At 45.4% G+C, this 72,089-nt stretch overlaps 2 protein-coding genes and 1 long non-coding RNA gene across 4 annotated transcripts; 1 reads left to right on the plus strand and 2 right to left on the minus strand.

Annotated features, from left to right (window-relative positions):
• Positions 1-5,533: 5,533 nt before the first annotated feature.
• Positions 5,534-10,231, minus strand: LOC141051807 (uncharacterized). The gene is made up of 3 exons (XR_012220697.1): positions 9,313-10,231; positions 9,037-9,125; positions 5,534-6,888 (listed from the first exon to the last, which is right to left on the minus strand). It is a non-coding gene; the product is annotated as an uncharacterized lncRNA (long non-coding RNA).
• Positions 10,232-18,200: 7,969 nt separating this feature from the next.
• Positions 18,201-43,452, plus strand: VARS2 (valyl-tRNA synthetase 2, mitochondrial). 2 transcript variants are annotated; one of them, XM_073548839.1, is made up of 30 exons: positions 18,201-18,350; positions 19,242-19,404; positions 19,473-19,554; positions 20,173-20,273; positions 20,854-20,975; positions 21,887-21,953; positions 22,178-22,275; positions 22,354-22,435; positions 22,675-22,794; positions 23,703-23,811; positions 23,886-23,974; positions 24,271-24,361; positions 24,443-24,570; positions 24,642-24,745; positions 25,683-25,764; positions 25,851-25,927; positions 26,242-26,320; positions 26,401-26,515; positions 26,655-26,725; positions 27,848-27,973; positions 28,666-28,770; positions 29,385-29,453; positions 31,302-31,380; positions 31,588-31,715; positions 32,434-32,586; positions 33,264-33,464; positions 33,543-33,654; positions 42,400-42,590; positions 42,892-42,984; positions 43,095-43,452. In XM_073548839.1, the coding sequence occupies exons 2-30, from the start codon at positions 19,264-19,266 to the stop codon at positions 43,146-43,148; spliced, it is 3,069 nt and encodes a 1,022-aa protein (XP_073404940.1). In that variant the 5' UTR covers positions 18,201-18,350; positions 19,242-19,263; the 3' UTR covers positions 43,149-43,452. The 2 variants fall into 2 exon arrangements, with proteins under 2 accessions (XP_073404940.1, XP_073404939.1); XM_073548838.1 differs by having other exon boundaries at positions 18,247-18,400.
• Positions 43,453-44,956: 1,504 nt separating this feature from the next.
• LOC141051805 (uncharacterized) lies at positions 44,957-56,069 on the minus strand. The gene is made up of 8 exons (XM_073548840.1): positions 55,924-56,069; positions 53,021-53,077; positions 52,402-52,473; positions 48,429-49,274; positions 47,710-47,766; positions 46,598-46,858; positions 46,068-46,137; positions 44,957-45,319 (listed from the first exon to the last, which is right to left on the minus strand). Exons 1-7 carry the CDS (start codon positions 55,982-55,984, stop codon positions 46,103-46,105), a joined length of 1,389 nt encoding a protein of 462 aa, XP_073404941.1. The 5' UTR covers positions 55,985-56,069; the 3' UTR covers positions 44,957-45,319; positions 46,068-46,102.
• Between the last annotated feature and the right edge of the window lie 16,020 nt (positions 56,070-72,089).

Genomic DNA, 72,089 nt, shown 5'->3' on the forward strand with positions numbered 1-72,089 from the left:
CTACACCCCCTTCTCCATGCGAGTGGCGGTGGTGTATCATCCTCCCGGCCCCTCCCATCAGTTCCTGGATCATTTTGCCACTTGGCTTCCACATTTTCTCTCCTGTGACATCCCTACCCTCATCATGGGAGATTTCAACATCCCCATTGCGCTTCCCCTCTCCCCATCTGCTACTCACCTTTTATCTCTAACCTCCTCATTTGGCCTTTCGCAGCTTACTAATTATCCAACGCATGAAGACGGAAACTCCCTCGACTTGGTCTTCTCTCGGCTTTGTGCAGTGGATGATTTTGCAAACTCCCCTCTCCCGCTCTCTGACCACAATCTTCTTTCATTCTCTATCAAGAACTGCCAGGCTGCTCAGGTCACCCCCACTGTCCATACTTATAGAAACATACAGGCGAATAACACCCAGAAACTTATGAAGAACTTGCAGTCTTCATTGGCCCCTATTTCCTCCCTCTCCTGTCCTGATTCTGCATTGAAGCATTACAATGAAACACTTCAAAGTGCCCTGGATGAATTTGCACCCCCTATAAATAGAACACCACAACACAGACGGCGACAACCCTGGCACACCCTGCAAACACGTTTCCTGCAGCTGTGCTCCAGGTGCGCCGAACGTCTGTGGAGAAAATCCAATCTACACGAAGATTTCATCCATTATAAGTTTATGCTTAGAACATACAACACTGCCCTTCACCTCTCAAAACAAAACCTATTTCAACACCCTCATCACCTCACTGTCCAATAACCCGAAACGTCTCTTTGACACTTTTCATTCTCTACTTAACCCAAGAGTACAGGCCCCAACCACGGAGCTCCGAACTGACGATCTGGCCAATTACTTCAAAGAAAAAATTGACCAGATCCGACAGGAAATTATCTCCCAATCACCTCATACCATGCACTGTCCTCCCTCCCCCACTGCATCTAACTCACTCTCTGATTTTGAACCAGTCACAGAAGAAGAAGTAAGCAGGCTCCTTGCATCTTCTCGCCCAACCAATTGCACCAGTGACCCATTTCCTTCACATCTCCTCCAGTCCCTTTCCCCTGCTGTCACCCCTCACCTAACTAAAATATTTAAACTCTCTCTTCTGGTATCTTTCCCTCCTCATTTAAGCATGCCATCATACATCCACTAATTAAAAAAACCATCCCTCAACCAAAACTGTGCCGCTAACTATAGACCTGTCTCTAATCTTCCCTTCATCTCTAAACTCCTGGAACACCTAGTCCACTCCCGTCTTAACCGCTATCTCTTTGATAACTCTCTTCTCGACCCTCTCCAATCTGGTTTCTGCTCTTTACACTCTACTGAAACTGCCCTCACTAAAGTCTCTAATGATCTACTAACAGCTACAGTTGTGGCCAAAAGTATTGACACCCCTGCAATTCTGTCAGATAATACTCAGTTTCTTCCTGAAAATGATTGCAAACACAAATTCTTTGGTATTAGTATCTTCATTTAATTTGTCTTAAATGAAAAAACACAAAAGAGAATGAAGCAAAAAGCAAAACATTGGTCATTTCACACAAAACTCAAAAAATGGGCCAGACAAAAGTATTGGCACCCTCAGCCTAATACTTGGTTGCACAACCTTTAGCCAAAATAACTGCGACCAACCGCTTCTGGTAACCATCAATGAGTTTCTTACAATGCTCTGCTGGAATTTTAGACCATTCTTCTTTGGCAAACTGCTCCAGGTCCCTGATATTTGAAGGGTGCCTTCTCCAAACTGCCATTTTTAGATCTCTCCACAGGTGTTCTATGGGATTCAGGTCTGGACTCATTGCTGGCCACCTTAGAAGTCTCCAGTGCTTTCTCTCAAACCATTTTCTAGTGCTTTTTGAAGTGTGTTTTGGGTCATTGTCCTGCTGGAAGACCCATGACCTCTGAGGGAGACCCAGCTTTCTCACACTGGGCCCTACATTATGCTGCAAAATTTGTTGGTAGTCTTCTGACTTCATAATGCCATGTACACGGTCAAGCAGTCCAGTGCCAGAGGCAGCAAAGCAACCCCAAAACATCAGGGAACCTCCGCCATGTTTGACTGTAGGGACCGTGTTCTTTTCTTTGAATGCCTCTTTTTTTCTCCTGTAAACTCTATGTTGATGCCTTTGCCCAAAAAGCTCTACTTTTGTCTCATCTGACCAGAGAACATTCTTCCAAAACGTTTTAGGCTTTTTCAGGTAAGTTTTGGCAAACTCCAGCCTGGCTTTTTTATGTCTCGGGGTTGGAAGTGGGGTCTTCCTGGGTCTCCTACCATACAGTCCCTTTTCATTCAGATGCCGACGGATAGTACAGGTTGACACTGTTGTACCCTCGGACTGCAGGGCAGCTTGAATTTGTTTGGATGTTAGTCGAGGTACTTTATCCAACATCAGCACAATCTTGCGTTGAAATCTCGTCAATTTTTCTTTTCCGTCCACATCTAGGGAGGTTAGCCACAGTGCCATGGGCTTTAAACTTCTTGATGACACTGCGCACGGTAGACACAGGAACATTCAGGTCTTTGGAGATGGACTTGTAGCTGTTAGGAATCTGGGTTCTATAATGCCTATGCGGGAATCCAGATTCACACATTTGTCTCCAGAGGCTAAGTCCTTTTTCCCAGCTTCTGAGCATGCTAATGGGACGAGCTCCCATTGGAGTCCAGGAATCAGGTGCTCAGGTCCTGCTCCTGATTTCATTGGCTTAGCTCAGGGCTCTGGAGATTTCCGGCAGGTCCCGTACGCTATAAAAAGTGCGCATGGCCGTTATGCCATGCGCTAGTATTTTATACTGCTGCGGTGTGTAAGGTGACGGATGATTGGTCTGGTGACTGACTCATTAAGAAACCCCTTTCCTCGGTTATTACGTCTGTGTGAGTGAGTGGTAATCTGTCAGCACCTACGCTAGCGCCAGCGCGCACAAGCACCATCTTTCCAGCAGCTTAGCGTCCTGCATTGCGCTTGCGATATTTGCGGTTGCAGCCTGTCCAGGCGTGCACAGTTGCGACGCCGAGCACACGTGTACACGGTAAGTCAGCTCGGTTGTAGTGACTGTATTTAACTACTCCGGTTTCTTTTCTCCATGCTCAATGTGGTACACACAAGGACACAGGACAGAGGTTGAGTCAACTTTAATCCATGTCAACTGGCTGCAAGTGTGATTCAGTTATTGCCAACACCTGTTAGGTGCCACAGGTAAGTTACAGGTGCTGTTAATTACACAAATTAGAGAAGCATCAAATGATTTTTCGAACAGTGCCAATACTTTTGTCCACCTTCTTTTTTATGTTTGGTGTGGAATTATATCCAATTTGGCTTTAGGACAATTCTTTTTGTGTTTTTTCATTTAAGACAAATTAAATGAATATAATAATACCAAAGAATTTGTGTTTGCAATCATTTTCAGGAAGAAACTGAGCATTATCTGACAGAATTGCAGGGGTGTCAATACTTTTGGCCACAAATGTAAATCAAATGGTCATTACTCCATGCTAATTCTCTTGGATCTCTCTGCAGCATTCGACACTGTGGATCATCAGCTCCTCCTCACTTTGCTCCGCTCCATTGGTCTCAAGGACACCGTTCTCTCCTGGTTTTCCTCCAATATCTCTGACCGCTCCTTTACTGTATCTTTTGCCGGTTCCTCCTCCTCTCACCTTCCCCTTACTGTTGGGGTTCCTCAAGGATCAGTCCTAGGTCCCCTCCTCTTCTCTTTGTACACTGCCCCTATTGGTCAAACAATCAGTAGATTTGGTTTCCAGTACCATCTCTATGCTGACGACACCCAATTATACGCTTCTCCTGACATCACGCCTGCCTTTCTAGAAAACACCGGCGATTGTCTAAACGCTGTGTCTAACATCATGTCCTCACTATATCTGAAACTAACAAAGACTGAACTCCTTGTGTTTCCTCCCGCTACTAATGTACCTATACCCGACATTGCCATTTCCGTGTGTGGTTCCACTATTACTCCCCAGCAACATGCCCGCTGTCTTGGGGTCATACTTGACTCCGAGCTTTCCTTTGCCCCCCACATTCGATCAATGGCTCGCTCTTGTCATCTGCACCTCAAAAACATTTCTAGAATTCGACCTTTTCTTACTTTTGATTCTGCAAAAACTCTGTTTCTCTTATTCATTCTCGTTTCAACTATTGTAACTCTCTTCTAATCGGTCTCCCTCTTACCAAACTCTCCCCTCTCCAATCTGTCTTGAATGCTGCAGCCAGGATCACATTCCTCACCAATCGTTACACCAATGCCTCTACCTTGTGCCAGTCATTACACTGGCTACCCATCCATTCCAGAATCCAGTACAAACTTATTACCCTCACCCACAAAGCTCTTCATGGCTCAGCACCACCCTACATCTCCTCCCTTGTTTCAGTCTACCACCCTACCCGCGCCCTCCATTATGCTGATGACCTGAGGTTAGCATACTCAATAATCAGTACCTCCCACTCCCGTCTCCAAGACTATACACATGCTGTGCCAATTCTTTGGAATGCACTTCCTAGGTTAATACGATTAGTCCCCAATCTCCACAATTTTAAGCGTGCCCTGAAAACGCATTTATTCAGACTGGCCTACCGCCTCAACACATTAACCTAATCTATCCCTGTGTGGCACAGCCAAAAGTTTTACCATAACCAGGTTCCCAGCATCATGTTCCCACATGCTTTATGCATCCATTAGCCCTCAGTGTCTGTACTGTTACACACTTAGCATTATGGCTGGTCCATACAATCAGGGCAACTGTTACCGCCCACCTTTCGTGTCTACCTCTTTCCTCATAGACTGTAAGCTTGCGAGCAGGGCCCTCATTCCTCTTGGTATCTGTTATGATCTATGTGATTATTGTTATGCTGTAATGTATATTGTCAGTACAAGTCCCCTCTGAAATGTAAAGTGCTGCGGAATATGTCGGCACTATAGAAATAAAATATATTATTATTATTTATTATTACTTTTCCATAAAGGTGACAAATCGACTGCACCGTATTGTAGGGAGGATGGATGGGGTCATGTATCATGAGACTGTGGCCAATAACCTCCTTGCCTCAGTAAGAGCATTGAAGATGGGTCGTGGTTTCTTGACCAAATATTAAGTTCTGTTTTTCTACTGTATCAAATACTTATTTCCTGCTATAATATGCAAATTAATTATGTAAAAATCATAAAATGTGATTTTCTGGTTTTATTTTTTTGATTCACAGTTGCAGTGTACCTGCGATAAAAATTACAGACGTCTCCATTCTTTGTAGATTGGAAAACTTGCAAAATATCAAATACTTATTTTCTCCACTTTATGAATGCATGTATAATAAAAGATCAATCGTATAACCGTTTTGTGTCTACAGCTCCTATGCAAACTTCTATAACTCAAAACAGCAATGATGAAGTGTTGCATCCTGCATGTCATAAATTGACACACAGGTGCAGCAAACACCGGACCATCAAGGATCAGTCGCTCAAAACTTAAAATGTGAGGAATGTGGAAAACCACAGAAAAAATGCGACTCTAGATCCGTAGTATTAGCATATTGAACATCTTTATTAGACAAGGACAAAAAGGACAACTGGAAGACATGTGCAAATGGCAACCAAAGTGCAAGTAGTGCAAAGTGCAAATCAAGCAATCCAGCCCTAGTCAGACCCAGTACCAGAATAAACCATTGTACATATCCATAAATAGCAAAAAATAAGGAGGTAAATATAGCACATAAAGTACTTAACAATGAGAGGTAAGTAAGGCTGTTTACATATATGAAAAACCAAAAGGGAAATTCCCAATCCACTCACATATAAACATAGCCAACCCTCAAAGGGTTACTCCTGCATCAAAACATTACCTCGCTACTTCAGGATGACCGGGCGGACTGCTCGACTCCCCGACGCGCGTTTCGGAGCTCTAAAGCTCCTTCCTCAGGGGGCATAAGTGCAGGATGCACGGTGCACACATTTATATGTGCGCACCGGAAGTGCCGCGGACGCGCCGCCCGCAGCTCCGCTGCAGAAGCGCCTCCCACCACTGACGCGGCCGGAAACACGCGGGCCCACGTGATCCGAGGCCCGACATTGGCTGGGCACGTCATACAGAAGGAGCCGCGGGCGCGCATGCGCGGCACTTATAACCTCGGCGGACATCTTACAATGGGGCAAAAAGCCCCATTAATACATCTACCAACAAACATCACAATGAAATAAAAAATTGAAAGAAAAAAGGAAGGGTAGGGGGAAAAAGAAAAAAGGGAAGAAGAGAAAGAAGAAGGGGGAAAGAAAGGAAAAAACCAACTTATACCCCATAAATAACACAATATAATATAATATAATATCTGATCACAATAACAATATTCTAGCATATATATATTTTATCATTTGGAGGATAAAACCACCCACAATATACAATTATAATCACATTGGATATACATGTAGCCCCCATAAATATATAACGGCCACAATTTAAAGATCAATCAAACCCAATGGAATCTGTATAGATATATATAACAAAAAATTGAAACACCCCATAATGCAATGTACTCCACACACATATGTATATATACACATATATACAATGTACATACATACATATATATATACACAGAGGCAAACCAAAAAAGAGGGGAAAAAGGACAAAAGAAACCAAAACCAAACTATACATAAAAAAGGCCATATCATCAGTAGTCCATGCGAAGTCTTCAAAAAAGAGACAGCCAATGAACACGTCATCCATCTCACGAACGTCTACAGCCCCCAATCCATATCCAGGATGATTGCAAGCAGAACTCTTCTCAAAATTCTTCATAAGTGCCATAAGATGCCTTCTTGGGAATCTTGAACAATAGATTTATCACCCAAAACGACCCCGTACACCCGAACCTAATAAAAAACTTAAAAGAAAACACAATTAAAACCAATTCATAAAAACTACCACATCATGGTATGTCAAAGCACAGTCTCAAAACGCAAGACTGAGATCATAGGAACGAAACATACGATAAACTTTCATTTAGTCCATTGGGATATACCGTGTTTAACGTCCAAATCCAACGCGTTTCTTTTTGAGCTAGACGTTGGGAGATTTTACCACCCCGAATTCCCATATCTACCATGTCAATGCCCTTAAATTTAAGACCACTGCTGTCACAATTATGGTGCAACTTGAAGTGTCTCGGTAAAGTCTTCAACAAGTGCACCTCCCCTTCATTGACTGCAGCCTGTATGCCCAGCACATGCTCCCTAATCCTAACCTTCAATTGTCTGGTCATTAGACCTACATAGATCAGGGAGCACGGGCATGTGGCATAATATACAACATTACGGGATAGGCAGTTGATATTTTTCTCAATCTTATATTCTTTCTGCCCAGTAGAATCTGTAAATTTATTATCACTGATCATATTTTCACACGCCACACAGTGGCCACAGGCCGCACTACCACCCTTCTTACTACGAACAAAATTATCCAAGAAAGTCTTAGGTGGATCTCCAACATAGTGGCTCCGTACAAGATGGTCTCGTAGATTTCTCGCTCTCCTAAAAGTAATTTGTGGTTTATCAGGGATAACCCTTGCTAAAATGGGGTCCGTCTGCAGGATATTCCAGGATTTCTTCAAAATCTCACGTACCTGAGCAGACTGGGCATTAAAAGTTGTAATAAATCTCACTATCTCTGATTTCCCAGCCTCATCATCGATTTTATACAAGAGAGTATCTCTGTTGCTATGTTTAGCCCGCAGATAGGCCCTCTTAATTGACCTATTACTGTACCCCCTTTCTGCAAAACGACCCCTCAGATCCTTTGCTTGAACCTCAAACTCCTCTTCTGTTGAGCATAGGCGTCTAAGGCGTAGAAATTGACCTATCGGTACAGAACGTACCATATGGGTGGGGTGTGAGGAGGATGCATGTAGGACCATGTTTGTAGCAGTAGGTTTTCTGTAAATCGTGGTCTGTATCCTCCCTTCCGGACCCCTCCACAACAAAACATCCAAAAATTCTGCCCTACCTAGATCATACGAAGCCGTAAGGTGAATGTTAAGATCATTGCCATTTAATTCAAGAATGAACTGTTCCAGTGACCCCACATCCCCCTGCCAGAACAGTAAAATGTCATCTATGTAGCGCGTCCACAGAGGGACGCGCTCCATAGATGACAAACGGTCTGACATCAGGAGGTCTCTCTCCCACAGCCCCAGGAACAAATTAGCGTACGAAGGCGCAAAAGCCGCCCCCATCGCAGTCCCTTGGAGCTGCAGGAAGAAAGACCCCCTGAACGTGAAAAAATTATGCGTGAGGGCAAATTCTAGAATTTCCAAGACAAAAGTCCTGAAACATGGCGAAAAATTGGATGTGGAGAGAAAGAAATCAACAGAACGTATACCGTCACTATGGCGGATATTCGTGTATAACGACTCAACGTCCATAGTGACCAGAAATGTATCATCCTCCAAAGTAAGACCATCCATTTTCCGTAGTAGTTGATTTGTATCTCTGAGGTGGGATGGCAGATCTTCCACAAGTGGCTGGAAAAGAAAGTCCAGCCACTGATTGATACACTCCAAGTAGCCCCCCCGCCCAGAGACTATGGGTCTACCTGGGGGACACTGTATGTTTTTGTGAATCTTGGGGAGGAGATAAAAGGTTGGTATCATAGGTTCAGCAACAATTAGTGCTGTGTAGAGTTCCCCCGAAATAACATCCGCATCCCTAGCTCTAGTAAGGATCCCCTTCAGTCGTGCACAGTAGGCGGACAAGGGGTTAAAAGTCAGCCTCTTATAACAGGTGGTGTTAGAGAGCTGACGCATGGCTTCTCTTTCATACATTGGTCTGGGCCACAGCACGATATTTCCCCCCTTGTCCGCCGGCTTAATCACATCAGGCAAACTCTTCAGAAAACTCAACCGTTTCCTCTCCTCCCCAGAAAGATTGTCCTTCTGTATAAATTGTGGCAACTTAAGAAATTCATTGCTAACTACTTTAACAAAAAGGTCAATGACACCACAGCTCGAAAGGGGGGGAAACTTCTTGGAGCGTACCCTCAAAGCCGGAGGAATCCTATCTCCATCAGTGGATGAATGTTCCTCCGCCAACTCCTCAAGGATTCTCAAGGCCGACTGTTCTTTTTCTGTAGGAAATAGTTTATTTTTGTTATCATCGAAGAAAAAACGTTTAAACAGTAACGATCTGGCAAAAATGTGTAGATCTTTAACAGCTATGAATCTGTCAAAACCCGCCACAGGTGAGAATGACAGACCCTTACATAACAAATCACAATCAGCTCTAGTGAGCGTGTAGTCACTAAGATTGATTACCTTATTACTCTTACTTGAGCCTTCAGGTGAACGATACTTCTGTCTTTTAAATGGGTGAGAGTTGTAATTTCTTATACGCCCATAATTAACCCTAGATCGGGTAACCATAGAGGAAGTGGAGGCTCCAGACTGAGTACTGAGTGACGAGATTGAAGTATTAGAGACACTACGGTGTCCTACTGATAAATTGCCAGTCCGTCTTTTCCATTGATACACAGTATGGTCCTGGTAATCTTTAATATCTCTGTTAAATTTTGACACCTGTGTGTCATTAATTTTCTTCACTACAATATCCACTGATTTCACAAGATTGTCCTCATAAGCCTTCAATTGTTCCACTGAACACCCAGCCCGGAGATCTACCAAGGCCTGATCAATCTCATTATCTAGGCCACTAATAGATTTCGAATTATAATCAATCAATAATTTCATTAATGTCAAAGAACATGTCCCACATGCCTCCTCCCAATTCGACATAAATTCGGCATCCTCAATGGGAAAGGTGGGTAGAATACGGACCCGTAAACCTCTCGGAATCATACTTTTCGTAATATACGTCTCTAAAAAAATTCTACTCCACCAAATCTTCGTTCGTTTAATGAGCAGTTTCTTAATAGATTCAAATGAAACATCATTCCCATGACCATCCGTCTGCATACCAGTTGCCCCGTCTCGTCCGAAAACTTCATCGGCTTGACCCAGCCAGGACTTATCCCTAGCCCTGAAGTCCATCCTATCAATGCAAAAAACCTGTGCAAAACACAGAAAGAAATGACAACACAAAACAGCAATGATAAAGTGTTGCATCCTGCATGTCATAAATTGACACACAGGTGCAGCAAACACCGGACCATCAAGGATCAGTCGCTCAAAACTTAAAATGTGAGGAATGTGGAAAACCACAGAAAAAATGCGACTCTAGATCCGTAGTATTAGCATATTGAACATATTTATTAGACAAGGACAAAAAGGACAACTGGAAGACATGTGCAAATGGCAACCAAAGTGCAAGTAGTGCAAAGTGCAAATCAAGCAATCCAGCCCTAGTCAGACCCAGTACCAGAATAAACCATTGTACATATCCATAAATAGCAAAAAATAAGGAGGTAAATATAGCACATAAAGTACTTAACAATGAGAGGTAAGTAAGGCTGTTTACATATATGAAAAACCAAAAGGGAAATTCCCAATCCACTCACATATAAACATAGCCAACCCTCAAAGGGTTACTCCTGCATCAAAACATTACCTCGCTACTTCAGGATGACCGGGCGGACTGCTCGACTCCCCGACGCGCGTTTCGGAGCTCTAAAGCTCCTTCCTCAGGGGGCATAAGTGCAGGATGCACGGTGCACACATTTATATGTGCGCACCGGAAGTGCCGCGGACGCGCCGCCCGCAGCTCCGCTGCAGAAGCGCCTCCCACCACTGACGCGGCCGGAAACACGCGGGCCCACGTGATCCGAGGCCCGACATTGGCTGGGCACGTCATACAGAAGGAGCCGCGGGTGCGCATGCGCGGCACTTATAACCTCGGCGGACATCTTACAATGGGGCAAAAAGCCCCATTAATACATCTACCAACAAACATCACAATGAAATAAAAAAAAAAAACAAATTGAAAGAAGAAAGGAAGGGTAGGGGGAAAAAGGTTCAAGCAAAGGATCTGAGGGGTCGTTTTGCAGAAAGGGGGTACAGTAATAGGTCAATTAAGAGGGCCTATCTGCGGGCTAAACATAGCAACAGAGATACTCTCTTGTATAAAATCGATGATGAGGCTGGGAAATCAGAGATAGTGAGATTTATTACAACTTTTAATGCCCAGTCTGCTCAGGTACGTGAGATTTTGAAGAAATCCTGGAATATCCTGCAGACGGACCCCATTTTAGCAAGGGTTATCCCTGATAAACCACAAATTACTTTTAGGAGAGCGAGAAATCTACGAGACCATCTTGTACGGAGCCACTATGTTGGAGATCCACCTAAGACTTTCTTGGATAATTTTGTTCGTAGTAAGAAGGGTGGTAGTGCGGCCTGTGGCCACTGTGTGGCGTGTGAAAATATGATCAGTGATAATAAATTTACAGATTCTACTGGGCAGAAAGAATATAAGATTGAGAAAAATATCAACTGCCTATCCCGTAATGTTGTATATTATGCCACATGCCCGTGCTCCCTGATCTATGTAGGTCTTACGACCAGACAATTGAAGGTTAGGATTAGGGAGCATGTGCTGGGCATACAGGCTGCAGCCAATGAAGAGGAGGTGCACTTGTTGAAGACTTTACCGAGACACTTCAAGTTGCACCATAATTGTGACAGCAGTGGTCTTAAATTTAAGGGCATTGACATGGTAGATATGGGAATTCGGGGTGGTAAATTCTCCCAACGTCTAGCTCAAAAAGAAACGCGTTGGATTTGGACGTTAAACACGGTATATCCCAATGGACTAAATGAAAGTTTATCGTATGTTTCGTTCCTATGATCTCAGTCTTGCGTTTTGAGACTGTGCTTTGACATACCATGATGTGGTAGTTTTTATGAATTGGTTTTAATTGTGTTTTCTTTTAAGTTTTTTATTAGGTTCGGGTGTACGGGGTCGTTTTGGGTGATAAATCTATTGTTCAAGATTCCCAAGAAGGCATCTTATGGCACTTATGAAGAATTTTGAGAAGAGTTCTGCTTGCAATCATCCTGGATATGGATTGGGGGCTGTAGACGTTCGTGAGATGGATGACGTGTTCATTGGCTGTCTCTTTTTTGAAGACTTCGCATGGACTACTGATGATATGGCCTTTTTTATGTATAGTTTGGTTTTGGTTTCTTTTGTCCTTTTTCCCCTCTTTTTTGGTTGCCTCTGTGTATATATATATGTATGTATGTACATTGTATATATGTGTATATATACATATGTGTGTGGAGTACATTGCATTATGGGGTGTTTCAATTTTTTGTTATATATATCTATACAGATTCCATTGGGTTTGATTGATCTTTAAATTGTGGCCGTTATATATTTATGGGGGCTACATGTATATCCAATGTGATTATAATTGTATATTGTGGGTGGTTGATATCCTCCAAATGATAAAATATATATATGCTAGAATATTGTTATTGTGATCAGATATTATATTATATTATATTGTGTTATTTATGGGGTATAAGTTGGTTTTTTCCTTTCTTTCCCCCTTCTTCTCTTTTTTCTTTTTCCCCCTACCCTTCCTTTTTTCTTTCAATTTTTTATTTCATTGTGATGTTTGTTGGTAGATGTATTAATGGGGCTTTTTGCCCCATTGTAAGATGTCCGCCGAGGTTATAAGTGCCGCGCATGCGCGCCCGCGGCTCCTTCTGTATGACGTGCCCAGCCAATGTCGGGCCTCGGATCACGTGGGCCCGCGTGTTTCCGGCCGCGTCAGTGGTGGGAGGCGCTTCTGCAGCGGAGCTGCGGGCGGCGCGTCCGCGGCACTTCCGGTGCGCACATATAAATGTGTGCACCGTGCATCCTGCACTTATGCCCCCTGAGGAAGGAGCTTTAGAGCTCCGAAACGCGCGTCAGGGAGTCGAGCAGTCCGCCCGGTCATCCTGAAGTAGCGAGGTAATGTTTTGATGCAGGAGTAACCCTTTGAGGGTTGGCTATGTTTATATGTGAGTGGATTGGGAATTTCCCTTTTGGTTTTTCATATATGTAAACAGCCTTACTTACCTCTCATTGTTAAGTACTTTATGTGCTATATTTACCTCCTTATTTTTTGCTATTTATGGATATGTACAATGGTTTATTCTGGTACTGGGTCTGACTAGGGCTGGATTGCTTGATTTGCACTTTGCACTACTTGCACTTTGGTTGCCATTTGCACATGTCTTCCAGTTGTCCTTTTTGTCCTTGTCTAATAAAGATGTTCAATATGCTAATACTACGGATCTAGAGTCGCATTTTTTCTGTGGTTTTCCACATTCCTCACATTTTAAGACTTCTATAACTCCATAGATACCCACTATGGACCGTGTACAAAGCTATGTTTTGGTTTTCTTTACCACTTAAAAAAATAAAATGAAATTTAAAAAATTATATATATATATATATATATATATATATATATACTGAATATATATATATATACTGTATATATATACAATGTGTCCGTAAATTCATGGTGCACTTTTATAGTTTACATTTGGCGCCCTTTCTCTGGCCCAATCATATCAGACCTGTTCATGAGGAGAGATAATAGGAACCAAACAACACAAACTCATTTAAGCTATTGTTGAGCCACTAGTCAGATTAACCCCTGATAAACTGAACTCTGATTAATACACTGCCAGGTCTGTGACATCATGCAACCACAAGCTTGTGCCAGCAGTGTGGTTTTCCATGCCAGTTGAGATGTGGACCGTACAGAGGAGAGTTCAGTGTGTTCTGTGGCTCGCTAAATTCGAATCTGTGACCAAAGTGCTACATGAATATCGGCGCGTTTATAACGAAGCGCCACCACATAGGAATGAAATTACTCGGTGGGATAAGCAGTTGAAGGAAACCGGCAGTTTGGTGGAGAAACCCCGTTCTGGTAGGCCGTCAGTCAGCGACGAGTCTGTAGAGGCTATATGGGATAGCTACCTAAGCAGCCCTAAAAAATCTGTGCGTGCGTGTCCTCGACAATTACACCTAAGCAAGACTACAGTTCATAAAGTGTTAAAGAAACGTCTCTGTTTTATGGGGTACAAATTGCGGCTGTTGCACGCTATCAAACTGGCGGATAGACCCACACGATGCGCGGTTGCTACTGATATGCTTCATGAGATCGACAATGATGCAAGATTTTTGCAGAACGTGTTAAGCGATGAGACGACCTTCCATATCTGTGGACATGTTCATCGCCATAACGTCTGAATATGGGCTGCTGAACATCCCCATGCCTAGGTTGGGTACGAACGTAATGCCCCTAAAGTGAACGTGTGGTGTGGCCTGATGCATGACAAGGTGATAGGCCCAATTATTTTCGCGGAGCAGTCTGTGACGGCAAACACGTATCTTGACATGTTGGAATTGTATGCAGTGCCACAATTTCCAGAAGGTGTCATCTTTCAACAGGACGGCGCTCCTCCACACTGCGCCACCATTGTTTGTTAGTTTCTGGATAGCACATTCCCCCGGCGGTGGATAGGCAGGGGTTCTGTCAAGCCATGGCCAAAACGATCCCCGGATCTGACACCCTTAGACTTTTACTTTAGGGATTATGTGAAGCAACATGTGTACATTGAACGTATCAACGACATTAATCACTTAAGACAGAGAATCACAGACGTTATTCACTCTGTTACACCAGACGTCCTTACCCGTGTGTGGCAAGAACTCCACTATCGTTTGGATGTGTGTAGGGCAACAAATGGAGCCCACATCAAACTGCACTGAGTAGGTATAAAACTGGGAGAGTTTTCCTTTTATTTGGTGCAGATTTCACATTTCTAGTCTTCTGTTGCTTTCCAGTGACTGGTCAAAAGTGCACCATGACTTTACGGACACTTTGCATATTTTTTTTCCGTCTCTCATTATATAGAAAGCCGACACTTTGCTCCCACCCTCGTCGTCAGGATGGAGATCCACCAGTGATTGAGATCCAGTCTGCAGAACAGACGGTGAGCTGGAGAATATGTCTTTGCCTTTTACCAGAAAGAGAAAAAAGTGCTGGCTTTGGGAGGAAGGAAAAACAAAAAAAAATGGCAGCCGCAGCAGAGAGGGGTTAAAGGACAAATTTACCTTTTCTACAGTCAGTATAGGGCTCAGACACCCGTCTAATGTACGAGAAAAACTGTTGGAGTTTAATCAGAGATTTTGTTCAGGACCAAAATAAAATAAAAATGTCTTCATCTTCTCCAGTCCAGGGGTTAAAAACTATGAGTTTTCATCTGTGCGATTTTGTGAGATCTGCTCTCCCAGACTATACTAGGTACCAGGATTATCCATGAAAAACTCGTATTTGTACATGAAAAACGTGTCTGAATGACGCCCAAGTCTTAGGTGAGGGGTCTTTAAGCTGAGACCACTTGCTAAGGATTGCTGCCCAAAATGCCTGTTTGTGCTTCAGTCTAGTAACAATTCAGAGAGATGGACAGGTATACTATGGACTTGCTGCCTAAAATCCTTATTGAGAAGGCTGGTAACTAGGCAGTGTGCCCCTAGTAACCAGGTCACATTACTGCATATTATAATAACTAGGTCATCGTGTCCATGTTTTGGTTGCTAGGCAGTGTGCCCCTAGTAACCAGGTGACATTACTGCATATTTATTATAATAACTAGGTCATCGTGTCCATGTTTTGGTTGCTAGGCAGTGTGCCCCTAGTAACCAGGTGACATTACTGCATATTTATTATAATAACTAGGTAATCGTGTCCATGTTTTGGTTGCTAGGCAGTGTGCCCCTAGTAACCAGGTGACATGACTGCATATTTCCGCTATTATAGTAACTAGGTCTTGGCGTCCATGTTTTGGTTGCTAGGCAGTGTGCCCCTAGTAACCAGGTGACATTACTGCATATTTATTATAGTAACTAGGTCTTGGCATCCATGTTTTGGTTGCTAGGCAGTGTGCCCCTAGTAACCAGATGACATTACTGCATATTTCCTCCATTATAGTAACTAGATCATGGCATCCATGTTTTGGTTGCTAGGCAATGTGCCCCTGGTAATGAGGTATATTACTGTGTTATTCTCTATTATAGTAACTAGGTCATGGCGGCCATATTTTGGTTGCTAGGCAGTGTGCCCCTAGTACCAAAGTGACATTGCTGCATTATTCCTCTATTATAGTACCTAGGTCATAGTGGTCATATGATGGTTATTGGCAGTGTGCCCCTGGTAACCAGGTGATAATATTGTATTATTCCTCTATTTGAGTAACTGGGCCATAGCGCTCATGCTTTGGTTGCTAGGCAGTGTGCACTATCGTAACCAGGTGACATTACTGCATTATGCCTCTATTTCAGTAACTGGGTCATAACGCCCATGTTTTGGTTGCTAGGCAGTGTGAACACAAGGAGATGTTACTGCATTATTCCTCCATTTGAGTAACTGGGTCATAGCGCCCATGTTTTGGTTTCTAGGCAGTGTGCCCTAGTAACAAGGAGATATTACTGCATTGTTTCTCTATTTGAGTAACTATCTCATGGAAGAAATATTTTTTTGCCAAAAGAAGGCGACTTGGGAGGGGGACTGCTCTTTACTGATCTTCTTGGACCATGTGGTCACCAATCATCGGAATCGTCAGTGCTCCCAGAAGACTCGGGGTCCGCCTGGCGTCTTTTTTTTCGTATGGACGCTGTGCAGTGCATTTCCAGATTGAATTTCCTACTGAACGTCTTGTCACACTTGTAATATTTATAGGGTTTCTCGCCTTTGTGTATCCTCAGGTGCCGCACCAGGTGGGCCCTCCAGTCGAATGCCTTGGAGCACTCGATGCACTTGTGTGGCCGATCCCCCGTGAGAGTCTGTTGATGCCTCTTTAGACTGGATGAGTTGGTGAAAGTGCAAATACATATGGGGCACATGAACGACCTCACCTCCCGTGTGGATCCTCACGTGGGCGGTAAGGTGAAACTGGTTGAAGAAAGTCTTCTCACATTCGGGGCACTTGTATGGCTTCTCCCCCATGAAACCAGATCTGCCACCATCCTCCATCCCCGACCGGATCTGCTGCCATCCTCCATTCCTGACCAGATCTGCCACCATCCTTCATTCCTGACTAAACCAGATCTGCCACCATCCTCCATCCATCCTAGACCAAATCTGCTCCATCCTCCATCCCTGATTGGACCAGATCTGCCACCATCCTCCACTGGGCCAAATCTACCACCATCCACCACTGGGCCAAATCTACCACCATCCTCCATTCCCGACCAGACCAGATGTGCCGCCATCCTCGACCGGACCAGATCTTCCGCCATCCTCTATTCCTGACCTGACCAGATCTGCCGCCACCCTCCATCCCAGATCTGCCTCCATCCTCCATTTCAGACCGGACCAGATCTGCCACATTCCTCCATCCCCGACCGGACCAGATCTGCTACCACCCTCCATCCCTGAACGGATCTGATTTGCAGCCATCCTCCATCCCAGAACAGCCTGCCCACCACTATCAATCCCCCAATCTGCCAGGACCTGCCCGCACGCCACCCTCAAGCCTCCAACTGGACCAGACCTGCCCACCGGCCACAATCCAGTCCCCCAACCAGACCTGTCAAGCCCGCAACCGGACCTGTCCATCACCATACAGCACCCCAACCAGACCGGACTTGACCTGCCCCCACCCTGCATCTCGCTCCTGATATTACCTGCACTTTTCTCTGCCCTTGCACACGTTAGGCTAGGTTCACATTGCATTAGGGGCACCCGTTTAACGGACCCATTAGACGGATGCTCTAACGCAGATGTAATTTTTCACATTTTTGCCCATAGCGCTACCATATGCACTAACGCATGGTAGCAGTTCGTTACCATGCGCTACCCATACAGGTCTATGTACAGTGAACGCGTATGTTCGCTGTGCGGTAGACCGCGTTTGAGGGTGCGTCATAAAGTAATGCATCATCGCTAACGCATGCTGATTTTGACATGCCTTAGGATGCGTTACCTAATTGCGGCCAATGGGTGCGTTACCGTATCCATAATACATAGCGTTAGTGCCGCAATGTGAACCACCCCTTACTGACCATCCCGCCCCTTCCTCAGCCCGCACAGCACACATAAGGGCAGGCAGCTCCCACCTGCGCGACATCACAGGAGCTAGCTACCTACACTGCAGCTGCGCCGAAGAAAACCACATAAAAGCAAATAACGAAATACACCTGGACTCTGATTGGTGCAAAAAGTGAGGCCACGCCCACGAATGTCTGGGATTTCTTTTCTTGTATTGGTTGAAGCCTTTCATCCAAGCCTCGCTTCCAGAATGGAAACTGAGAGTCCTGATTGGTGGATTCTGTGCTGGAACGCCCAAGACTTCCGGCTGTCAGGAGCGTGAGAGCCGCGCTGCGGAGAGTGGAGGTCAGTGTGAGCGGAGGACGGGAGGAGGCTCAGACTGGCGCACAGCACACGTAATACCGCCATACTGTGCCTCAATGTGACATTCTCTGACTGTACCCACATAATATCCTTATATGGTACTGCTACACAGCAAAGCTCCCCGCCTGCCCACCCTGCACTGCCATATAGACCCCAAGTAATGTACTGTCCAGTTATTCCTGCACAATATGCAAGTGCCAGCATTATACCGCTGCTAATGGCCCCCATGTAACGTGCCCATTCTGCCCCCCAGCAGTTCCTAAACATTACTCCCTAATTCTAGTCATGTAATGCCGCCATATATTGCACAGGTAATGTCACCATACTATATGGCCCTAGCTGTGTCCATATAATAGTGCCGTACAGTTATTGACTCACAAACTGTGCCCATATATCGCCACATAATAAAAATAATGCCGCCATACTGTTCCTAAATACTAAACCCGTATAATACCGCCCTATACTGAATAATACCACCGTTCATTTGCTAATGAACACATCCTCAATGCGGCCGTACAATAAACCCAGAAAGAAGCCAAATATCCCCCCCGTAGTTCCTAAATAACCCTCCCTGTCCGTGTATATGTAGTGCCGCCTAATAGTCCTCTCCCAGACTGCGCCCACATAATATTACATCTAAATAATAGCGTCCATCATGAACCCCTTATACTTACTATACAGCGGCCACATAATACCGCCATGCTGTGCTAATCTAGTGCCGCCAGATATCTGCACAAAAATACCCATAGTGCTGTGTTGTGGTTTTGTGTCTTAAAGGGGCTTCACACAGCACAACGATCTCACTTTTATCGTCTGATTTTTCACAGTTTCTCGTGACATTGGTCGGTTGTTTCTGTTTTTTATTTTTTTTAGGCCTCCTCCCCTGCCCCTTACAATGCTGCTCCCCGTCCGTGCCCGCGGGGCCATTGGGGGAGCTCCCTGCAGGGGCATCGCTAACGTGACAGAGCGGAGCAGGAGGGATGAGCGTCGGCGACGCCGGCAGTGTCAGAGGGAGGAGGACGCCGCACTGGAGACGGTGTGTAACGCCTTATATCGAGCAGCGTATACAGTGTATGTTCATTAATAGGCGCAATGTGTCCGCAGGCGGCTCCAGGGAAAGGCCAGCGCTGGCAAGACAAGGAGACCATCGAGTATGAAGGTCGCACGGCGCCTGGAGAAAAGAAAGGTAAAACAGAGGATTGGGCACCATCAGTCTGTTCTTCCCTCAGTATCTGGAGGACTAGTGATGTCAGGCAGACATTACCTGTGATACCTGCTGCTGTCAGAAGAGGGCAGCATCACCGCTCCATGGGAAAATGGATGATGAGAGATGGCGGCGGTGCCATAGGGGGCAGTGATTCTTACTGCATCAGTGGGGAGGGAGTACAGCAGTAATGTCAAGCAGCAGGTGGTACTGTGTCGCTCTGGAGTAACAAGATGGCATTATGTCTGCACTTTGTGGCTCTGGTTGGGCACAGTATGGCAGTATGTTGGCTCTGTTTATGTGGCCTGTCTTACACTATGTGGGCACACTATGGCAGTTGGCTCTTTATATGTGACCTGTCTTACACTATGTGGGCACAGTATGGCAGTTGGCTCTGTATATGTGACCTGTCTGACACTGTGAGCACACTATCGCAGTATGTTGGTTCTCTATATGTGGCCTGTCTGACGCTGTGTGTGCACAGTATGGCAGTACGTTGGCTCTGTGGCCTGCCTGGCCCTACGCGGGCACACTATGACGGTACATAGACTGTATACTCTGCTGGCCTTTCCTGATTGATGCTTTATATTTCATTACTAGATACCAGTGTGCCGCTCCCGATGGCGTACAGTCCCCGATACGTGGAGGCCGCGTGGTATTCCTGGTGGGTGAAGCAGGGATTCTTTAAGCCGGAGTACCAGGTGAGGACGATGTGTAAGAGGCAGCACCGCTCCTACTTGGAGTGACCCCCCCATTATAGTAAGGAGCGCCCCCTACTTTTGGACCATGCATTGCACTGAATGAAAAACAAGGCAAGGGAAGACGAGGGAGACGCAGCTGCAGATTCTTACTTTTTAATTAACCCATTCAGGACCTGGCCGTTTTCTGTCTTTTTTGCTTTTTCGTTTTTGCCTCTTCCTTTTCCCATCGACATCGCCGTACGAGGTCTTGTGTTTTTTTGGGATGAGTTTTAGTTTTGTCGCCATTCACTTTACCATAGAAAATATTGAAAATAAAAGGGAAAAAAATTCCAAGTGCGGAGAAATGGGGAAGTAAAAAATGCATTTTCTCTGTTATTTTTGCTACATTCATTGTGCGGTTAAAATGTGCTGGTGACGAGGTTCTCCTGGTCCGTGCTATTATGGCCAGATTGTGTCACCTGACCTGTAACTGGTAGAGGGAAGAAAAGACACCAAATCCACAGCTTGTTCCCAGCCGGTTCACATAGGTAGATGTAACGTGATAAATATAATAATTTTTTGTTGTTGTTTCTCCCATCAGAGTCGTCTCCCCCACGCCCGACCCCAAATCTTCTCGCTCTGCATCCCTCCTCCCAACGTTACCGGCTCCCTCCACCTGGGCCACGCTCTCACCGTCGCCATCGAGGACTCTCTGGTGCGCTGGTGAGTAGAAGCTTAATATCTGAAAAGCAGAGCAGACCTAAGGTCGTGTTCACACCTGTGTCTGGAAATTCTGTGGTTGTGATCCACCATAGAACAGAAGTGCTGGATCCGTCACATGAGGGGCCCCAACAATGCGCTGTGGACTCCAGTGACCGGATCTGACTCTCTTTGCTGATGTTTAACCGCTTACATGCAGCTGTCAGTTTCTGACTGCGACATTTAAAGGGTTTTCTATTGCTCCCTGCCCATCTGCCCTTCATGATGTTATCTCAGGGTGGCAGTGGATTATTTTGAAGACCCCATTTCTGCCTACGGGCTTTACTATATTGAACAAGTGATCGACCGATCGCAGGTTCAAGCTTCTTGGGAAGAGGCGAAAAAGTAAATGGAAGTAATGACAATTCACCCGGTGCAATGAGTTAACTGGATTGTCCGTTTAAAAAACTATTGTATTTATATTAATGCATTTCCACTATTAAACTTCCGGCTTCTGCTTGATCTATAGGTGACGTTTCCTGTGTGGTCCTGTGTGAAGGCGGCCGGCTGCGCATTTCCATAGCAAAGCCGGCCCTGTCTCTGCCAATGTATAGACCTACAGGGAAGCTGGCTTAGCCAGCCCCCTCTACACAGCAGCGGTCATGAGCTGACAGTGGAAAAGCTGCCCTGTGTCAAGCAGAAGCCGAGCCACTGATATTGCAGCTTTTTAGGTGATACCGTTTCGTAATACCACACGCTGCCTGTACACTGGAGAGGAGCTATTTTTGGGAGGAAAAAAAATGAAAAATTGCAGACAACCCCCCCCCCTCTTTTTTTTTTTTCTTTGAATCCACCACAACCTTTAATTCAGCAGCGATCAGAGCAGAGTGAAGTCACATCATAGTTCCATGTGTCTCTGCTTTCTTCTTGGTCAGGAGGAGGATGCTGGGTGAGAAGGTGCTGTGGGTGCCAGGATCTGATCACGCGGGGATCGCCACTCAGGTATGGCTCTGGATCTGTAGTAAACAGGCAGATTTCACGTGGATTTTATCATGGGTGCCACGGCTCAATCCTTGTGAAATCTGAACCCCTATGAAGTGAATGGGGCTTGTGCTGCCCTATTACCAGGCTGCACAGGTATTCAGTGCATTAATGCAGCTCTCAGAATGCCACATGCTGGGAGTTGTAGTCCCTCAGGCTGACTCGCCACTGTTTCCCTTTCATAGACCGTGGTGGAGAAGAACCTGTATAAAGAAGGGGGCATCTCTCGCCATGATTTGGGTCGGGAGGAGTTTCTTGGGGCCGTGTGGCGATGGAAGGAGAGGTAAGAGGTGCGATCAGTCTGGGCCGTGGCTGGAGCGTCTTTATTTCTCTGACTTTGTCGCTTTCTTCCTTCCTGCAGTAAAGGGGACAGGATTTATCAGCAGCTGCGGTCCCTCGGGGCGTCTCTGGACTGGGACCGATCCTGCTTCACTATGGACGAGGTGAGACTCTGTTACACGGCGCCATCGCCTGCACCTGACGCTGACTTCTGAGGTCTGACTGCCGCTGTTTAACCATTTAAATGCCACTGTTGTTCTCTTATAACATCCGGAGGCCTTTCTATAGAAGTAATTGCTCTGATTTATATAGAGCCTTCCTATTCCATGGTGCAGTACAATCTCATCCTCCCCGGTAATCATTGCGGTCTCTCCCAGTCCTGATCTTCTTCTTTCATCCCCAGCGTTTCTCTCGCGCAGTGTCTGAAGCCTTCATCCATCTCTACGAGAGTGGTTTGGTTCGTCGCCGGCATCGTCTTGTGAATTGGTCCTGCGCCCTCCGATCCGCCATCTCTGATATTGAGGTAAGACATGGCCGCCCGGCCACCACCTCTGATAGGTAAATGGTGGACTGTCTGCTGCCTCTGATATAGAGGGGAGATGTTTATATCCGCCACCCCATCATGGAGGGGAAACATGGACTGTCCGGACCGTCGTCTCTTGACATGTAGAGGAGACATGGACTACCCTGTCCTCCCCTGCTCCTTGAAATAGAGAGGAGATGTGGACTGTGGCGTCTGTTGTCTCTCGACACTGAGGGGAGACGTGGACCAAGCCGTCTGCTGCCCCTTGACATTGAGGGGAGACATGGACTGTCCCTTCCGCCGCTCCTCGACACGGAGGGGAGACTGGGACCATCCCATTCTGCCACTCCTTGACATGGACCGTCCCGTCCGTTTCCCCTCGACATGGAGTGAAGACACGGACCATGTCGTCCACCGCCCCTTGGCACGGATTGCAGATGTGGACCATGTCGTCCACCGCCCCTTGTCACGGAAGGGAGACCTGGATTTCATCGTCCGCCATCACTCAGCGCAGAGGGGAGACATGGACTGTGTCGTCCACTGCCCCTTGACACTGAAGGGAGACATGGACCACGTCGTCCGTGGATCATTCCATTCCGTCACCCCTTGACATGGACCGTTCCGTCCATTGCCCCTTGACACGGAGGGAAAACATGGACTGTGTGGTACACCGCCCCTCGACACCGAATGGAGACATGGATCATGTCCGCCACCCCTCAACACGGAGAGGAGATGTGGACTTCGTCATCTGCCATCACTCAGTGCGTAGAGAAGACATAGACCGCGTTGTCCACCTCCCCTCGACACGGAAGGGAGACATAGACCGTCCTGTCTGCTGCCCTTTGACACGGGGGTGTGGGGGAGACATGTTCTCACTATACCCCACACATCATTTTCTCTTTCCACAGGTGGAGACTCGGCAGCTGGGTGGTAAGACCTACCTGTCCGTGCCCGACTACGAGAGGAAAGTCCCGTTTGGACTCCTGTTCAGTTTCGCTTACCCCATAGAAGAAGGAGGTAGATCCATCAGCCGATAGCGCCCCCCTTCAGTGCGGCCTCTTGATCACTCAGCTGCCGTCCTTGCATTACAGATGGTGAAATCCTTGTTGCCACCACACGTCCGGAAACCATGCTGGGAGACACAGCTGTCGCGGTCCATCCAGACGACCCCAGGTACCTGGTGAGTGTCCAATCACTGACTGCAGCGCTGTCCTCTCCCAACACGTGTCCGAGGTGCCAGTGGGTTATCTTTGTAGCTGGGAGCCTTTTGAATGCCTCTTTTGCTGCCATATTAGTTTTTCTGTGAACCCTACAGGAGCCGTATGCAGCTCATGTCCTGTAAGCGCCCCCTAGTGATGGTGGCAGGAGGCAGTGGTACATGGCAGAAGGGGGTTGGGTGACGGCTCTTTATGTCAGGGGGGTGATTTATATACATGTCCAGACCGCAGGACTGACCTGGGAATCATTCTTTCTTAGAGCTTCCATGGCAGAAGGCTCCGTCACCCCTTCTCTGGCCGTCTTCTCCCTGTTGTCGCCCATCGGCTGGTGAACCCGGAGTTTGGCACCGGTCAGTACAGCCCTGCGTGGTGACTACAGCTATGGCTTACTAGGTGGCATTGTGACCCTCGCTGGCCATTTTTTCTTCTAGGAGCCGTAAAGGTGACCCCTGCTCACAGCCCCGTAGACTTCGAGATGGCACAAGACCTGACACTCCCATCGATTTCTGTGATCGGGGAAGATGGATCCATGACGGAAGCCTGCGGGGATTGGATACAGGTCTGATGCTCTCTGTATGCCCCCTTCTCTCATATTGGTCAGGGTTCTAATGTGTCTGTGCGTTCTTACAGGGAGTGAAAAGATTCGATGCTCGGGAGCAGGTTGTGACCGCACTGAAGGAGAAAGGACTTTATAGAGGAGACTGCGAGCATTCAATGCTGCTGCCCGTCTGTAGGTGAGACCATCTGCCATCCTGATGCAGTGCTCTGTGCAGCCACCAGGTGGCGCTGACTGACTACAACCAGCGCCATCTGTTGGCACATCGGCAGATTACAGCAAACTTTCCAAGTAGGATGACGCTATGAAACCTAGAAATTGAGGCTGTGTGTACACGATGCAGATTTGCAGCGGTTCCGCAGCGGATTTTACCGCGCAGAAACGTTGCATATCCGCATTGTGATGTACAGTAGCCTTAAAATCAATGAAAAAAAAGAAACTGCTGTGCAGACGCTGCGGATTTTTCCGCGCGGTTTTCCTGCGGTACAAAATCCGTAGCATGTCACTTGTTTTGTGCGGTTTTCCCCATCCCCTGTCTCCAAATCCGCAGGGGGGAGTCCGCAGTGGAAAACCGCACTAATACTTTCCGAAGAAAATAAAAAAAAAAAAGGAATTTTCAAGATACAGAACAATTAATTTAGAACCCAAACTGTGAAATTATACTGAACTCCAAATGTCAGACCCCCACAATGAATTCAAACTGCCGACATCAGATCCAGAAATTAATTCAGGTCGCAGACGGCGACCCAAGATGTCAGATCGTAAGTAAATTCAGTCCCGAGACCTTAAGTCTTGGAATTGGGGATATGATTGTATGAACTTTCTCTGTGGGTTTTCCTTAGTTTATAAACTTCTGACCCCCATTTCATCATACAATAAAGTTTAACAACTTCAGAAATGGTTTTTTTATTTTTATGATCGAGTGCCAAATCGTCACCTATAGAGATCAATTCAGTGATACAATGCTATTCCATGGAGCCACCACTAGAGGCAGGTCACTGATCACAGATGTTCACTGTAATGGATCCCTGTGCATGCAGCTCCATCTGTTGGTGATTGCAGGAACAGCAAACAAGTCTGGACAGGAACAATTACCCCATTTCTTTGTCTTGCAGCCGCTCCGGTGACGTGATTGAACACTTACTGAAGCGCCAGTGGTTTGTGAACTGTGAAAAAATGGCCCAAAAAGCTGTAAGGGTAGGGGCCGTTATGTTCTTACATTATTGTATCCCACCCCATCACCCTCCATGTCTTCTCATATGACGACGTGATGCTTTCCCAAGGCCGTGGAGTCGGGGCAGATGAGGATCACGCCGTCCTATCACCAGAAGAACTGGAAGAACTGGCTCTCGAACATCAGGTAGCTTCATATTGGGGGCATGCTGGGAGTTGTAGTTTCACCGCCTTGTAGGGTTCCAAGCAGAAAACTATATCTCCTAGCATCTCAGGTCATGCTAGGAGTTGTAGTGCTAGAGCAGTTGAAAAGCCACTGGAATAGAGGATCCATGTCCCAGCATAACCATGACTAATGTAAACCTCCATACTTTACACTGCAGGCTGCGCTCATAGAATGATGCAATTAGTTGTTCAGGGACATGCCCCATTTTGAAGTCTGAACCAGTTCCTCTTAATAAATGTGCCCTTATTAATTGTTGGGATGTTCTTTTATTCCAGCGACTGGTGCATCTCGCGGCAGCTGTGGTGGGGGCATCAGATTCCCGCTTACCTGGTGTCCGCGTCGCCTTCTCTCCTGGTTAGTGACCTCCAGTGTAAGGGTGCGGTCTATATATCAGAGTCCAGCTTGTCGCTGACCCCCAGTTGTATGCGCCGCAGGATAATGAGGACGAAAGCGAAGGATTCTGGGTAGCTGCTCACAGCGAATCAGAAGCCAGGAGGAAAGCCGCCAACGTGTTAGGAAAACCGGAGTGCGAGCTCAGCCTTAGAAGAGGTGAGGACTTGGGTTACGTCTACAAGTGAGCTTTATATAACCGCCCAATAATCCAGAATATCTGCTAATGCGGCACGCCTCCTATCCTGCGATGTTGGATAAAAGCAGCGTGATTGTAGAAGCTCTTCTTCCCATGTAGATGAAGACGTTCTCGATACTTGGTTTTCATCCGCTCTCTTTCCGTTTGCAATGCTGGGATGGCCGGAGCCGGTGAGTTCTGCCTTATGAGAAGATTTATTACTAGTTTCCCATCGCTGATTTATATTGTAGCTTCCTGCAGTCACCACCAGGAGGAGCTCACTGCACACTGTGGTATTGCAGAGTTCAATGCCTGCCATAAACTCCTGAGCTCCCTCTATCTGCAGGAACTATTTTTTTTTTTTTTGTTTTGTTTTTTTTTCCCTCTGTTCCTTCCAAAAGCAGTACCTCCTATATTTTCCCATCCATGTTGTCGTATCGGGGCTTGTTCGAATTTTTGAATGACACAATTCATTTTACCATATAATGTACTGAAAAAAGGGGAAAGAACTCACAAATATGGTAAAATGGTGAAAAAATACAATTTCAACACTATTTTGTGAGTTGTATTTTTTTTTTTTACGATGTTCAATGTGAAGTAAAAATAACCTGGAAACACAATTCTCTCGGTATGTACCATCACAGCGATACCAGACTTGTATAGTTTAAAAAAAATATATATATTTAAGTGGTGAAAAAAGAAATAAAAAAAATCTGAACGAACTTTGTTTAACCCCTTCACGACGGACGATGCACACTTACATCATACGTCCACACTTATCCCAGCACATGATGACTTGTTTAATCCCAAATCCACCCGCAGCTGTTAACCTGTTAATTGCCGCCTTCAGTCACTGACACTGAGTTTTTTTCATACAAATAATTTTTTTTCACCACTTAAATGAAAAAACAACCTAGACATGTTTTGGTATCTGTGAACTCGTAATGACCTGGATAATCTTGATGGCAGGTCAGTTTTAGAATTTAGTGAACTTGGTAAATTAAAAATCCAAAAAACAATTGTGGAATTGCACTTATTTTTGCAATTTCACAGTTTTCCAGTACACTATGTGGTAAAATCAATAAAATGAATGGTGCCTTTCAAAAGTACACCTGGTCTCGCAAAAAACAAGTCCTTACACAGCCGTATTGATGGAGAAATAAAAAAGTTATGGCTTTCGGAAGAAGGGGAGCAAAAAATGGATAATCGCCCAAGGGGTGAAGGGGTTAAAATAAAATAAAATCTGTTTTTTCTTCTGTGGACGGAGCGGAGTGGGGTGGGATTGTTTTTTGCTCATTGTCTCTTTCTTACAGACTAAAGATCTGGAGGACTTTTACCCCAACTCCCTCCTGGAGACGGGCAGTGACCTCCTGTTCTTTTGGGTGGCCCGGATGGCGATGTTAGGAGAACAGCTCACAGGGCAGTTACCATTCAGAGAGGTACCTCCATAATAAAGGGGATGTCTGCCGTTGAAGACCCATTTTGTTAAACCCCCTTTGGACATCTATTTCATCATGGAGGACCCGTCATGTCTGAGCATTATTTGTGCATTGTGTAATACTTCACTTCCCCTGCGGGGGAGCTGCAGGGATGTTAATCACTTACTGCTGGGATTTCCATAGATCTCTGCTAGTCAGTGGGGTTCCCAATTCCAGGACACCCAGTAGCTTCTATTTAAAGAGAACTGTGGAAAGTGTAAAAGCCTTTAAGGGGATTTTACAATTTCTACATTTGTATCTTTTGAGTGCAATTTTTTTTCTTAAATACATGTACTTTTGGTTAAAATTTTGCAATTAGGTCATTAAACATTTTGCTTTATTTGCCTCCTGTAGTCCCCCTTTTTGCACTGTCGATTGCTGGCTGCTAATTGGGTTAACTGAGAATCAGCCGGTGAGCTCATTCTAACCATTTGAAGAATTTTTAACTTTTTTTCATTTTACCCACATTTTAGTTTCCGATTGGAGCTCAGTATACTGGCTGCTGTCTGTGGGGTGCGCTCGGCTCCTGATACCTATTATGACTTAATCTCATACAACCCCTTTAATTCCTCGCCTCCTGAGCATTGCGACTGGCGCTTGTGGTTCATGTTTTCGGCTGCCTTCTGGTTACTTTCCTCTGTATTTCCCCTCAGGTGTTCCTGCATTCCATGGTCCGAGATGCTCATGGGCGGAAGATGAGCAAATCTCTAGGAAATGTTCTTGATCCTCTCGACGTGATAACCGGAATTTCCCTGGAGGTGAGTGAATCTCCCTGGTACCTCCGCTTGCTGTAACAACCTGGTAAAACGGTCCTGTATCGCTGACTATGACTCTTGGGGGCTTTGTAAAATATGAATACATTATTTTTTATTGTCGTTTTCCCCTGTAACTGAGGCTGGTATATTATCCCTAGTTACAGGGGAAATTTAGCTTCCAGAGTGTACAGCAGACCCGACTGGGTCTTTAAGGACCATGCAGTTCCTTCTCCCTCCTGCAATCACAAAGCTCGCTGAGTTTAGAGGAGGAAGTTCTAACAGAGCGTCCTATGCTGCATACAGGGCACTTGCCCTGTACTGTATGTAGAGCGATCCGCACGGCAGAGATTTGGTTATAAACCAGCTCTGTCCCCTGTTCATGTAGCCCGGCAGTGTCTGACAGCCAGCTCCCTTCTCCCACTGCTGCATGATTCTATGTAGCTGCTATACTATGCAGTGATGGTTTAGAATATGAGTGCAGACCAAAGTGAGGACCTCTTGGATTTTTGTTTCTGTCCTGAAACGTTTCTGCTCCAGCTTGCACAAATTGTGCCAGATTTCTAGACCAGATAAGCAGACTTGCGTCTTCATTAATGTTCTTCATTTTATCTTCACAGAATCTGCAGGAAAAATTGAAGGAGGGAAATTTAGACCCGCGAGAGTTTAAATTAGCAGAGTCCGGACTGGTAAGATGGATGGAGTTGTCTAAGACTTTGAAGAAAATTGGAAATAGTAATGATATCAAATGTACGAATACTACCGCCATACAGTGCCCACAAATACAAAAGCCATATGGTTTCATAACACTCTATATTCTGTAAAAAAACAGTGAAGGTCCCCCATGGTGGAGGCTTCTGCGATAGAGGTCCCCTGCTGTAGAGACTTACATTGTGGAGGTCCTGTGTGGTGGATGCTTCTGTAGGGGAAGCCCTCTGCTGTATAGACTTCTGCGGTGGAGGTCCCATCTTGTGGAGCCTTCTGCAGTGGAGGTCCTGTGCAGTTGAGGCTTCTACGGTGGAGGTCCTGTGCGGTGGAGGTCCCCTGCGGGAGAGGTTTCTGCGGTGGAGGTCCCCTGCGGTGGAGTCTTTTGCGGTGGATGTCCCCTGCAGTAGAGACTTCTGTGGTGGAGGCTTTTGTAGTGGAGGTCCCCTGCGTTGGAGTCTTCTGCAGTGGAGGTCCCCTGCGTTGGAGTCTTCTGCAGTGGAGGTCCCCTGCGTTGGAGTCTTCTGCAGTGGAGGTCCCCTGCGTTGGAATCTTCTGCAGTGGAGGTCCCCTGCGGTGGAATCTTCTGCAGTGGAGGTCCCCTGTGGTGGAGTCTTCTGCAGTGGAGGTCCCCTGTGGTGGAGTCTTCTGCAGTGGAGGTCCCCTGGGGTGGAGTCTTCTGCAGTGGAGGTCCCCTGGGGTGGAGTCTTCTGCAGTGGAGGTCCCCTGGGGTGGAGTCTTCTGCAGTGGAGGTCCCCTGCGGTGGAGTCTTCTGCAGTGGAGGTCCCCTGCGGTGGAGTCTTCTGCAGTGGAGGTCCCCTGCGGTGGAGTCTTCTGCAGTGGAGGTCCCCTGCGGTGGAGTCTTCTGCAGTGGAGGTCCCCTGCGGTGGAGGTCCCCTGCGGTGGAGGTCCCCTGCGGTGGAGGTCCCCTGCGGTGGAGGTCTTCTGCGGTGGAGGTCTTCTGCGGTGGAGGTCTTCTGCGGTGGAGGTCTTCTGCGGTGGAGGTCTTCTGCGGTGGAGGTCTTCTGCGGTGGAGGTCTTCTGCGGTGGAGGTCTTCTGCGGTGGAGGTCTTCTGCGGTGGAGGTCTTCTGCGGTGGAGGTCTTCTGCGGTGGAGGTCTTCTGCGGTGGAGGTCTTCTGCGGTGGAGGTCTTCTGCGGTGGAGGTCTTCTGCGGTGGAGGTCTTCTGCGGTGGAGGTCTTCTGCGGTGGAGGTCTTCTGCGGTGGAGGTCTTCTGCGGTGGAGGTCTTCTGCGGTGGAGGTCTTCTGCGGTGGAGGTCTTCTGCGGTGGAGGTCTTCTGCGGTGGAGGTCTTCTGCGGTGGAGGTCTTCTGCGGTGGAGGTCTTCTGCGGTGGAGGTCTTCTGCGGTGGAGGTCTTCTGCGGTGGAGGTCTTCTGCGGTGGAGGTCTTCTGCGGTGGAGGTCTTCTGCGGTGGAGGTCTTCTGCGGTGGAGGTCTTCTGCGGTGGAGGTCTTCTGCGGTGGAGGTCTTCTGCGGTGGAGGTCTTCTGCGGTGGAGGTCTTCTGCGGTGGAGGTCTTCTGCGGTGGAGGTCTTCTGCGGTGGAGGTCTTCTGCGGTGGAGGTCTTCTGCGGTGGAGGCTTTTGCGGTGGAGGTCCCCTGCGGTGGCTCCTGTGCTGGAGGCTTCTGTGGTCAAGGTCCCCTGCAGTGGAGGTCTCCTGTGCTTAAGGCTTCTGTGGTGGAGGTCCCCTGAGGTAGCGGCCCATTGGGCATTTGCCGCTTTTGTTGTCCCTGTACCCTAGTGCTGGATGGCAGGACTGAGATGAGACGCGCTCCGATGATAGGACACCATTTCTTGTCTGATTCTTCTCCCAGGTAAAGGATTACCCGCACGGGATCCCGGAGTGTGGCACCGACGCCCTGAGATTCGCCCTCTGCTCTCATCGTGTACAAGGTGAAGTTCACACTCCTGTCTTTGTGGAGACAGATGGCACATATTAGATTTATTTTTTCTTGTTACATTGCCCCCTCTTTTCCCATGGCTGTGTCTGGTACTGCATCTTGGCTGTCGCGCACTTTTTGCCATCATATGACATCTCTCCGGTCTATGTCTCTGCCATATCCCTGAGATCTGATGCCGTATACCCCTTTCCGCTTCCAGGTGACGACATTAATCTGGATGTCGCTTCTGTTCTCGCCGTGAGACATTTCTGCAACAAAGTGTGGAATGGGGTGAGATTCGCACTGGCCGCACAGGGGGAAGGGTTTACCCCTCTGCCCATGGAAGAGGTAAGGAAAGCTGTTGTCATATTTTCCATTTCATTTTAATTCCTTAAAGGGATGGTCTAGGACTATGATATTGATGGGCTATCCTCGGCGTCGGGTCAGTGGGGGTCCGATATCTGACATAGCGGTGACGGAGGTCGAACAGCACAGCGCTGTACACTTTGGAGTGGCCGTTCTCAGGTCCTATTACAGTGAATGGGGGCCGACCTTCAGTACCTGAGAATGGCCAGTACACGGAGTTTGGGGCTGCAAACAGCAGGAGGACAATCCCCTTAAGAACCAAGCAAATTTTAAGCTTAAATAGGTTGTTCATTCTTATTAATGGCAGCTGATCGCGGGGGTCTGACCGATCCTGAGAATGTCTTCCCATCCCTCGGGCCCCCCTTCTGTGCAGGGAACTGTTGCTGGTCCCCCCACTCACTCGAGTGTGCCCGGGAGCAAATCTATGAAAGGGACCCACTGCGGACCCCTTCACCCTTAGGATTGGTGGGGAAGCCAGAGGATAGGTCTCCGCAGTTTGTTGGAGGTGTAACCTCTGGGACCTCGACTGACCCCAATATCTGCTGTGTGACCACCGCTCCATTCACTTTTATTGGACAGATGGAGAAAGTCTACGTTCCCATAGATGTGAATGGAGCGGTGGTCCCAGAGTAGAGGATGGGAGATTGCGCCATCTTTCAAGCTGTCGGGGGTTACATAAATTCTGCTTTCTTCTCATCAGCTGAGGCCGTCGGCCCCCTTGGACCAATGGCTGCTGGACCGACTTCGGCAGGTGACGGAGGAGTGCGAGGAGAAGCTGCGGAGCTACGAGATTCACCAGGTCACTGCCGCCATTCATGGCTTCTGGCTGAAGAACTACTGCGATATCTACGTGGTGAGTGGTCTGCGGCTGGCGCACAACTACAACCCCCAGCATGCACTGACAGTTTCCTGCTGGGAGTTGTGCCACTTTTGCTCCGCCACTACTTCATTATCTGATGTGCGTGACTCCTGATTGGCTGCCTGGGTCACGGGTGAGTGGATAAAATACAGAATGTAAAATATCAAGTCAAGTAATTAAAAAAAAAAAAAATTTTGCAATATTTATAAATAGTCTCCCACCGTTTTGTGCATACAGCTCCTATGCGGACTAATGTGGCTCCATAGCAACAGACTACAAACCTTTCCTGTGTGTAGTCTGGTCCTGCAGTCATGTGTGATAACCCAGGACTTCAGGATGGGTCTGCATAGGAGATGTATACAAAAAACGGTAGGTTGTTAATCCTATTTTTTATTTTCTTTCAATAAATCAGGACAGTAAAAAGCTAAGTTTTACAAATGGTCATCATTAAAAATGTGCCGTTTTGTGAATACAGCTCTAAGGCAGACCAATGTGTAACCCTACCCTGCAGCATTGGGTCCCTCCCTCTCTCTCCACCCTTCACTAGAGGGAAGGCGACTGCAGGCTCTGGCTACACATAGGGCTGGTTTGTAGTCTGTCACTATGGAGACACATTACTCAGCAGTGGAGCTGCGTACACATAGTAACACATCTTCTTTTTTTTTGTACAGGAAGCTGTAAAACCCACTCTGAAGGGTTCTGGCGGCTCCGACGTTCGGCAGGTGCTGTACCGGGGGGCGGAGGTGACTCTTCGGCTTCTTGCGCCCTTCACCCCTTACCTGTCAGAAGAACTGTGGCAGCGACTGCCATCATCGCCATCCTGGCATGCACCCAGTGTCTGTGTGGCAGAGTACCCCCGGCCTGGGCACACGGTACGGTAATAGAAGCCGCGTCTCGTCCATAGTGATGGCGGTATTATGGCATCACGCACTCCTCCGCTCCTCTCACAGGGTCACTGGTCGTATCCAGAGGAGACTCGGCGCTTTGACTTCGTATACTCTGTGGTGCGGACATTACGCGGCCTGAGGAGCGACTACAACCTGACAAAGGCCAGGCCTGAAGGTAAAGGGTTACTGGGAAATAAAGGGGTAGTCCTGCGGCAAAGCTTAAATAATGCCGCAGACTAGCAGGGCAGGAGAGAGAATCGGGGCCAATAAAGGATTGTCTACACAGGATGGAGATTGTGGCAAAATCTCAGCTTGGTCTATTTTCATGTCCTGGATGTGATGCCAGTCCTACTCGCAGACAGCAAGCAGGGAATTGAAACACCAAGTATATAAAAAAAAGTCAGCCAAAATCTGTCTCCTTCCTCCTCTGGAAGCTAGAGAGTAATCCTTGTAGAGGCTTGCTCCTCTCCTGATGAGCAGACTATGGCTATTGAGCATGTGTGACCAAAAGGTCTCCGCTCACTAGATGGACATGCACATTGCTATACATTTTGTACACTAGGTGGTGCCATGTTTCCGTTCATTAGATGGACACGCACATTGCTATACATTTTGTACACCAGGTGGGGCTGTATTTCTGCTCACTAGATGGACGCGCACGTTGCTATACATTTTGTACACCAGGTGGCGCCGTGTTTCCGCTCATTAGATGGACACACACATTGCTATACATTTTGTACACTAGGTGGGGCTGTGTTTCCGCTCACTAGATGGACGCGCACATTGCTATACATTTTGTACACCAGGTGGCGCCGTGGTTCCTCTCATTAGATGGATGCGCGCATTGCTATACATTTTGTACACCAGATGGCCCCGTGTTTCCGCTCATTAGATGGACGCGCCCATTGCTATACATTTTGTACACCAGGTAGCACCTTGTTTCCGCTCATTAGATGGACGCGAGCATTGCTATACATTTTGTGCACCAGGTAGCGCCGTATTGTTTAAGAAATATTCTAATTCATCACCGGATCATATTTTTAACACTGAGTAAATGAGGAATAATGTACATTTATGACTTGTGTGACATAAAAATACACACAGAATATGGGAGACGTTTATTAGCATCCTGAATAGGACCTGTGCACAATATATACCGTATGGGAATAAATCTGTTAGAAATAGGAGGAAACCACTATGGCTAAATAGAGCTGTAAGGGGTGCAATAAGTGACAAAAATAAAGCATTTAGAGAATTAAAGCAAGTAGGTAGTGATAAGGCATTAAATAAATACAGAAGATTAAATAAATTATGTAAAAAGCAAATCAAGACAGCAAAGATTGAGACAGAGAGACTCATTGCCAGAGAAAGTAAAATTAATCCCAAAATATTCTTTAACTACATAAATAGTAAGAAACTAAAAAAAAAATAGTGTTGTTCCCCTTAAAAATAGTCTGGGTGAAATGGTGGATGAGGAAAAAGCCAATATGCTAAATGACTTTTTTTCCAACAGTATTTACACAAGAAAATCCCATGACGGATAACATGATTGGTGATAACTAAAATTCTCCAATAAATGTCACCTGCTTAACCCATCAGGAAGTGCGGCGGCATCTAAAAATCACTAAAATTGACAAATCCCCGGGCCTGAATGGGATACACCCTGGAGTACTGCAGGAATTAAGCACTGTCATAGACCATTATTTTTAATCTTTAAAGATTCCATAATAACAGGGTCTGTACCACAGGACTGGCGTATAGCAAATGTGGTGCCAATATTCAAAAAGGGGACAAAAACTGAACTTGGAAATTATAGGCCAGTAAGTTTAACCTCAACTGTGGGTAAAATCCTGGAGGGTTTTCTAAGAGATACTATACTGGAGTATCTGGAGAAGAATAACCTCATGACCCAATATCAACATGGGTTTACGAGGGACCGTTCCTGTCAGACTAATCTGATAAGCTTTTATGAAGAGGTAAGTTCCGGACTGGACCAAGGGAATGCAGTGGACGTGGTGTACATGGACTTTTCAAAAGCTTTTGATACGGTGCCACACAAAAGGTTGATACATAAAATGAGAACAATGGGGACAGGGGAAAATATGTGTAGGTGGGTTAAGAGCTGGCTCAGGGATAGGAAACAAAGGGTGGTTATTAATGGAGCACACTCGGACTGGGTCACGGTTAGCAGTGGGGTACCACAGGGGTCAGTATTGGACCCACTTTTTAACATTTATTAATGACCTTGTAGGGGGCATAGAGAGTAGAATTTCAATATTTGCAGATGACACTAAACTCTGCAGGGTAATCAATACAGAGGAGGACAATTTTATATTACAGGAGGATTTATGTAAACTAGAAGCTTGGGCTGATAAATGGCAAATGAGCTTTAATTGGGGATAAATGTAAGGTCATGCACTTGGGTAGAACGAACAAGATGTATAATTATGTGCTTAATTGTAAAACACTGGGCAAAACAGTCACTGAAAAAGACCTGGGTGTATGGGTGGACGACAAACTCACATTTAGTGGCCATTGTCAGGCAGCTGCTGCAAAGGCAAAATAATGGGATGCATTAAAAGAGGCATAGATGCTCATGAGGAGAACATAATTTTACCTCTATATAAGTCACTAGTGCGACCACACTTAGAATACTGTGTACAGTTCTGGTCTCCGGTGTATAAGAAAGACATAGCTGAACTGGAGCGGGTGCAGAGAAGAGCGACCAAGGTTATTGGGGAACTAGGGGGTCTGCAATACCAAGACAGGTTATTACACTTGGGGTTATTTAGTTTGGAGAATCGAAGGCTTAGGGGTGATCTTATTACAATGTATAAATATATGTGGGGACAGTACAAAGACCTTTCTAATGATCTTTTTACTCTTAGACCTGTGACGGGGACAAGGGGGCATCCTCTACTTCTGGAGGAAAGAAGGTTTAAGCATACTCAGACGTGGATTCTTTACTGTAAGAGCAGTGAGACTATGGAACTCTCTGCCATATGATATAATGAGTGATTCCCTACTAAAATTTTAAGAAAGGACTGGATGCCTTTCTTGAAAAGTATAATATTACAGGGTATATACACTAGTTTCCTTAATATTGCGTTGATCCAGGGAGCTAGTCTGATTGCCGTATGTGGAGTTGGGAAGGAATTTTTTTCCCCAATGTGAAGCTTTTTTCTCAAGTAGATTTTTATTCAGAAAAAACATATCAGAATACAAATTTTCCAAAGGTAATCACTTTAACATATTAACACCCCTATGTACTAACAACCCCCCCCAAAACCCTATTAGACCACTTGTATTGTCCATATATTCTTCATCTATAGAGAAAAATAAAGGGTAGTAAAATCCTTCCACTATTCGTGACATTACAGGTAGCATCTCACATATTCAAGGTACCGCCAGGCCCCCCCCAGCATATATCCGAGATCTTAAACAAACTCTAGCCAAGGCAACCATAGCTTTTCATTTAGCGCCAATTTCCCTCTTTTTTTGTAAACCTCCTTTTCTAGCATAATGGTATTTTTCACATATTTAAGATATTCTCCTCTCGAGGGCGGCTCCTCTTGTATCCAATTTCTCGCAATCACTTTCCGAGCCATGTAGAGTAGTCTGTCTATTGCTGTCTTCAAGGTATTATATACTATAATCTCATCCACATCACCCAACAAACATATCACTGGATCCTTTGGAACCACGCATCTGTATGCTCCCTCTACCCGACACAAGACCACCATCCAGAAAGAAAACAATGTCTGGCACGTTCACATCATATGAAATATGCCTGCATCTTCGTTTCGGCATCGGGGACATTCAGACGTTGTTCTTAGACCAGCCTTGAACTGTACATCCGGTGACTTGTACACTGTGTATTATATAGAGCTGAGACAGTCTATACGGCTCACTCAGCCATGATAATAGGAAAGCATGCAACAGATCCCTATACAAAGAGGATATAACCCCACTTGTAGACCCCTTCCCACATACATACTCCCAAGACAATATCCCCCTGTATTTCAAGATTGCAACTCTTACACTGAGCTATAAATGCGTGCTTCATCCGTGCATAATGGAACCCACCCGAATCTCTGAGCCCAAATTCCGATTGTAGCTGAGAAAAGGATTCCAGTCCCTGTGGGTCCACAATCTGGAAAACAAAATGGATCCCTCTATCCTGCCATTCGCCCAGTCTTCCCATGCATCTGAATTCTGGTAGATTAATATTATCCCAAATTGGCGAGAATCGGGTCAGGCCAGTAACCCCCCGAATTTGTTTAACCGTTCTCCAGAGTTTATCAAAGATAATGTGGGGAGTTGTTTCCCAGGCACCCCCAGTGAGCCATCCTCCAAACATTGTACCACTGGACACCGATTTGTCAGTTTTTCCAAAATGTGTTGCATCCCACCAGAAGTCGCTTCAAGCGACCACCCTCTCAAGTGCTGGCACTGGGCCGCAAGGAAGTATATTTCAGGATTAGGCAAGGCCAGACCCCCATCATCCTTAGGGCGTTGAAGGGATTCCAGTCTAATACGAGGGTGTTTCTTCCCCCACACCAGTCCCCTGAACAGGACGTTTATTTGTCTAAATTTCCCCCGAAATATCCAGACAGGTGCATTATGCAGAATGTACAAAATTTGGGGCATCAGAATCATTTTAATTAAATTAACCCGGCCCACTACCGACAAGTGCAACTTAATCCAAGCTCCTATTTTCGCCTTGAGAGCATCTAACATGGGAGTCAAGTTTTTCTGTAAATAATCTGAGATTGGCAGCGATACCCATATTCCAAATACTTGATCCACTACTTTAAGCCTGCCCTCCTCTACTGTTCCCCTTAAACCTTCCATCGTGTCGTCTATTGCAAACAAATTGGATTTACCCCAGTTGATCACCAATCCCGACAACCTCCCAAACCCTTCAATAAGTTGTATGGCGTTACCCAGCGATGTTTTTGGGTCACTTAGAAATAGCAAGACATCGTCTGCGTATAGCGCAATTTTTTCCTCTACCAGGCCATATTTGAATCTGGAGACTTCCCTTGATTGCTGAATTTTGGCGGCCAGTGGTTCCATCGCCAGCGCAAATAAGAGGGGAGAGCGGACACCCCTGCCTCGTCACTCTGTGAAGTTCTACCGTGTATGATAGCATTTCATTCACTCTTATCCTAGCCAGTGGTTGCGTATATAATAACCGAACCCAAGAAATAAATTGTGGGCCGAATCCCAAATGAAGCAGGACCTGCCATAAATAGCTCCATTCCACACTGTCAAATGCCTTATGGGCATCCAACGATGCAACCACCCTCTGGCCAGAGTTATCAGCTTGCAACTGCATATTCAAGAAAAGCCTTCTCAGGTTGACAGCCGTAGACCTGTCAGGCATGAATCCAGACTGGTCTGGGTGTACTAATTTAGAAACAACACCCGACAGCCTAATCGCCAACACCTTGGCTAGGAGTTTAGCATCCGTTGTGAGCAGTGAAATTGGTCTATATGATTCTGGCATCTGAGGATCCTTATCTCCCTTTGGGATGACAACTATTATAGCTTCTCTCATAGACAACGGCAAGATCCCCTTACTTCTGGCCTCTTCCAACATCACTTTAAGTTTTGGTATCAACACCTCTTCCATCCCTTTTAAAAACATCGACTGGAAGCCCATCCATCCCCGGTGCTTTCCCTTTCGTCATTGACCCCAGGGCCTTTCTCAACTCCTCCTCAGTGATGGGAGCCTCCAGACATTCTCTGTCCTCATTCTCCAGTCTGGGAAGTTCAATCCCCTCTAAAAAAGCCACAGTGTCCTCAACCGACGCTCCCGCCCGAGAGGAGTACAAATCTGTGTAAAATTCAGTGAAAACATTCAAAATGTCCGCACTTTCCGACACTCTAGTGCTATCCCCCGAAAACAGAGAATGCACATGTGAGGTACCCCTCTGGGCTGAAACCACCAGCGACAACATGTGTCCCACACTCTCACCATCTTGATAAAAAGCCAGCTGCTGGAATTCCCTTCACCTTTCGGCTCGGTTTAGGAAGATTTCATCTACATTCTTTTGTGCAACCTTCATTCTATTTCTAGCTTCCACCGTGTTGAGAGTCACCATTTCGTCCTCGGCTTCCTTTAACCTCTCTATCGCTTCCTTCTCCAGCTGCTTAGACTTTGCCTTACATCTACTAATATCCCTAAATAATAACCCTCTCAGATACGCCTTCATAGCATCCCAGACAATAGACATCTCAGCGCTACCCTCATTAAAGGTAAAATACTCCACCACCTCCCGTTGTATTCCCTCTAGATCTAAGCTATTCAACCAGTTAGGGTGAATTTTCCACTCTCCCCTGCGCCCAACCAGTGTCTCCGCCGACCGCAACTCCACCTCAACTGGGCAGTGATCCGAGACTGCCCTAGGCAGATACCTCACCTCTTTCACCATTGAATCCATCATCTCATTTCCCAAAGCCATGTCTATTCTAGACAGGGTGCTATGTGCTGGTGAATAACATGAGTATCCCCTTTCCCCAATATGTCTCACCCTCCACAAATCAACTAACCCACTCTCCTGTATATATGTGCCAAATGAGGTGACATGACCCTGTGTCCTATTTTGAGTGTTCTTGTACCAGAAGTCATCATATATGTTATTGAGATCCCCAATAATCAAAAGAGGCATACCTCCTTTACGACCAGTCAGTTCCATCACTTCTCTGATTTTCCTGCTTGAATATGGGGGCGGGATATACATGGCGACAACACACAAAAGCACCCCAAACATCTTACATATCACCACCACATATTGTTCATCCGCATCAACATGCACTTCCATTTCCTCATATCTTGTCCCCATGGGAACTAAGACCGACACCCCCCTTGAGTACGTAGAGAAGGTGGAGTGATAAGCCTTCTGTATCCAATTCCTTTTCAACATCTCCACACTCTCTCGCATCAAGTGCGTCTCAAGTAAACATATCAAAGAAGCCCTCTAGTCTCGAACATACTGCAGGACAGTCGCCCTCCTGGTCCTATCAGCCAAGCCTCTTACATTCCAGCTCAGAACTTTAATCTGAACCCCCATAACATCACTTAAATATACTGTGCATCAACCCCTCCCTTCCATACAAGCAGTCTTCCGGACCCTCCCCCACTAAACTTCCCCTTCCCCCCCCCCCCCCCCCTTTCCCCTCCCAAAACTATAGCATCTTCCCCTCATTGAGAGCGGGGCTCCTCTGCCCAATACACACACTCTCTTTGTTCGACTTTCCCCTCCCGCCACCATCGAAACCACACCACTAAAACATTCCACATTAAAGAGAAATTACATTGCGTCGCCGCAGCACTCCATGTCAGAACACCACCTCCTCCCAAACTGTATATAACATCAAAAAGAGCATGTAAATACAGACTAAATATTCCAAAATCTGCGAACAATGCCAAAAGGGAGCATGTAGCAAGAAGACTCATCTCTCCCATTCTAGGCATGAAAAACAACTCACACCCGAATTAGCACAGGTGCTCAGTTCCCTTTAGCTTGTAACTTCTTAGCATTAATATCCATCCACTGGGTAGCGTCCTCTGGTGAAAGAAAAAAATGGATTTTTTCAAAGGCTACCACTCGCAACCTCGCTGGGAACAGCATGGAATACTGCACCCCCAGCTCTCTCAAACGTCTCTTGACTCATTCTCTGCTTTTGGACCGCAGCTGAATAATCCGGATAAATGGCAATCCTCTGTCCGTAGACAGTTAGATCCTCCACTTCTCTGGCCCTCCTGAGAATAATGTCTCTTTCCCTGTAGTTCAGTATTTTAGCAAGCATAGTACTGGGGTTAGCACCCGGGGCAGGGGGTAGTAGAGGGACCCTGTGAGCCCTTTCCACGGCAAAGACTTTCGTCAGCATCTCAGCTCCAATTTTCTCCCTCAGCCAACATTCAATAAACTCAGTGGGATTTCTCCCTTCTGTTTTTTCTGGCAGGCCCATAATAAGGAGGTTATTCCTTCTAGCCCTGTTCTCCAGGTCCTCATTTTTTGCAATCAGTTCTGACAGTGCCTGAGCAAACTTTTTCTCTGCTTTACAACATGATCTTCTGCAGTGCTCACCCTCTCCTCTACTGCACCCATGCACTTATCCACTTTCTGCAGAGCTTTATTTATGTGCGCTATTTCACCTTTCACCTCCTGCAGGGTCTGCTTACATGAGGAGACCAAATTGAAAACATCCCTCAGGGTCGGGCTCCCCTCCTGATCTCTCTTCATTCTAAGCCTCTGATACCACAGCCATATTCCTTCCCCCTGCCCCGTCTGTACCTCAGTCTCATCTTCAGAAGTCACCTCCTCCTCCTCCTTATCCGATCCATCGCCTCCTGGTGTTTCTGCCTCCTCCACCGCTTCCACCCTTGCAAACTGCTGGAGCTTTGCAGCGGCCGCCATGTGCTTCTGACATGCGGCGTTAGCTTTTGCAGCTTCCTCCCTGGCCGCGGCGCCATCTTGGATTGCTCCCGCCTCTCCTCCACCCGAATCTCGCTGTCTTCTCCTGGTCATTTCTCCCTCTGCAGACCACCCGACTTGCACTCCTTTGGTCCTGGGACCTCCAGACAGCAGTCAGCACTTGATTTAGGGCAGGTAATAAAGCCTGCACAGGATTAATCTTTCATTGGCAGCGGGCGCTCTCTCCTGAGTGTCCTCTCACATGGCCAGCTAGGACATGCCCTCCCCTAAAGTGAAGCTTACTGTTTGCCACATGGGTTTTTTTTGCCTTCCTCTGGATCAACATGTTAGGACAGGATATGGGTTGAACTAGATGGACTTAGTTTTCCTTCAACCTTAATAACTATGTTACTATGATATTTAATGGGAGGACAACTGCTTTAAGAAATATTTACATATTAAGTAACCATTTAAGTAACTGCTTTATTCCCTAGTCCATATCTCCTGCTCCCAAGAAGACAACCTTCTCTGTCTTCAGTCGTTCCTGTCTCCGCTGCAGACCCTCTCATTCTCTGGCCCTATTCACCTGCACCTGTCAGGGGCTGCACCCCAGGCTCCCGGGGATGGTCCTGGGTGGGCCTCAGGAGAAGTGACCGATAGCTGTCACGTGTACATGAACCTGAAGGTAAGTAACCTGCGTGTTGGATAGGTACCCGATTCCCCAAGGCGCCTCCCCATCATAACATTTTTGTTTTTTAAAGATCTCTGCTTGCTGTGAGTGAATGGAAGCATTGTCGGTGTGATTCCAGGCGCAGGGCTCACAACAGCACCCGAGATTGGACATGACTTCTGCTCCTGTTCCCTTGCTGAAAGCAAAGATCTTTCAAACTACAATATAAAGTTACAGAACTTTTCCTTTTATAATGATGAAGTTTTAGAACTTTTTTTCCAAGTTTTGCTCAGTTTAACAATTTTTTTTTCTTAAGGGATTAGTGGATCCGTCCTCTGAAATCCAGAAGCTGCAGTCTAAACTCAACAAGTTAGAGAACCAGCGAAAAGGCAAGATGGAGGAGACAGAGGTAGGTCCTCATAGCTGCAGAGCTGGACACGTCTATGTGGACGTTCCCATCATTGTCGGACGTCTTCTTTATTGTCATTTCTTCTTTTTATTCTCTACAATTCTCTGCAGACAAAAATCTCAAGAATACGACATATAATGGAGACCTTGGAACGTTTGTCTTAGGAGGGAAGATGCAAGCGCTGAGCCTAAGTAGTGAGCACCACCTTGTGGTCACCGTGTGTATCACAAGCGCTGATTTATTTGACCTGAGGGAGCAGGTGTACTGCCTATGTGCCGCTCTCGGTTCCTCGGCTATCGCTGTGCGTATTGATCTACTGTATAGACTTTTTCTTGTACAATGTCTAATTTTACAAGCTGGAACTTCATTGTTATCCTCTTTATTGGCTGCATGGATGGGTCGATGCAACACTTTCTCAGAACTGATGGCGGTATTATCATAAAGGGATTCTCCGGTTTAGAAAAACTATTTTCTTATGACCTATTTTTTACTAATAGAGGGAGCTTAGAGGCCTGATACAAAGAGCGTCTCTCGTTCCGGAGGATCAGAGCCTGTCCCGCATTACACAGGATGTAAATGTGTAGTTCTTATTTTCCGCTGTGGTGGCGCTGCAGGGAAACCAAACCCTTTCTGCCCCTTGGATTTCAGCGGATTGTTGGTGGTCTGGTGCCTTCTGACCTCACATAAGGTGCATGTAAAAGTCATAGAAATCCAGTTTTGTTATAACCAGACATTGACCAATAGAAGAAAACGTACAGGAAAGATGAGATTTGTGTCTCCGCTGCCTCTCACTGATTGTGATCATCTTTTGACTAATTGAACTTTTCTTACCAATAGTCAGATACATTGTGCCTACACAGAAGAGAAGAATCCAATCTGTGTCTTCTGCCTCGCTTACGTGGTTTTTTTTTTTTTTTTGGTTTTTTTTTTTACCACCAAATCTCAGATACATCTGGTTCTTCTGCTTTGACGGCGAAACGAGAGACAAAATCTGTTTCGCTCCTGGTTCTCACTGATTATCAACCATTATAAATTTTATTTTTCACCAATAGATTAACTCTAACCCTTTTGGATGATGGAAGAGATAAAATCTGTTTCTTTTCCACCTTGCGGAAGAGCAACGTGCTGCTCGGACTGGCCAGCAGCTTTACTGACATCTGTCTAGAAGTACATGATGTCACGCTTGGGTCGGCAGAGCCATCGGACAGTCAGAGCATTACGTTGCCACCTCCGTCCGAGATATACGGTCACCGGACTCTTCCCGTACACTGATTGTGAAGTATTTTGTCCCCTGCTGCATTTTTAACAGATGCATTGGGTCATCTCCTTCTGGACAGGCAGGAGAGACAAAAATGTGCATCTACTGCACCTCCTCACTGTCAATCACCTGTTATGATCTTGTTTGACTTATAGTCAGAGATCTTGGGTTATATGTAAGCGAAGAAGAGAGACAAAATCTGTGTCTCTCCTGTCTTACTGCTTTTTCCTGAGTGTGAGGGTTTTTTTTTTTGTCTTCTGGGGAAATGTCAAATCTGTAGAGGTGTTCATTTTGGGTATCTGCTCCCTATACTACAGTGCATTGTGTATTTATGGACTGTACAAGAAGCAATACCATGGACGGTGAGAAGAAGAAATATATCAATGTTGGAATCAGTCAAGCCGGACATGTCACTCGAAGCAAGAATCACCAAGCTTGGACTAGCCCACTTTGGACACATCACACGAAGAGAGCAATCAACAGAGAAGGACATCATGGTCGGAAGAATAGAAGGAACATGGTGAAGATAAACACTAGCAACCCGATGGCTAGATCCTATCAAGATAATCGTGGAGAAGATCCTGATGGAACCATCTTTTCTGCACAAAATCAATCTTCCTACAGAGCGTTCATCCGTTAAGACATCATGGCTCGATGAAAATGATATTAATAACAAGAAGCAAAGTTCTGAAATCACACACAAAGGCTCCGACATATGACACATCCTCGGTAGGTTTTATTGCACACTTGGAAAAAAAAAACTATTTCAATGTAATTTTTATATTTTTTTATCAAACACAAACACACTCTGTATGGCTCAAAACGGCCCCCGTGGGGAGTCTTGTTCAGTGGACTGGAAAAGGAACTGGAAAAGTTATGGAGCTACAAGTGAGAAGTTGTCAGCAATGAGACCACCTAACCTGTCACGCAGACAAAACCTTACATATGTGAGAGAGGCAGGATGGGGCTGAAGGGGAGGGGGTGGTACAAAAATAAATATATACAAATTCTGGTTTTACGTATTCATAAAAAAGAAATTTGCTCACGGCGGTTAGCGGCAGAATGAGGAGTGAAGTCCTGCAAAGTAAAAGATGTGGTTAGTAAAATCAGAAGAATATGAGCACACAGATGGTTTTCAGGAGTCCGTGTCATTTGGTGGACCTGGCTCTCTTTAGTTTAGCCCCCTGATCTTCAAAGCTAAATACCCTACATGGACAAAAGTATGTCGTATCTTAATCACTGGATTATGGATTCTCATTTAGCCCCTTAACCCTGATGTATGACATCGGCCCCACTGCTATGAGATGAGCGTGCAAGTTTTCTGAATGTGACGTGAGAAGTAAGTCGTCTCTGACAATAGCTTATCTTTTCTAAAAGCTAAAGGATCGGGCATGTTGATACCCAACTATCTGACCCTTCTCTTTCCCAAAATCTGCCCTGATATACAGTGAAGGAAATAAGTTTTTGTTTTATACAATGTGATTTTCTGGATTTTATTTTTGATATTCTATCTCTCAATGTTAAAATTAACCTACCCTTAAAATTATAGACTGTTCATGTCTTTGTCAGTGGGCAAACTTACAAAATCAGCAAGGGATCAAATAATTATTTCTTTCACTGTACATTAGTTCATCTGTCTGTGTCATGGAAATTGACTGGTTTGGCAATAACGTGTGTGGATCGTGGAATATCCTATTGAACTTCCAACTTTGCTAAATGCCAGAATTGGTCATTGTGCTTTGTGTGCACAAATGTTCATATATTAGTCAAAAAATTAGAAAGATGATTTAGTCAATTGCTTCAGCCATGGACCCCATAGACTTACCTCAGTGACTAATTACACACGCCATCATGGATTCATCACCCCGACTGCTGAACTTGTTTCTGTATAGAACCTGTAGACAAAGACACAAGCAATCTCATTACTATGTATCCTCCTCCATCATATGTTTTGTATGGCAACTTCCAAGACTCCTTGTCTAAATGCATTAATGCAATGTGTGACCACTAAAATCATAATTTAGTATAATAGGTTGAAGAAACTGCTCTTTATGTTTAGTTGGACATGATTCCAGAAGGTTTAAAGACCCTCTGCTATCATAGAAGCATCTAGTACCTCATTACCGCCTACTACATTACATGGACTAATGAACTTCATGGTTCATGATTACTTGTGGAGTGAGATACATGGATGAAGGCTCTATGATTGGAGAGCATGGGGCATATATAAAGTATTTGCACAGAGGTCCCCTGCAATACATAAACTGTGAATTCGGGTTCACTGGTGCTCTTGACCATGACCTGAAGAACCACTACTTCCTCCTATTGATCCACCACCACTTGCTCACACTGTACCTTGACTCTGGGATTGTTGGATTTGGGAGAAACTTCCTCCTCCTCCTGCTCCTTGATTTGCTGATCCTCCACCACTAGATCCATGGCTTTGTGACACCTGTGAAAATCCACCGCCAATTCCTCCTCCTGTTCCTTGATTTGCCGATCCCCCACCGCCTCCACTAGATCCATGGCTTTGTGAGACTTGTGAAAATCCACCGCCAGTTCCTCCACTACCACCAGTTCCTCCAGAACCTCCACCATGGTTTGATCCTTGACCAGCTGTAAAGAAATTGAGAGTCAATGACTAACCGTGTAGTAAAAGTATTTCTATAAGAATAATCTCAACTCCGGCCATACTTAAAACATTTTAGCTGTCTTCTTCCACCACGATGGGGTTGATCTATGCATGGCTTCTACTGACCTACCTATAGGATATATATGAAGCTGCACCCTTCTACTGGCAGCAAAACATGTAACAAAGACAGCAAGAAAGGGGAACCCATGAGTCACTGACGGAATTGGCTTAGGACTAAATCTTTTAACGTGGTCTACTAGACTGTGACATCTTTGTTCGAAATTCCTCAATAGTATTTTTTTAATGCAATCACTGGCACATAAATGGGCTGAAGTCACCATGACACGGTACCAACTCAGCTAATAAGAATTAATGTCAGATGGTGCCCAAGTCAAGGCAGGTAGAGTTGGTCACAAGCGGTAGACCGGCAAAGGTTTGGATGGGCAGCAGACAAGACATGGTAAAAAATGCAAGCTGATTTGATACCGAATTGGAACAAACACATCAGTTGTTTCTGGTACCTAAAGGATCATATTTTTAGGGATGGGGGTAAGGGTATTTTAATAGTCCTAGAGGTGAACTTTAAGAAGTTTCGATCTGGCGCATGCACGACCAGTATGGAATAATATAGGAGAACATCGAAAAGGAAAGTGACGCAAGACATCCAGACTTTTGTAGTATGTGAGTAGAATGATATCAGAACAGTGATCTGAATGAAAAAAAAACCTGAGATTAAGGCCTTATCTAGGTTAAAGATAAATTTTAACTTTTTTTTTTAGAGTCCATCCTAAGAACATGCAGTCTTAGAAATTACAAGCTTCGGTTTGATTCTTACTTTGTCCATTCTTATTACATCCTGGGGACACGGGAACATCTTTTGGGTTTACTCCAGCTAGAAAAAAAAGACATGGTGAAAAATCAGTTAATATAAAATGTAAAAACTGCACATTGAGTGTTTTCTACATCTTGTATTCATTACAATAGCTTAGGGAACCACACAGAGAAACGTGACCTGACCACTGCCCCAACTACAAAAGTGTGTCTCCTGACACGAGGCTAGAATCCAAGTTGAAAAATATTATGGTCTATACCAGGTCTGTTTTGTCTCCTTACATGTGGTTACCTAATCAAGCTTTGATTACCAGTAAAACCTCTGATGATCTATCATTTCTGTAGAACTTTTAGGAGCTTTTAGTTTTTTGATCTTCTCAGACATGTTAAAATGTGTCTGCAACATCGACTGATATGGATGCTTTATATTTTAGGGGCTGGGGAAGGGAACTCTACTGGAGTCCATATAATGATCCCCATAAAGCCATAAACTACGGAGGCCATGAAGTCCATATCATTAGACATCTGCTCCACCAGCTATGACTACTAAGTCCTTCACCAGTGTTAAATCTCTCTTCATTGGTCAAAACAGATCTGAATATGTTTTACCACAAGTCATTGCAATGAAGACTATTTTGAATAAATTGGTGAAAAGGTTTAGATGAAAAATAATAGGGTAGGTACCCCCCTCCAAACCATAAATTATTTTTTATCTATACTTACGTGGTAACTTAACAGAGCTTGTTGAACTGCCACTGGATCCGGAGCCAGTGCCGAAAGAGCCTCCAACGCCACCAATATTCTGTCCAGAACCCACACTTCCTCCGGAAAACGAGCCTCCTCCAATATTTTGCCCAAAAGAGCCTCCACTTCCTCCAGAAAATGAGCCTCCTCCAGAATTTTGCCCAAACGAGCCACCACTTCCTCCAGAAAATGAGCCGCCTCCAGAATTTTGCCCAAACGAGCCTCCACTTCCTCCAGAAAATAAGCCTCCTCCAGAATTCTGCCCAAATGAGCCTCCACTTCCTCCAGAGAATGAGCCTCCAGAATTCTGGCCGAATGAGCTTCCACTTACTCCAGAAAATGATCCTCCAGAACTCTGACCAAATGAACCTCCACTTCCTCCAGGGAATGAACCTCCTCCAGAACTCTGGCCAAATGAGCCTCCACTACCTCCAGAGAAAGAACCTCCTCCAGAACTTTGGCTAAATGAACCTCCGGTTCCCTTAGAGATTGAACCTCCACTCGACGAGTGGGGAAATGAACCTACACCAGTTCCTTGAGAATTGATAGAAATTAGGTGAGAAGAACTACCTCCTGTGCCTCCACCTGTTGCAGTGAATTGTGAACTTCCTCCTCCTCCTCCTCCTCCTCCTCCTCCTCCTCCTCCAGAATTGCTAAGGACAAATGGTACCCCACCACCGCCACTTGTAAAGATGCCACTACTACTTTCCCTACTGCCTCCTTGGATAACGGTGTTGCTGTATTGGATATCGGCTTGCACGAGCTGGGAGCTGCTTCCGCCACCTGCAGATCCACTCATAGATCCTCCTGAAGATGCAGCTAGACCTGCAAAAAAACAACACAAAAGTCATTAAATGATCCCTGTGGCTCATAAATTACTCAATCAAATTATCTCTGAAGGCTTCTGATGTTGAGGAACTTTGCACCTTCCTGTCTTAAATACTAACATTGAGAGCTTGATTCAGAATTCAGTTTGTTATATCAGCTCTATGGGCTTATTTCTTTTTTACTCCTTGCTGGTTCAGTGTCTGGACAGAGAGCTCTTAAATTTTTTCAGCATCCTCAGAAGAATGCTTTTTTAAAAGCATTTTCTAGGCTTACTATATTGATGATGTATCCATAGAATAGATAATCGACAGCAGATCAGTGGAGGTCCAACACCTGGAACCCCAACTAATCAGCTTCTTGCAGATCCAGTTGCGGCCATATATAAACAGTGTTCTGTTCACAATCCTGAAAACAGCAAATTGGTGGATGTGTCAGATGTTTGACCTGCAACATTCTGATATTGATCATTCTATTCTATCTATTCATTATCTTAATCTTAGAAAACCCCTTTAATGACTACCCTGAAAGATGACCACAAACAGCTTTCGAGGCTATTAGGACAATTTCTTAAATGTGTTCCAATACAATCTAATATATAAAGCTTAAGTGTGTGTATGTATGTATGTATGTGTGTTTGTCCGGGATAGGCATCCGCACCGTCGCAGCTACAGCCACAAAATTTGGCACAGTCGCACGTCTGGACCCCGAGAGCGTCCTAAGCTATGTTGCGAGGCGAAAATTTAACCCCGCGCGTTCCAATTCACCAAACAATTTTTCCCCTGTCTACATACTGGGGAAAAAGTGTGTGCGCGTCAAGCCCCGCCCCTCATTATGATGTCATAATGCCCCTATTTGCATACTGGGGAAACGGCGTGTGTATCATTGCCCCGCCCCTCATTATGATGTCACAATGGTTGCCATGGCGACGCTGATGTCATTATAGGTTGCAAGCCCTGCCGCCGCTCATTATGATGTCATAATGGTATGGGATGGAGGATGTGTGATGGGTATATGGGCACTGGACTATGGCATGGAGGATATGTATGACGGGTATATGGGCACGGGACTATGGGATGGCGGATATGTATATGGGCACGGGACTATGGGATGGAGATGTGTGATGGGTATATGGGCACTGAGCTATGGGATGGCGGATATGTATGATGGGTATATGGGCACGGGACTATGGGATGGAGAATATGTATGATGGGTATATGGGCATGGGACTATGGGATGAAGAATATGTATGACGGGTATATGGGCACGGGACTATTGGATGGAGGATATGTATGACGGGTATATGGGCACGGGACTATGGGATGGCGGATATGTATATGGGCACGGGACTATGGGATGGAGGATATGTGACGGGTATATGGGCACGGGACTATGGGATGGCGGATATGTATGACGGGTATATGGGCATGGGACTATGAGATGGCGGATATGTATGATGGGTATATGGGCACGGGACTATGGGATGGAGGATATGTATGATGGTTATATGGGCATGGGACTATGAGATGAAGGATGTGTGATGGGTATATGGGCACTCGATTATGGGATGGCGAATATGTATGATGGGTATATGGGCATGGGACGGAGAATATGTATGATGGGTATATGGGCATGGGACTATGGGATGGAGGATGTGTGATGGGTATATGGGCACTCCACTATGGGATGGAGGATAGGTATGTTGGGTATATGGGCACGGGACTATGGGATGGAGAATAATTATAATTTGTTATAACTATCCACAGTTAGTTACTATGCCCGGGCAGCGCCAGGCTCTTCAGCTAGTCTAATATATAAAGCTCAAGTGTGTGTGTGTATGTATGTATGTGTGTGTGTGTGTGTGTATGTCTGGGATAGGCATCCGCACTGTTGCAGCTACAGCCACAAAATTTGGCACAGTCACACGTCTGGACTCCGAGAGCGTCCTAAGCTATGTTGTGAGGTGAAATTTTAACCCCGCGCTTTCCAGTTCACCAAACAATTTTGCCTCTGTCTACATACTGGGGAAAAAGAGTGTGCGCGTCAAGCCCCGCCCCTCATTGTGATGTCATAATGCCCCAATCTACATAATGGGGAAACAGTGTGTGCGTATCAAGCCCCGCCCCTCATGATGTCACAATGGTTGCCATGGCGACGCTGATGTCATCATAGGTTGCAAGCCCCGCTGCTCATTATGTCATAATGGTTGACTATGGGATGGAGGATGTGTGATGGGTATATGGGTACTGGACTATGGGATGGAGAATATGTATGATGGGTATATGGGCACGGGACTATGGGATGGCGGATATGTATGATGGGTATATGGGCATGGGACTATGAGATGAAGGATGTGTGATGGGTATATGGGCACTCGACTATGGGATGGCGAATATGTATGATGGGTATATGGGCATGGGATGGAGGATGTGTGATGGGTATATGGGCATGGGACTATGAGATGGAGGATGTGTAATGGGTATATGGGCACTCGACTATGGGATGGAGGATATGTATGATGGGTATATGGGCACGGGCCTATGGGATGGTGGATATGTATGATGGGTATATGGGCACGGGACTATGGGATGGAGGATAATTATAATTTGTTATAACTAACCACGGTTAGTTACTGTGCCTGGGCAGCGCCGGGCTCTTCAGCTAGTATCTCATATTAACGTTGTGTAATATCTGTCCTGGAGAAAAGGCCTAAGTAATCTCCAAGGTTTATTTGTCATAAGCTTTTCAGTTGGTCATTAAAAGGAATCTACAACTAAAGACTATTGGCTTATATTTTTTCCATCTACTGGCTAATATGGTACAAAGCTGTTTTTTTCTTTAAAAAATTAGCAGAATTCTGAATGCAGTTGTGAAGGTTAATCGGCGTATAAACCTTGGTATTACTCAACTTCAGACAGACACAATATTATTGAACCATGAATAGCAGAACCATTAATCATTGCCAGATCCATTTTTGACTCCTTCTATAACTCCTCTCTATACCGTTCATATAACCATGGCTGCCCCAATGTTATTGTCATGGAGATGTTCTCCTGTGTTTTAGTAAGAACTGATGTGACTAATGTAGAAAGTGGACCGCTCTACCGGTGACGACGAGAATACTCACTAGAAGAGCCACCGCCAGATATCTGGACGTAGCCCGGCGTCCCATCACACACGGGAAATGCGGCAATAGGATCTGCGAAAGATAGCGAAGACAGGAGAAAAAATAGAAAACAATGGTAATGGGGTTATCTTAAAATAATACACTACACTACTAATGCATATATAGTATCCACATTTATATATCTAATATTTGTCTATTACACTCTAATATCCAGTTAAAATGTTATACAGTGAATAGCTTTGTGGCCACTATGCCTGTGCTGTTCCTGTGAGTCTTCCAGGGCTCATGTAGCCAATTAACAACTGCTTTCCTCTCACTTCCTTTGCACGAAACTGAGATCCGAAGGAAGTTCTCACTTTTCTGGGTGTCAGTTTTGTCAGAAGACAGTGAGGCAAGTAGACGCTGATTGGCTGCAGGGCTTGGGTGACATAATAATGACACCCAAGCCCTGGGAAACCATGTTTCCATGTCTTAGGAATGGTACAGGCAATGGAGGTAAGTATAGCTCTTATGTGGAGGAAACATGATAGAGAAAGGGTTGTCAGAGTATTGGACAGACGCTTTATGTTTATCTATTGGACAGTACTTTGCCATAACCCTTGTAACACATGTAACTTACCGGTGGGACCAGTTGGTGTGTAGCTTGGGATCCTGCAATACAACTGAGGAGCAGCATCTGTGAAGATAAAAGCCAACATGAAGTATACAGCTTTACAAAAAGTAGACAATAATTGGGATTCCTTCAGGTTATGTTGCAAAATATAATTTGTTGATTTCGGCTTTCTGACAGTCTGATGGATGAGTGTTTGCATTGGCTGCATTCTGTACCCGGCACTCATCGCAATCAATCATCTGCTGCAATAATTCCTCCAAGTTCATGTATGCGATTTTAGTTTTGCCTAGCTCGTCTTACACTTTTGGGTCTGAGGTTACGGATTAGAACAGCTGGATATTTTTGTGTGATTTTCATATTTTTTTATGTACGTTTTTTATATTTAGGAAAAGTCATAAACCTACAAAAAACAGTTTCTTATTTTTGCCACATTTTTCTTTTAAATATTTCTTTAATCCTTTTCTGCCACATGTATCTAGGAAACGTCTTAAACCAACATAAATCATTTTAATTTAAGAAAATTTAATATTTTCTTTTTACCTATTTTTATGCCACATGTTCCTTAAACATTAGAAAATTGAGAAAAAATGATAAAGTGACATAAGCCATGCAAAATTAAAGAGAGAATAAGACAAAAAAAGACATTTTCTAATTTTATAGTTTTTTTTGGGGGATGGGACTTTTTCATGCTATTCTATTACTATTTGCATTCATTTTGCCATTTACATTTCCCACTGGTTCCTTAGAAATCAGAACATAAAGCTGGGCAAATCGTGCAAAGTGAACAACGAATAATAACAAACCAAAAAGCAAAGTAATGTTCAATATATTTACTTGTTACTTTTTTATTATTTTTCTACTTATTTTACTTTCCTTTTTTATGCCACATTTGAACTTTGGAAACAATCGGACTGATATATTAGGCAATATCTTTAGCCTAATATAGCGTCTTCCCTTTAGCCTCAGGCACTAGGTACATGGAACAATAGGGTGCTAGAATTATATATCAGGACTATCCTACAATATAACCTGTACCTCAGTCATCATGCCTGCTGCAACATGTCCTACACACCCTTATGCCAAAATTTTGCTGCCGAAGCACATAGTTGGAAACTGCTCTTCGCAACTCTCAAAACCACGGCATTAGTTATTCTGCCCATTAAGTCAAAGTCCCAAAGGGGGACTTTGACTTACCAGTAAGTCAAATGTGTCCACTTAAGTCTATTCACTCGTAATGGAGTGAGCAATTGCACCAATTTACTCTTTTTGGTCATTTCTGCGTTCCCTAATTTAAGCCAGTAAAATCGAAGCTTGGGTTCAAGAACGTCATCACGCAACTACAAAACTTTTAAAATCTCAAAGCCAAATTGTTTTTATTTTTGCAGTTCAACTTTATCACCCCCAGGTAGACGTAGTATTCTCCCATGGGACTTGTGTTGTGCAAAAATATGCACTGGGGCTCATCACATAGCTGAAACCACAGCCCAACACCAACAACTCAGCACCATGGACAGAGAATCAGGTAAATATTGGGACAGTCACTAATATCTATTGCAAAATTGGTTTCTTATCATTATGGTTCTTTAGAGCTAATATGCACTATTGGTATTAATGTATTTAGCAAAATGTGCAGACGGGAACACAAAAATATATATAGACCACATGTATACAATATCCAATTAAGTGTCCAATTTTTAGAAAAATAAAAAATAAATGTAGTAAAAAATTAAATATATAACAATATCAAATTCAATGACCAATTTATAAAAAAAAGTATAAAAGAGCAATAAAATATAAAAAAATTAAAAATTCAGATTATTAAAGTTATAATATGTATAAAACATTTATACATTATAAAAATTTAGTGTCAAAATAATGAAAAAGTACCGTATATGAAGGCATTAAATATATAAAAAACATTTTTATATAACAAATCAGCACTCAATTTATAGAAAAAAGTATATAAAAGAGCAATAAAACAAAAAACAGTTATATAACAAATCCGTTTTCAATTTTTAGAAAAAAAAGTGTATAAAAGCAATAAAAATATTTACAAACACTAATATAACAATTTGGCATCCAATTTATACGTTTTTTATAAAACCCATAAAGTATATAAAGAACACTTATATAAAAATTCAGTGTCAAGTTGATAAAAAAAGGATTTAAAAAAGAGCAATATGCAAAAAACAAGTTTATGTAGTAAGACAATTCCGTGCCCACTTTATTTAAAAAAGTATGGAAAGGAGCAATAATTATATGTATAAAAAACTTCTACTATCTACTCATTTCAGCATCTAATTTATAAAAAAGATGTAAAAGAGCAATAATGTATATATAAAAAACACTTTTATCCAATACCAAAAAAATCAGTGCCCAGTTTAAGAAAAAATATAATAGAATTATTCTTGAAAATAAAGTATTTTTTATAAATTCTAATCATTAATATATAAAATAATTTTTCACTATATTCCTGCAATATAATATATAGAATATATAATAGAATGTACTGTAATCGTAAATTTTGGAAAACAGTTGGCACACGTTAGTTTTCGGACAGTAAACAATATAACGCTCTAAAGATCATATAAAGAACAAATTAAGAAATTAATAGCAAAAGAAAAAGAAATAATTGGGTTCTAAAAGATTAAAAAAATCTGAACTAAAAATTGAAATAATTATATAGCGTAAAAATAGTAAATAACTACAAGAAGATCTCAAGTAAGAAAGATGTTTAAAAAAAGATTGTCCTGCATACTAAATAAATATAGCTAAAAAGAGGGAATATGAGTGATTTAAAAATGGTATATTGTGAAAATAGTAGATGCAAACAGCTGGAACTGAGGAATGCCAGAGGACTTATTCTATATTTCTAAGACATTATTGTCCCCGCCATTTGTCGTACTTACTGCAGACACTTAGCACAACGGTGCAGTACAGCAGGGCCCTAATTGGACCAGACCTGCTCATCCTGACAGTTGGAGGTTCCCTTTTTTTGGAGCACAGGATCCCTTCCCCATTGAGCCAGTGTCATATATAGAGCCTGCTCAGTAGGAGGAGATGTTACATCTTTTTGGCTTGTATCCTGGGCTGAGCCTGACAAAGCATGCCTCACGAGGGCGTGAGAGGCGCTCACGGAGCTGACACCCATGGGTGCGACTGTTTATGGCTCTGCTTTTATTCACATCCCAAAACAACAGGCAACCTAGCAGTTATAGGGTGAATCACTCCTGATGCTACTTTCTCCCCCTCCTTGTCCTCAGCCTACAGTTTTTACGTTCGTGCCTGTGTCATTCTGCGTACAACAGTCTCACCTTTTCCCTCCATCAATCTTCATTATCATCAATAATCTCACAGTTTCTATCGTATTATCCAGTTTCGATAATTTTTTTTTGCATTTTTTTATCAAATCTTTATCTTCTTTTTTTCTCTTTTCTTTTTGTATTATTGTTCTATTTTAGTTTTGCATTTATTTCAATCCAATTTTGTATTCTATTTCACTGTTTTTTTTTCTTTTGTTGTTTTTATGTGTGTTGTTTTCTTTCTTAGTGGAAGTTTATTTTTCCATTTTTTTTCCTATCAAATCTTTCTTTTTTATCAAATCTTTTCAATGTTCTTTTATATCTTTTTGTATTATTCTTGTTAGTTTTTCATTTCTTTCAATTCAATTTTGTATTCCCATCATTTAACTTTTTTTTTCTTTTGTTGTTTTTAGGTGTGTTTTCTTACTATAACTTTTTTTTTTTTTTTTTTTTTTTTTTTTACTTTTTCTTATTTTTAGGGATATAATGAATTATTTTAATTTATTGGCTTATTTTAATTCAGATCAAAGTTTCATTCATCATGTTAGATAATATTTAAATTTTTTTTTATTATTAGAACATTGTATGATGTTTCATGTTTTTCCTTAACATTTATTTTGCACATTCTCTTTGTCTTCCTAATTAATTAAGAAAAAAAAATAAGCTTGATGTGGATGTTAGGGTTGCGGATCGCACTAAATATAAAATATAAGGAAATGCGATTGCATCCCAGGGTCCACCATGCAGAGATGAAAAACTGCTGCTCAGTAATGGCGGAATACTGAGTGAGCACCAGCGGGTTAACCACTGACCCGGTGTGCACCAGAGCAAACTGTTTTAGCGGCTCTATGAGGAAACAAACGCCTGAGCCTGTTAACTTCACAGGTCTCCGCTGAAGGAGCGCTCTTAAACGGTCACAGGACTCTGCACCAGAGACAAGGGCTAGAGTCCCTCTGGACCACGGGTGCTTGGCGCCACAGCCATGGTGCCTGCTAGGAGTAATATGAAAATAGCGCACAAGTGTGTACAGAGCCGCTCTGGCGAACGCCACCAATCGCCCAGGATTGGGCTAACAAGCGCACAACTTGCGCACAGCGCTGCACTGGCGGAAGCTGAGACTTGGTGCGGTACGAGTGTGCCATGTACACGATGGCACAGTCGGACGCTAGTGTGAGGTGCGGTGACTTGGTAGCACTAGACAATGCCACTAATAGGCACTGACTCTAAACCAGAACCCTGCAACATACACAGCCAAGGGAGGGGAATCATGAGTCAGTCGCACACACATGCATCCATCATCTCACACGCCCTAAACCATGAAAGTGTATACTAGCGCACGGCCGTGCAGTCTTGCGATCCTTTTATAGGCACAGCCTTCCGGGATCTTCCAGATGGTCCAATCCGAGCAGCAACATGACCTGAGCATGTGTCTCCCGGCCTCCAATGAGAGGACGACCCGCGGGCATGCTCAGTAGCCCGAAAGAAGGACTTAGTCCCAGGAGCTGCTTGCTGCTGACCAGTGCAGGCTGCTATCGCTGACCATAAGATGGCAGCAGCAACTGATCCGACAGCACTGGCCTGATAAAGATGCTGGGAACAACGTCTTTGCTGAGCAGCATCCTCTGCGGCCGGGACTGAATGGGAGACCGCAGAAGACAAGGCTCGGGATTCCTCCTGTGCAGAGGCAGGAACCCGATGCCTAACACTACCCCCTCCTAGGGCCCCCTCCCCCTGTGCCACGCTATGCTCAAAGGCCGCAATGAGCAGGGGAGCACGAATATTCTCCACAGGTTCCCAGGTCCTATCCTCTGGGCCATGACCCTTCCAGTCCACTAGATAATATTTTTTGCCCTATACCACCTTACACCCCACAATGGCGTTCACCTCGTGCTCGTCCGAGGACAAGCTTGTTGTCCTGATAGATGACTCCGAAAACTGGGACATGTGAACGGGCTTAAGGAGGGACACGTGGAAGGTGTCAGTGATACTCAGGTGTGGAGGAAGGGCCAGACGGTAGACCACAGGGTTTACCTGCTCAAGGACCTCGAAGGGACCTAAAAAGTGACGTGCGAACGTAGTGGACTCAACCCACAGCCTGATGTTATGAGCGGAGAGCCACACCAAGTCACCGGGAGCAAAGATGGGAGTGGGGCGCCGGTGTGCGTCAGTGGAGGACCTCATTCTCTCCTTGGAGGTCTGGATGGCATCCTGAGTGTGGTCCCAAATGTCACGTGCCTCCACCGCCCAATCTGCCACCCTAGAGTCGGTGGATGACACGGGCATGGGCATAGGAACATGCGGATGCTGGCCGTAATTAAGGAGGAATGGAGTCTGACCGGTGGAGTCGGCCACAGCGTTGTTCAAAGCGAACTCCGCCTACGGCAGCAAGGATGCCCAGTCATCCTACTTGGCCGAGACAAAATGTCGTAGATATGTAACCAGGGTCTGGTTGGCTCTCCACCAATCCATTCATCTTGGGATGATAGGCCGAGGAGAGATTTAGCTCAATGCTGAGCAGGCTACAGAGCTCTCTCCAGAACTGAGACACAAACTGGGGATCCCGGTTGCTGACAATCTTGTCCGGCATGCCGTGCAGGTGGAAAACGTGCTTAATGAACAACGCTGCCAGGGCCTGTGCAGAAGGTAACCGAGAGAGAGGTACCAGGTGCACCATCTTGGAGAAATGGTCGATGACAACCCAAATGACCGTGCTGCCACTGAACTTGGGAGTCCCACCACGAAGTCCATACCGACCATCTCCCAGGGCCTGTCCACTACCAGCAGGGGGTAAAGTAGCCCAGCGGGCCACTGCCGAGGGGACCTATTGTGGGTGCAAGAGACGCACGCCCAAATATAGTCTCTGATGTCAGGGGCCATTTGCGGCCACGAGTACGTCCTCGCCAGAAGCTCAGGTTCGTTTTGTCCCTAAATGTCCACCCACCCTGGATGAGTGAGCCCAAGAGAGGACCTCCGGTCGCAGATGGGCAAGGATAAATGTCTTGCCCGGATGTACTGACTCAAGGGTGACCAGAGCCACGGTCCTCAGGCTCTCGGATGGGACGATCAGCCGAGGTTCCTCCTCCGATGACACCACAGAGCGGGAGAGAGCATCGGCCCAGATGTTCTCACCCGAGAGAAAATGGAGGGTGAAGTGAAACCGGGAGAAGAGCAAGGATCATCTGGCCTGGTGAGAATTTAGCCGCTGGGCTGTCTGCAAATACACCAAGTTCTTGTGGTCGGTGAACAAATGGAATGGGTGGTGAGCCCCCTCCAGGAGGTGTCTCCACTCCGAGAAGGCCAACTTCATCTCTAGCAACTCCCTGTCCCCAATGGAATAATTTCTCTCTGCCGGTGTGAAGGTCTTGGAGAAAAAGAAGCATGGGTGCTTCCGACCTTGTCTGTCCTTCTGGAACAGGACCGCTCCAGCACTGACGGAAGAGGCATCCACCTCCAGAATGAAGGGTTTATCTAAATCGGGGCGATGTAGAATGGGAGCGCTAGCGAAATGGGACTTAATGGAGGAGAAGGTCTTGGAGACAGGTTCCGACCACGACTTGGGATCTTCACCCTTCTTGGTGTGGGCTACCAAGGGCGCTACCAAAGTCGAGAAGTGGGGGATGAATTGGCGATAGTAATTTATGAACCCCATAAAGCGCTGCACCGCTTTGAGAGAATGGGGCTCCTGCCAATCCATCACCGCTTGTAGCTTGGCAGGATCCATGGCAATCCCTGGGCGGAGATGATATAGCCCAGGAAAGGCAAGGACTCCTGCTCAAACACATACTTCTCCAACTTGGCATAGAGGGAGTTTGCCCGCAGGAGGTCGAAAACTTTGCAAACATCTCTCCGGTGGGAGTCGATATCTGGAGAATAGATGAGAATGTTATCCAGATAGACTACTACCGAGGTGGTAAGCATATCCCGGAAGATATCGTTCACAAAGTCTTGGAAGATGGCCGGAGCATTACAGAGCCCGAAGGGCATCACCAGGTATTCATAGTGCCCATCCCTGGTGTTAAATGCCGTTTTCCATTTGTCCCCCTTGCGGATGCGACTCAGGTTGTAAGCCCTCCGCAGATCGAGTTTGGTAAACACACTCGCTCCTCGTAGCCTATCAAACAGCTCCGATATCAGGGGCAGAGGGTACTTATTCTTAACGGTAATGGCGTTAAGACCCCTGTAATCAATGCAGGGACGCAGTTCTCCATTCTTCTGGACGAAGAAGAATCCAGCCCCTGCTGGTGACACCGACTTCCTAATGAATCCCCTTAGCAGATTCTCACTGATATACTGAGACATGGCCTCTGTCTCTGGGAGCGAAAGGGGATAGACTCAACCCCAAGGAGGCTCAGCACCAGGCAAGAGGTTAATAGGACAGTCGTAGGGGCGATGGGGCGGAAGAGTCTCCACCGCCCTCATGGAGAACACGTCTGCATACTGTTGATAGTGTTTGGGGAGAGAGGAAAGATCTGCAGAGACTTCAATGGAAGCAACCTGAATGCACTCCCTCTGACATCTACCCTCACAGGCTTTACCCCAACCGAGAATCCTCCCCGAGGACCACTCTATATGGGGAGAGTGGAACTGTAACCAGGGAACCCCTAAAAGGATCTGGATGATACCCTTGGGCATGACGAGGAGGAATATCGTCTCCTGATGTGAAGGAGACACGGAGAGTATCAATGGGGTGGTCTGGTGGGTAATTTGTGAGGCTAGAGTCACACCGTTCACCACTCTGACGGTAACTGGCTTGGCCATCTTAATCAGGGGTCTTGCGTTCCATTGAGCGAAGACAGACGACATAAAATTGCCCTCCACTCCGGAGTCCACGCAGATCTCCACAGCCAGAGTGGATGAACCAAACCCAAGCAGCCCCTTAAAGGTTATCTTGGAGGAGAGCGACGCTGACTCTAGTGAGTCTCCTCCTATGACAACTAGAGGCGAGCATCTCTACGGCCGCTGTGGGCACTGGTTGGCAATGTAGCCAGACTGCTGGCAAAGATGACAGACCACAGGTGCTCGAGCGGACTGGGACCTGGATCCCGCGCGAGAATCCCCCATGGGCCCCTGAAGCTCGGATGCCCGATCTGGAGATCCCAGAGGTTTAGCAAAAATAGATGTCAACCTAAACCTCTGCTTACACTGGGACCACTACAACTCTCGCTGGGTGGAGACTGATGAGCTCCTCCAGTGTGGCGGGAATCTCCCTGGTGGCCAGGGCATCCTTCACATGGTCAGCCAGACCCCTCCAGAACACGGGATGAGGACCTTATCTGGCGACTCCAGTTCTGAGACCAAGGTCCGAAACCGGATTGCATAATGGCTGACCAAGGACGAGCCCTGTGACAATGCCAGCAGCTGGAGCGCGGTATCATGGGTGACTCGCGTTCCCAGGAAGACCTGCTTCAGAGTGGCCAAGAACTGCAAGGCACACTGCACCACATGACCACCACGCTCCCACAGCGGTGTGGCCCACTCCAAAACCCTGCCCGACAAGAGGGAAATTATAAATCCCACCTTAGCCCACTTGGAGGGGAAATGAGCAGCCAGCAACTCAAGCTGAATAGCACACTGGCTGACTAAACCCCTGCAAGAAATACCATCGCATGAGAACTTTTCGGGCAGTGGGAGGCGGGATAAAGTCGGGGCAGGGATGGCAGTGGTCACACGGGAGGCAGCCTCGGTAGCTGCCTGAACAGCGACTGTGGTTACATCCACAGCTGAGATTGAGTGCTCGAGAACCACCAACTTGCCCTCCAGCTGCTGGATGCACCTGAGAAGTCAATGTTCGTCCGCCATTACTATCTGAACCATGGCGCTAGTATAATGTTAGGGTTGCTGATCGCACTAAATATAAAATATAAGGAAGTGCGATTGCAACCCGGGATCCACCGTGCAGAGATGGAAAACTGCTGCTCAGTAATGGCGGAATACTGAGTGAACACCGGCGGGTTAACCACTGACCCGGTGTGCACCGGAGCGAACTGTTTCCTCACAGAGCCGCTAAAACAAACGCCGGAGCCTGTTAACTTCACAGGTCTCGGCTGAAGGAGTGCTCTTAAATGGTCACAGGACTCTGCCCCAGAGACAAAGGCTAGAGTCCCACTAGACCACGGGCGCATGGAGTAATATGAAAATACCACACACGTGTGCTCAGAGCCGCTCTGGCGCACGCTACCAATCGCCCATGATTGGCGGGAGATGAGACTTGGCGCAGTACGAGAGTGCCACATATGGGATGGCATAGTCGGACGCTAGTGTGAGGTGCGGTGACTTGGTAGCACCGTGGCACTAGACAATGCCACTATTAGGCACTGACTCTAAATCAGAACCCTGCAACATACACAGCCAAGGGAGGGGAATCATAATGAGTCAGTCGCACACACGTGCATCCATCATCTCACATACCTTAAACCATAAAAGTCTATACTAGCGCACGGTCGTGTGATCCTTTATAGGCGCAGCCTTCCGGGACCTTCCAAATGATCCAATCCGAGCAGCAACAGGACCTGAGCATGTAACCCTCGGCCTCCAATGAGGACGAACCGCGGGCATGCTCAGTAGCCCGAAAGAAGGACTTAGTCCCAGGAGCTGCTTGCTGCTGACCAGTGCAGGCTGCTATCGCTGACCCTAAGGCTACTTTCACACATCAGTTTTTCGCCGTCAGGTGCGATCCGGCATCGCGCTGGATCCGGCAAATGTTATATAAAACCGGATGTGACGGATCCGGTTTTCTGCCGGATCCGTCTTGGTCGTCAGACCATAAACCGGATCCGTCTCATCAGTTTCATCCGTTTTTCCATCTGTTTTCCGCCGGATTCCGCCGGATCCGGTTTTTAAAAACGCCCCTTGGGGGCTTCGAAACGGGATTGGCTGCTGAAATCTATATATACCGTGTTCCTACAGCCCATCTTTGACAGGTTGTAGAGGAGAAACTGCATGTTGGAGAGAAGAGCAAGTGACTGGCAAAGATGGATGTTGTGATTGCAAATATTTTGAAGAATATGGTGAATTTTACAGCGGAGGCGAACCGTTTGAGAGTGATTGTTCTGGAAAAGGAGAGAGCAAGACAGCAGCACATCAGGCATCAGCGACGCCGTTTGTGGATCCACACTATCACAGCCAAGAGAATGATGCGTGGGGTCTATTCTACTCTCTGCATGGACCTTAGATGAAACCTGGAGAAATTTTTTAGATATGTTCGGATGAAAATTGAGAATTTTGATTACTTGGTGGAGCACATTGCACACCTCATAAGAAAATCGGACACCTATTGCTGCTTCTCCGTTTCACCCACAGAGCGTCTGATGGTGACTTTAAGGTAAGCCACATTTATTGGATATGCTCGCATCAGAGCACACTTTCAGTGCAATCTTGTTGGTGGTAGTTTGTATCTCCAAGTGTTATAGCTGAGTTATGGTATGTAATGCTGTGATTTTTAACTAATTTATTGTTTTTTAATTCCCCACAGATTTCTTGCAACTGAAGAATCCCTTTCGTCACTGCATTTCCAGTACAGACTCGGGATTTCAACCATATCTGGAATAGTGAAGTACACATGCCGTGCACTGTGGGACTCCTTAGTTGAAGAGTTTTTACCAGAGCCCACAACAGAGAAGTGGATTGAAATTTCTGAAAAGTTTCTACAGATATGTCAGTTTCCGAACTGCTTGGGCGCTGTGGATGGGAAACATATCCGCATTGTAAAGCCAGCAGGATCGGGATCGGAATATTTCAATTACAAGAAATATTTCTCCATTGTCCTCATGGCCATCGCTGACGCGGAATACAAATTTATTGCTGTTGATGTTGGGGCCTATGGCCACTCCAATGACTATCAAGTTTTCAAACTGCCATGGGGCGTAAACTGTATGGAAACACCTTCCAGTTCCCATCCCCTAGACCGCTGCCACAAACATCTGGTCCACCTATGCCTTTTGTCTGTGTAGGGGATGAAGCATTCCAGCTGTCAGAACACCTTTTGAAACCCTACTGTAGCAGAGGATTGACAAGAACAAAACGCATTTTTAATTACTGGCTAACAAGAGCAAGAAGAATGGTGGAATGCTCCCTTGGTATTCTGACAGTCAAATGGCGTGTCCTATTGACTGCGATCAACCTCAAGACATAAACTGTGGACGAGGTGATCAAAGCTTGCGTGGTACTCCACAATTTTGTTATGTGCAAGGAACCCATTTCCATTGAGGACACCGCTGAAGAAACCACCTTGCAAGATTACCAGAACATTACCAATAGAAGTTCTGTGACGGTGTCACGAATGAGGGACCATTTTGCACAATACTTTGTCACCTCAAGGCAGAATAGACTGGCAGGATGACAGAATTTGATAAATTTCTGCCCTTAACCAAAGTTGTGTACCTTCTGTACCAACAGTATATACCTTTTCCAAACAAAGTTGGCTATCTTGTCGTCTATCTTGTCGTGGTTTAACTATTTTTACCTTGGCCACAGTTGTGTACCTGGTTGTGTTTTAGGCAAAGTCTTTCACCTTTTACCAAAAGTTGTGTACATTGTTAGGAAATCCCCAACAAGATACACAACTATTGGTAAAAGGTGAAATACTTTGTCTAAAACACAACCAGGAACACAACTGTTCCCCACTCTTACCCACAGTTATGTACCTGGTTTTGTATACCTTTTTACCTTTTGTATACCCTGTACTTAACCTTTTTTTATACCATAGTTCGCGGCAGAAATAAAAGACAGACAACCAGTGTAAACCAATACTTTAACTTTTATTGAAAAATTTTTTTTTTTAATAAACTGTTTAATTGTTAAAAATTTTTCTCTTTTTTATTTGAATACACACATTTATAAATTGTGTAGTGTGATGTGGAAATACTGCTGGAGGGGTTGCGTGACACTTCGACACTGGGAGTGTGGAGAGAGGACTGGGATCGTGGTGGGGAAGGAACAGTTAGAGGTGAAGGGGTGGAAAAAGCAAGAGATTGGGTGGACATGTGGGTGGCAGAACAGGTGGTGGAGTGGAGGGTTGGGCAGGGAATGGAGTAGCAGATGATGTGGTTGTGAAGTGGTAGGGGGAATGAGTTTGGTACTGGGAAGTAGTTTGGTACGGGGCAGGTTGCTGGAAGTGGGGAGGTTGCTGGTACTGGGGAGTTTGCTGGTACTGGGTAGGTGGCTGGTACTGAGGAGGTGGCTGGTATTGAATTGGAGGGGGAGTAGGTACAGTGGCTGGAGGGGGTGCAGGTGGAGGAACTACTGTGGTGGGAGGTGGAGGTTGGGAGGTAACCTGTAGAGCACCGTGGCACGAATGCATTACATGCATCTGCTGGGTAGGAGATAGTGTTGCCATGCGCTCCAAAACAGACCTGAAAAAGGTGTGGTTTGGAGAAGATCTTGCTTCTGAATGCATTGTTTGCAGAAGTGTCTTCAACTCCAGAATGCCGGAGTTGAGCTGCTGAAAGCCTGCGGACATTTGCTCGGACAATCAATAGTATAACGTGGCACAGCTGTGTCGGTGCACAAAAGAAGGTTCCCACACCAGTATAGAATAATAAAAAAATTTTTGGCACTCAACTCGTTGCAAAGATGAAGAATTTTTATTTGCAGTCACAAATATAGACGTTTTGGCTGTATCAACTAGCCTTCATCAGTAAACAAGACTGCTCATATCTCTATAATTTTCTGGACATTATATTGTATGACAAATAGTAAATTAGGTGCTATTGGAGGTGATACCATCCACCATGTAAGAACTGGTATATAAACCTGTAGATTTCAAAGAGAAGGGGTAGTAGAGAAATATTCCAAACGAGATCATATACAGGATTATTAGGTCTGTGACTTTGAAAAGCTCCAAAGGTTGCACCAACCAGAAGTTGGCATAAACATCCTATGGCTATGCCTGAAGGGAATTGTCCCAAAGGGGATTACTTGTGGGATTGTTAAATCCTGTGACTCATAGAAAACCCCAATTTCGTGCTGTAAGAAGAGCAGCTGGCTGTAGTTTCAAATGTCTGTCCTTGGTGGGTGGCAGCAGGACCTGTGTGAACACGGCATCCACCGCTGGTGTGGCAGGTCCAGCAGGTCTTGCTGCCACCCACCAATGACGGACGTTTGAAACTACAGCCAGCTGCTGTTCTTACATATTGCAGATTGCTGTGTGGAATTTTCCGCACAGAATCTGCATCTTTTGTTAGAATCCGCAGGTCAAAATCCGTGCGTTTTTTTATGCGGATTTCCTGTGGATTTTGTGGGGATTTGGCATGCGTTTTTACACCTGCGGATTCCTATAATGGAATGGGTGTAAAAACGCTGCGGAATCCGCACTAAGAATTGGCATGCTGCGGAAAAAAACCGCTGCGTTTCCGCACGGACTTTTCTGCAGCAATGTGCACAGCGTTTTTTCCCCCCATAGAATAACATGGTACTGTAAATGACTTGCGGATCTGCAGCAGATCCGCAGGGGCATATCCGCTGTGGATCCGCAGCAAATCCGCAACGTGTGCACATACCCTTAATGCTATACCCTTAATTGAGGGTGAAAAGATCATTTTTGTGGAAACAATATGATTTTTCAATTGTACGGCTGTACGTTATAAACTTCTGTGAAGCCCTTGGGGGTTCAAAGTTCTCACCACACATCTAGATAAGTTCCTTGGGGGGGTCTAGTGTCCAAAATGATGTCATTTGTGGGGGGTTTCCACTGTTTTGGTACATCAGGGGTTTCCCAATCGTGACATGGTGTCCAATCTCAATTCCAGCCAAAAAAGTCAAATGGCGCTGCTTCCCTTCTGAGCTCTGCCATGCACCCAAATAGTCGTTAACACCCACATATGGAGTATCCGCGTACTCAGGACAAATTGCACAATAACTTTTAGGGTCCTGTTACCCTTGGGAAAATAAAAATTGGGGGTGAAAAGATCATTTTTGTGGAAAAATATGATTTTTTAATTGTACCGCTGTACGTTAGAAACTTCTGTGAAGCCCTTGTTGGTTCAAAGTTCTCACCACATATCTAGATAAGTTCCTTGGGTGGTCTAGTTTCCAAAATGGGGTCACTTGTGGGGGGTTTCCACTGTTTAGGTACATCAGGGGCTCTCCAAACATGACATGGCGTCCGATCATATAACTTTTGCAGTCCAACTTCTCCTGTTACCCTTGGTACAATAAAAAAAATTGAATCTGAAGTATTTTTTTTGTGAAAAAAAGTTAAATGTTCATTTTCTTTAAATATTCAAAAAATTCCAGTGAAGCACCTGAAGGGGTTAATAAACTTCTTGAATGTGGTTTTGAGCACCTTAAGGGGTGCAGTTTTTAGAATGGTGTCACTTTTGGGTATTTTCTATCATATAGACCCCACAAAGTGGCTTCAAATGTGATGTGGTCCGTAAAAATAAAATGGTGTTGCAAAAATGAGAAATCGCTGGTCAACTTTTAACCCTTATAACTTCCTAAGAAAAAAAAATTTTGGTTCCAAAATTGTGCTGATGTAAAGTAAACATGTGGGAAATGTTACTTATTAAGTTTTTTTGTGTGCCGTAGGCATAAAAATTCAAAGTTGGAAAATTGCGAAATTTTCAAAGTTTACGCCAAATTTCTGTTTTTTTCACAAATAAGCGCAAATTATATGAATTAAATTTTACCACTAGCATGAACTACAATATGTCACAAGAAAACAATGTCAGAATCACCAGGATCCATGGAACCTTCCAGAGTTATTACCTCATAAAGGGACAGTGGTCAGAATTGTAAAAATTGGCCCGGCCATGAATGTGCAAACCACCCTTGGGGGTTAAGGGGTTAAGGAATAGGCTGACCTATTTACCTCACAACTGTATATACTGTAGTTATCAGATTACCTCCAGTAAAATCAGTTCTAAACACAAGTTCCCTCTTTCATCTCTGGAGAAATCTACATATAGTCGGTCAGCTCATCGCATTTTTTTTAGTTTGTCTCCACCATTGAATTGAACTTACTCTACTGTTTGATCCGATTTAAAGAAGAAAAATGCCCCGACAGTGTATCAATCATCTGAAAAGATTCTGCTATGTGTGTGGTTCTTTTACACCAAAAGGCCAAGTACGTCCAGTCACTCATGATATTAAAAAGACGTACTTTAAGTGTCCTCTTGGTGATCCAGAAAAAAGCTGGGCCCCTCATGTGATATACTCAAGTTGTTCAAATGGTCTTCGTGACTGAATAATAGGAAAGTGGCTATGCCATTAGCTGTTCCCATGAGCTGTTCTGTCCAAAAATCAGTGATGAAATGCTACTTTTCTTTTGTTAAACGGAATGGCTTTTCTATAAAGAACAAACAAGATTAAATACTCTGAACTTGAATCTGCGATTAGGCCAGTTCCACATGATGGTACCTTGCCAGTTCCTGTACCACCATTGTCTGGATTGGATGAAAATGAAGTAGTATATGAAGATTATGGAGATGAAGCTACTGACAAAGACATGGCGACATCAAGTCAAATATGTACCTGATGGAGCAGCCGGTATGCTTTACTCAACATGGATTAAATGTTCTCATCAGAGACCGTGCATTGTCAAAAGATAAAGCTGAACTCCTTGCATCTGGGTTGAAACAGAAGAATCTTCTACATGATGATGTCAAAGTGTGTGTTAGGAATCGGGTTCCTGCCTCTGCACAGGAGGAATCCCGAGCCTTGCCCTCTGCAGTCTCCCATTCCTCTCCAGCCTCAGAGGAGCCTCCTCAGCAAAGACGTCATTCCCGGCATCTTGCTCAGTCTACTATTGTTGGCTTGGTTACTGCTGCCAATCAGGGATCAGCTATAGTAACCTGCAATAGCCAGCAGCGAACAGCACTTGGGACTAAGTCCTTCTTTCGGCCCACTGAGCATGCCCGTGGGAAGTCCTCTCATTGGAGGTCTGAGGTCACATGCTCAGGTCCTATTGCTGCTCCCATTGGACCACTAGGAAGGTCCCGGAAGGACGCTGCTATAAAAGAGTCACATGATGTCTGATGATGGATGTTTGAGACTGGTGAATGACTCATTATAATTCCCTTCCCTTTGATACGCATGTTTGTAGGGTCTAGGGTTTAGAGTCAGCACCGAGTACTGGCACTGCCTAGCGCCGCAGTGCTCCCAGCTCCTCTCACACATTAGCGCCTGAGGGCATCATTCAGCTCACGGCACTTCGGTACCGCGGGTACAGCAGCATCCGTTAGAGCGGCGCCGTGCGCGTCTTATGTGCTTTCCAGTCCTAAGCTTAGGCTGGTTAGTGGCATCTGCCAGAGCTGCGCTGTACGGAGTGCGGTAAGCAAATATCAGCTGTGCCCTGTGTCTGTTAACGGCACAGCATTCCATAAGCATCTGTCCATGCATCGCTGTTGCGGTGCTGAACGCTAGTGGGGTTAGAGGGACTCTAACCCTGTGTCCTTGGGGCAGAGTCCTGTGGTCTTTGCACTAGCGCTCCCCTGCCGAATCCTGTGAGGATAAAGAGGCTCTGGCAAGTGTTCCAGCGGCTCTGTGAGGTAACAGAGTTCGCTCCTGTTCACACCGGGTCAGCGGTTAACCCGCCGGTGTTTAGTTAGTGCTCCTCCATTATTAAGCCGCAGTTTCCATCTCTGCACGGTGGATCCTGGGTTGTGATCGCACTTCCTTATATTTTATATTTGGTGCGATCCGCAACCCTAACATTGTGTTATTACAAAAACAGAAGTAACACTTTAACACAATTTTTCACAGTTGATGGACCAATGGTGTACCGTAACAATGTGAATGGCCTCTTTGAAGAACTAAATCAAGATTTTATTATTATTATTATTATTATTATACATTTTTATAGCGCCATTTATTCCATTGCACTTTACATGTCAAAAGGGCCAAATATAGACAAGTACAATAAACATGAGCAATACAAGACACACACAAGTACAGAAGGAGAGAGGACCCGACCCGCAAGGGCTCACAGTCTACAGGAGATGGGTGGGGATACACTAGCAGAGGGTAGAGTTGGTCGTGCAGCGGTTCAGTAGATTGAGGATCACTGCTGGCTGTAGGCTTGTCGGAAGAGGTGGGTCTTCAAGTTCTTTTTGAAGGTTTTAATGGTAGGCGAGAGTCTGATGTGTTGAGGTAGAGAGTTCCAGAGTGTGGGGGAAGCATGGAAAGTCTTGTATGCGGTTGTGGGAAGAAGAGATAAGAGGGGAATAGAGAAGGAGATCTTGAGAGGATCGAAGGTTGCGTGTGGGTAAGAACTGGGAGACCATGTCAAAGCTGTATGGAGTAGACAGGTTGTGGATGGCTTTGTATGTCATAATTAGGGTTTTGAACTGGAACCTCTGAATGATAGGAAGCCAATGAAGGGCTTGGCATAGGGGAGAGGCTGGGGAATAACGGGGAGACAGGTGGATTAGTCGGCCAGCAGAGTGTAGGATGGATTGGAGTGATGCCAGAGTGCTAGAGGGGAGGCCAGAGAGTAGGAGGTTGCAGTAGTCGAGGTGGGAGATGATAAGGGCATGCACTAGTGTTTTTGTGGTTTCATGGTCAAGGAATGCATGGATCCAGGAAATATTTTTGAGTTTGAGATGGCAGGAGGAGGCAAGGGTTAGGATATGTGGCTTTAAAGAGAGGGCAGAGTCGAGGATCACCCCGAGGCACCGAGCATGCGGGACTGGGGAAAGTGAGCAGCCATTGACATTGATGGATAGGTCTGGTGGAGGGGTAGAGAGAGATTGGGAAAGATTATGAATTCTATTTTGTCCATGGTCAGTTTTAGAAAGCGAGCAGAGAAGAAAGCTGAAATAGCAGACAGACATTGTGCGATTTTGGTCAATAATGAGGTGTGGTCAGGTCCAGATAGGTAGATCTGCGTGTCATCGGCATAGAGATGATACTGCAAACTGTGGGATTCTATGAGCTATCCCAGGCCGAAGGTGTAGATGGAGAAGAGTAGGGGGTCCTAGAACTGAGCCTTGAGGAACACCGACAGACAGGTGGTGAGGTGAGGAGATGGTGTGGGAGAGGGAAACACTGAATGTACGGTCTGTTAGATATGATGAGATCCAGGATAGAGCCAAGCCTGTGATGCCAAGAGATGAGAGAATCTGTAGCAGGAGGGAATGGTCCACAGTGTCGAAGGAAGAAGACAGATCCAGGAGAAGGAGGACCTGTTGTATTTTGTTCCAGATTGGTGATTGTTAATTGACTCATCCGAGAGAAGTTTGAAAGCAGTGTTGCTTCACAATGGAAATATGAAACCATCAATCCCTATTGCTCACTCATCTAAAGCAAAGTTATGAAAATCTGTCAGTTGTTTTGGATGCTATACAATACAAGCATCATCAATGGAATATCTGTGAGTGTTCTGGTAATGGAAATGCAAGGAGGTTTCACAAAATATTATTGCTTCTTGTGTTTATGGGACAGTAGAAATACAGTAGAGCATTATGTTTGTCGTGTTTGGGCAGCGTCGAACTGGCCCACCGGAGGATTCTCCGGAGGGCCCTGGCACCTGTTGGCATACAGTGCCAGCAGTTGCCTAGGGCCTCCACTGCTCCAGGGGGCCCCCAACCAGTGGTGTGTCGCTAATAGTGGCACACCACGCAGCTGCTAATGGGGGGCCCTGTGCCAGCGGAGCAGCAGCCAGGAGCCCCTGTCCCCACTGCTAAAAGGCCGAGTTCTCCAAAAAATATGACATAGTTGTCATGGGAGATTTCAACTATCCAGACATTTGTTGGGAATCTCTCTCAGGTAAAACTAACAGGTCAACAAAATTCTTATCATCTCTTGCTGACAACTTTATCTTCCAAAAGGTAGGG

Source organism: Dendrobates tinctorius, unplaced genomic scaffold (assembly GCF_039654945.1).
Source record: "Dendrobates tinctorius isolate UK_male_01 unplaced genomic scaffold, ASM3965494v1 ptg000158l, whole genome shotgun sequence".
Taxonomy (NCBI): domain Eukaryota; kingdom Metazoa; phylum Chordata; class Amphibia; order Anura; family Dendrobatidae; genus Dendrobates; species Dendrobates tinctorius.

Bases quoted from the DNA above. Each gene is read 5' to 3' on its own strand.
- VARS2 (XM_073548839.1), top strand. From the start codon at position 19,264: ATGCTGCTCCCCGTCCGTGCCCGCGGGGCCATTGGGGGAGCTCCCTGC. The intron at 19,555-20,172 runs GTAAAACAGAGG...TTTCATTACTAG, and splicing joins GGCGCCTGGAGAAAAGAAAG to ATACCAGTGTGCCGCTCCCG. The intron at 24,362-24,442 runs GTCAGTACAGCC...TTTTTCTTCTAG, and splicing joins GAACCCGGAGTTTGGCACCG to GAGCCGTAAAGGTGACCCCT.
- LOC141051805 (XM_073548840.1), bottom strand. From the start codon at position 55,984: ATGAGCAGGTCTGGTCCAATTAGGGCCCTGCTGTACTGCACCGTTGTG. The intron at 49,275-52,401 runs GTGAGTATTCTC...GTTTTTTTGCAG, and splicing joins ATCTGGCGGTGGCTCTTCTA to GTCTAGCTGCATCTTCAGGA. The intron at 46,138-46,597 runs GTACAGTGTGAG...CTTTGTCTACAG, and splicing joins CCAACAATCCCAGAGTCAAG to GTTCTATACAGAAACAAGTT.